Below are 54,571 nucleotides of genomic sequence, written 5' to 3'. Positions count from 1 at the left end.
TATCGCTTTAAAATGCTGCGTACAAGGCTGCGAATGTGATACATCTATCTATCTATCTATCTATCTATCTATCTATCTATCTATACACAGTATATTTATATATAATAATAATATAAAAGGGAGTTAGGGCTCTGTCTGTTTGTTTGTCTGTCTGTCTGTCCCACTAATGTAATACATTCACTCACACACACACGAGGGCTAGGGCTCTGTCTGTCTGTCCCACTGATGACATCATCAGTGATGTCATAAATTCACACACACACACACACACACACACACACACACACACACACACACACACACACACACACACACACACACACACACACACACACACACACACACACCCCCACAAGGGTTAGGGCTCTGTCTGTCTGTTTGTCTGTCCCACTGATGACATCATCAGTGATGTCATAAATTCACTCTCTCTCTCTCTCTCTCTCTCTCTCTCACACACACACACACACACACACACACACACACACACACAAGGCTATAGTTTAAATGTAAAAGTAAAAGTTAATGGATTTTGATTTAAAAAAAAAAGAGCTTTACAACATATGTTTATAATCTACTGTCTCAAAGCAGTGGTTTGGTGAAAATGTCTCATCATCTTTGGAGGGTGTCCGGCTGGCTAAAAGGAATTGTAGACTGATTTCACCCCTCGTCCTAATTTAATCTCCCCATCATTTATTGTTCATGTTTTTGTTAGCCGGGATTATATTCAAAATGTCTGTTTCAGCAAAATACAGAAAAACACAATAAAGAAAGTATTACCACTGTCCTGAAACCTCATCTTCTCCTTTAACTAGAGGAAGACATCTACCAGTTGACTGGTGAATGTTGCACCATTGTTTCGCTGCAGCCTCACACATATATGTGTGCATAGGTAAACACACACACACACACACACACACACACACACACACACACACACACACACACACACACACACAGAGCTGCAGTGTCTCGTGCTGTGCAGGATATGGTGTGGCACGCTTGAGGTCATGTGACGGCTTCTGAATCATCGATTTGACAGAGACACAATTAGCACAACACACATGAGCCAGAGCTGTGTATATAGAAGAGTCGCGACATCTCCATTCACTCCAATGGACCAGTTTTTTACTCTCAAGAGTTCCAGGAAGTAAGGTCCTGGATTAAGCAGCACTGTCGAGTTGCAGCAAAATGGACAGTTTGGTTGTACTTTGATATATATATTTTTTATCAAATTGTACATTATCAGCTTTATTTTAGCATTCAAAAGTAGCACGAGACCCATTCCTGGCTATTCATTGGCTAATGAGTCTCACATTTTGGTCCTCCGCTGATGCCTCTCTCTCTAGAGGACACTAACATGAGCCTTTCCTCTTCGCCCACACTACTCACACACAACACAAGACCAGTGCATGACTGCTCTCATGCCTCGCTCGCACCAGAGCCAACTGTTCATGAATCATGACATTAGCAGTTAACATACCACGGCTTCAAATATCCAGCCCACTGCATGTACCACCTCACAACAGCAGTTAAGTGCTGATCTTATCCAGTGACTCACAGTGAGTTAGGAGGCGGGGGGGTCTGTGTGTTATAGGGCAGACTGACTCACAGTGAGTTAGGAGGCGGGGGGGTCTGTGTGTTATAGGGCAGACTGACTCACAGTGAGTTAGGAGGCGGGGGTGTCTGTGTGTTATAGGGCAGACTGACTCACAGTGAGTTAGGAGGCGGGGGTGTCTGTGTGTTATAGGGCAGACTGACTCACAGTGAGTTAGGAGGCGGGGGTGGGGGCCTGTGTGTTATAGGGCAGACTGACTCACAGTGAGTTAGGAGGTGGGGGGGGGTCTGTGTGTTATAGGGCAGAATAACTCAGGGCAGACTGACTCAGTGAGTTAGGAGGCGGGGGGGGGGGTCTGTGTGTTATAGGGCAGACTGACTCACAGTGAGTTAGGAGGCGGGGGTGTCTGTGTGTTATAGGGCAGACTGACTCACAGTGAGTTAGGAGGCGGGGGTGGGGGCCTGTGTGTTATAGGGCAGACTGACTCACAGTGAGTTAGGAGGTGGGGGGGGGGTCTGTGTGTTATAGGGCAGAATAACTCAGGGCAGACTGACTCAGTGAGTTAGGAGGCGGGGGGGGGTCTGTGTGTTATAGGGCAGACTGACTCACAGTGAGTTAGGAGGCGGGGGGGGGTCTGTGTGTTATGGGGCAGACTGACTCACAGTGAGTTAGGAGGCGGGGGGGGGGGGGAGTCTGTGTGTTATGGGGCAGACTGACTCACAGTGAGTTAGGAGGCGGGGGGGGGGGAGTCTGTGTGTTATGGGGCAGACTGACTCACAGTGAGTTAGGAGGCGGGGGGGGGTCTGTGTGTTATAGGGCAGACTGACTCACAGTGGGGGGGGGGGTCCGTGTGTTGGCCGATGGGGACTGAAGCGACAGTATGACCTTTTGGTTACAGGAGGACAGCCTCTCAGATCACAAGGTTGCCCTGGCTGCTGCTGCAATACATGGGTGCAAATTGCAGGTTTTCTGCATTAGAATACAGTCGCAGATGCCGAATGAGACTTCATACAGAAATCAAGGCAGGGGGTTATAAGTATAGCTTTTTAAATATAGTTTTTCTTTAGATGGACATGGAAAGCAAAGGTTGGATTTCCCAAAGCAACAAAGAGCTAAGATATAAAGTGCTCCTTCTACTGAAAGATATGAACCAAATCAGGCCTTATGCATTGAGAAAGCCCTGTCAGGTGATTCACGTTGCTGCACTATCTGTTGTGTCATATAGATATTAGCCTGGTAAGATCATGTGACCTCTCAGTCTGGCCTCCAGCAACAATTTCCAGAAATTACAATGTAACCAGCCAATCAGGGACACCATTGCCAAAACAGTATGGCGGCTCCCACAGCAATGAGCGCTAATGTTAACGTTAGAGTAACCACTTCTGTAAACAGTTATCGCAGAAACAGACTCAATAACAATTAAACAAGAACAAGCGTATGCACCAGTGGAGTTTATTAGCGGAAAATGTGTTTTCGCCGTTCTTCCGAGTGGATTGGGCGACACTGATTGGCTGAAGGAGTGGTCTGTCAAGGGAAGTACATTGGCCCACTGAAATGGCTGTGGGTGGGCTGGAGGTCAGACTGATACGCAGGACGAAAGAGAATGCGAGTTCACGTCATCAGTATGGTTTTAACAGCCTATATGAATATAACTTGACATCGACAATACCAGGGTTTGTTCCCACTGAGGCCATCTATCATAATACATGACATGAAGTCATGATACAGTAATGGAGCAGACCCTCTGTCAAAAGTTACATCTTCATCTTTTATTTCACACCAATTGTCAACAATAAGATCACAAATGATGTCCATTTCTCAACAGTACACCATGAATATTTAAGAGCGTCTTTGAGGTCTCTTCATAAAGGCAAACAGCACAGATTTCTCTCTGGGTCTCTGGTCACAAAATAAGAAACGATTGCAACTTCATTTCACATGTAAAAGTCTCACATTCCCAATCCTCGTTTTTGGTCAGAAATGAACACATAATGTACAATAGCTTCAAGTTAACGCAGGCGGCAAGCTTGGAGTTGGACAGATGAAGTCTATGCGGAAATGATAAAATCTGTAGTTCCTCGAACGGCCACTTAAGGCTGGCTCCAAAAGAGTCGTTGCCCGTTCACCCCCACGGTAAAATGCCCAACTTTTTATATAACTCACCTGTTTAGAGTAAAATAGATTATATTAAAGACTATGTTTTGAGTGTGATTGACAGGTCGCCTGTCCAGTGATCACGCAGCTTGCCTCGCACGAGCTGCGCAAGAACCCCAAGATGGCGACGGCAACACTCCCATACTCTAGGCTTCAAAATGGGCCAAAAAAAAACAATGGGTGACTCCGCCCATATTTTTTATGGGCGGACACACACACACACACACACACACACACACACACACACACACACACACAGCGCTAAAAAGTTACAGATTTCGATCAGAAAAGCCCGGGAGCTCCCTCTCTCTCAGCAGGTGCAGGCCCACAGATCTTTCTCTGGTATCTTTTTGGTGGGGACTTTAAAAGAGCTGTTGTACACATTGGTGTTCACCACTGAGGGTTTCTTCTGCCTCTGCAGCCTGGCAGCCACAGCCACTACTATGTCTTCCACCTGATCTCCTCCTCCCCCTCCTCCTCCTCCTCTTCCTCGTCTGTGGACTCCGCCGTGTGAGAGGCTCTTGGCCGAGGTCTCGAACAGCGTCATGCCGTGGGCCTCCGCCAACTTCATGGCCCGCTCCTGGCTCACCTGCTCATCGGCCCTGACGGGGCCACGGAGGTCGCTCTTATTACCGACCAGGAACCTGGGGAGGAGAACACAGCCTGAGAATGGTGGAGATCAAAAAGAGGTGTAACTAAAAATGACAGGTTGGTTCGAGGACGATATTAAACGGTTCCGTGCAAATCAAAAGGCTGGTATGCTGGTGGCAGTTTGAGCTGAAAAAAGATGATGAGATCCTAAGTATTGCAATCAAGCTTAAAACTTTATTGCATGTTTTAGAGACTGCAACATCTTGACTTCACCTTGGAAAACCCCATTCTTGGGTGGGTTTTACTCTTACGCTGTTAGATAGCATCAGTCTGTGATGTCCAATGCATTCCAGGAGTTATTTTGTGTAGAAATGTTGAGATTTACTTTCTTTGTTGTACCCACTCATCTACCTGCCTCATCTACTTCTAATTTTACTCCTTTTCCTACATTTCCCAGAATGCCTTTTGGCAACCCCAGCTAAGGGATGGGAACCTTTGCTTTGAATGAAAGTTGGGTGTATGGGCATGTAACATAGCTATACGAGCTAACTAGTTTGTCAACATTGTGGTGTGTCTATATTGCGGCCGTGCCCCTTACTAAAAATGCAAGCTGTGCCTGCTTTGCATTCTGGTGTATTGGGGCTGCTGTCAGTGGAGAAGTTGGTACCTCTGCCTCTTCTACAATGGATTTCTCCATTTATGATTGGCTGCTGAACATCAGTGCAAAAATAGAGAGTCTAGAAAGCAGCCCTTGTTCTTTGATTTTGAGGAACTGATACCAAAACCTGATATTTACCATTTACCTTTTAGATGGATGAAAGATTTTATGCTCTCAAACTTGTGGTCGCTGTGGTGGAAATATCCTGACATTAAGTCATCATGTTAGTAGCCACAACAGAAGGGCTGATATCGGACACCTATTGTAACGGGAAGAACTACCACAGAAGTAGCTTATGAGTAGTTTGCCAGGTGTTTGTCTGTCTATATGTCGACAGATTTTGCAAATGCGACAGCGTCAAAACCGTCATGAAACTTTACAGGTGTGTAGTTGACATCAAATTGAAGGTTGAAGATGCCCCCCCACACACACTTTTTTCCAACTTTTTATTTTATTTTATTGGCTAGTGTGATCCCATTGCACGATGGTCTCTAGATTTAATTTATCCACAGGGGGAAAAGAAAATTACAGCAAACAACAAAATGGGCACAGAAGCTGTTTTTAATAGCATTGAAGTGTTTTAGGGTGGATATTTCCTTTCAAATCTATCTTTCTAATCGATTACTATCATAATGATTGTGCTCAATGTGCTAGACCTTGTAGTGCGTGGCTGAGACACTTCTTTGTGTTGGCACGTTATGGGCTGATGCCTCACCTGGGGATTTCCTGGCCCAGTGAGTTCTGCCGGCACTCCTCCACCCAGGCAGACAGGCCCATGAAGCTGGCCGGACAGCTGACGTCGTAGACGAAGAGCACGGCGTGGACGTTGCGGTAGTAGTGCTGCACCATGGACTTACGGAAGCGCTCCTGTCCCGCAGTGTCCCAGAACTGGAGCTGAGAGAGGGAGGCATGGATACAGTGAGAGAGAGAGAGAGAAAGAGATGAATCATGGACCCATCGCAATTCGCAACTACTGCAACTCAGGAGGAGGAGCTTGTTGGTGGCATTGAGAAAGTGGGTTTGAGGGGCGGGGCAGAAAAAAAGAGGAAGCAAATGAGAGGAAGGCACAGAGAGGAAAAGAATGATTAAGTGTTGAAATACACTCCACTAGGCAGGCAGACACACACACACACACACGTATGTACACACACACGTACACACGTACACACGTACACACGTACACACGTACACACACACACACACACACACACACAGTGACTCATCACTGCGAGGAAACCAAAGAACAGATTTAAACACACTGACTGGTTGGTCTAATCTAATGTTTACATGTCAGAAATCTATAGCAGGTGCCTCCGGGTAGTGCAGGCAGCGGTAGATTCCCTGCCTACCAACATGAGGGTCGCAGGTTCAAGCACCTGTGTTGCCTCCGGCTTGGTCGGGCATCCATACAGGCATATAGTTAAACATGACTGTTTAACTATTGCAGGAGATTTTAATATTCATATTGACAACCCCAATGATAATAATGCCAAAGAATTGAATAACCTCCTTGACACTTTTGACCTGTTACAACATGTCTCTGGGCCCACTCACAATCGAGGCCATACCCTAGATTTATTTATCACCAAGGGCTTTGAGTCATCGTTTCTTTCAGCTAGTGATGTTGCTCTGTCCGACCATCTCTGTATTTTTCTTGAACTCAAGATCACCCCTATCGCTCTTACTCGGTCAAAAACCATCAAAAAGCGTTACATCAACGAGAGTACTAGCACACGGTTCATGGAGGCTTTCTCGCTGGCCCCTTCCCTCTCCTCAGCCTCTGTCAATGATCTCCTAGATAACTTCAATTCTAAAACCCTAAAGGCTATTGATGCTGTAGCTCCCATTAGATCTAAACTAATCTCCGGTAAGAAAAAAGCACCATGGAGAAACGCTCCCTCTGTAAATAACAAAAAAAGAGATTGTAGGAAAGCCGAGCGCAAATGGCGGAAAACTAAACTTCACATCGATTATGACATCTATAAAAATAGTCTTCACTCCTACAACCAGGAACTAAAAAATTCCAGAAAATTCTTCTTCTCCGACATTATCAGCAAAAACACCAATGACGCTCGCACTCTTTTTGCCACTGTTGACAGGCTGACAAACCCCCCCCCACAAATTGCCCCTGATCTTCTATCCAATGTCAAATGCAATGAATTTGCGACCTTCTTTAGGGATAAAATTATAAATATCAGACTAACTATTTCCACATCAAGAACAAATGTGGCTCCGCCGCACCCACAGAATAGGTGCTTAATTAACATGACTCAGTTCAATGTCATTGACCACAAGAAACTAGAAGAAACGATACGAGGCCTTAAATCCTCATCGTGTTGCCTAGACACCCTGCCAACAAGCTTTCTAAAAAATGTCTACAGTTGCCTGGCGACCGACATACTGAAGATAATTAATACCTCTCTTCTTACAGGCATTTTCCCAAAATCTCTAAAAACTGCAGTTGTTAAGCCCTTGCTAAAGAAGCGTAGCCTCGACCCCTCTATAATCAGCAATTACAGACCAATATCAAATCTTCCCTTTATTAGCAAAATACTCGAAAAAACTGTCTACCAACAACTCAATACCTTTCTATCCTCCAATGACCTCCTAGATCCTTTCCAATCAGGCTTCCGACCCCATCATAGCACCGAAACTGCGCTTATCAGAGTTATAAATGACATCCGAATGAACACTGATTCAGGTAAAATCTCAATCTTAGTGTTACTAGACCTCAGCGCTGCCTTTGATACGGTTGACCACGAAATTCTATTGGACAGACTGGAAAACTGGGTCGGGCTTTCCGGCACGGTCCTAGAGTGGTTCAGATCTTATCTGCAAGACAGGAACTACTTTGTCTCCATTGGCAACTACACATCTGACCAAACCAAAATGACATGTGGGGTACCCCAAGGATCAATTTTAGGTCCTGTCCTGTTTAACCTTTATATGCTCTCTCTGGGCCTAATTATGCAAAAAAACAAAATAGCTTATCATAGCTATGCAGATGACACCCAACTCTACATAGCCCTCTCATCGGATGACTATGCCCCCATAGAGTCACTGTGTCAGTGCCTTGCGCAAATTAATGATTGGATGTGCCAGAATTTTCTCCAACTTAATAAAGACAAAACAGAGATAATTGTCTTCGGCAAAAAAGAAGATAGGCTCAAAGTTACTGCTCACCTCGAATCCCTATCTCTGAAGCCAAAGGACCAGGTAAAAAATCTTGGCATTATTATTGACTCTGATCTAAATTTCAACTCCCACATCAAGCTTATAAGAAAATCTGCCTTCTATCATCTAAAAAATATAGCAAGGATTAGAGGCTATATGTCCAAACAAGATCTTGAAAAACTAATTCATGCTTTCATTTCTAGCAGGCTAGACTACTGCAACAGTCTTTTCAATGGTCTTCCCAAAAAAGCTGTTAAACAACTTCAGCTCATTCAGAATGCGGCTGCTAGAGTTCTAACAAGAACCAAGAAAGCTGAACACATTACACCAGTTCTCAAATCCCTGCATTGGCTGCCAGTAAATCTTAGAATAGACTTTAAAATTCTGCTAATAGTTTACAAATCTCTCAACGGGTCAGGCCCACACTACATCTCTGAAATGCTTCTACACTATGAACCATCCAGATCCCTGAGATCTTCAGGCACTGGTCTACTAATTGTCCCAAGGACCAAATCTAAACATGGTGAAGCCGCGTTCTCCCACTATGCCTCTCATAACTGGAACAAACTCCCTGAACACATTAGATCTGCCCCTACTCTGCCTATTTTTAAATCCAAGCTAAAGACCTTTATGTTTACTCTTGCTTTTAACTGCTACTAAACTACTGCCTCTCTCGGCCTGTAATTTTAAAAAGATTTTTCCTGTACATTTCCAACAAATGGACTGTACATGTAATAATAATACTGAAGAGTGCCTTGTAACTTATTTAAAACAGAAATAATGTTTCATGTTTGTTAATTTGAGTATATATTTTAACTAAAACTGTCGGCTGTGTTTTTTATGTGTTTTTTATATGTGCATTGCTTTGCTGCTTGTTTTTTCGATTATTTTTTTGTAAAGCACCTTGAATTGCCTTTGTGTATGAAAGGTGCTATATAAATAAAATTTGACTTGACTTGACAATCGGCCGTGTCTGTGGGTGGGAAGTCAGATTAACGGTATGTGTCCTGGTCGCTGTACTAGTGCCTCATCTGGTCGGTCGGGGTGCCTGTTCGGGGGGAGGGGAACTGGGGGGATTAGCGTGATCCTCCCACACGCTACGTCCTGCCAGTGAAACTCCTCGCCATCAGGTGAAAAGAAGCGGCTGACCACTGCACATGTATTGGAGGAAGCATGTGCTAGTTTACGGCTCTCCCCAGATCGGCAGAGGGGGTGGAGCGACGACCGGGACAGCAGGGAGAATTGGCCAAGTACAATTGGGGAGAAAATGGGAGAAAATCAGAAAATAAAGAAAGAAATAGATAGCAGGCCTCCACATGGAGTTTCCTTGAATTAAAAAAATCAATACTAGATCTTATCACAAGTTGGGCCTCCAACGCTACATGTCAACAGCGGCTCAAAAAACAAAACACAAACCATATCACTTTCTTTCTCTGAAAACAAATGTTTTGTTAACAGAAATCTGCAAATAAAGGCACTGCGGTGGGAAATGATGGTGAGTCATGTATGGAAAAAACGGTCATGGGTCCTGTAGCATGCACCATCTAAGATTTAAAGCCATAGGCAACACATAAACACACAAATAGTATGTCAACAAATCCATGTTAAGTCCACTCTCACTAAGTGATGAGTTACCACATAAAAAAAACTATTAGATTAATATTAATATTTTTATGACAAACTTGATCTTGTTTTCACAGCACTGTCCTTTCACACTAAACAAAAGAAAATACATGGAATATTTCTTATTCCCTTACTAATAAAATATAACGAAGCAATTCTGAAAACTCTTCTGCCCTCAATATGTAAACAAAGCCTCATTATTCATCAGTTCCTCTGCCACCATGAGGCTGTTGCCACACACCATGGAAAGAAGAACACCAACTGACACCAACCCACATATTTATTTATAACATTGACAACAATGAATAATCACTTTATTAAACCCTATTGCATTTATAAGATGTGTGAAATTGAAAATATTCAGTTCAAATTATAGCAACAATAAACAAACTGAGATGAATTAGGTTAAGCACATTGTAGCCTAGTTCAAAAGTCAAAGTGTTTGATACAAAGTTGCTTGATGTTGTATAATCTAACAGTTAACATGCAAATCAAATAAAGCATAAGCATGCAATCTTCACAGCGGTTTCAGCCATCAACACAAGTAACAAGCTGCTAATTGTCTACTATTAGTAACACACACTGCTCTATCTGCAGTTTCTCTGTCCCTATAGGAATGTTACAGTGATATTAAAAAATAAAGATAAAGTCACTAAACTCACTGTGTGTGAATGCCACAGACATGAGGACAGGAAAGGTTTATTTATTTGGGTTGTGAATTCTTCACCTATGCATATTATTCTATAATTCATTGTGAAAACTTGATGATCGTGAAAACATAAACAGACCAGTCTTATTTTATTGGCAGGATACGTCGACCTTTGATATTCAGGCTTCATTTTAAAGCAGAAGAACAGGCGTAGGCGTGCGTAAAAACAGTGGCCTGTTTTGCGCAGTCCTGTGCGCAAAGCATATTATTTATTTACTAATAATTCTATCAACGTTTTTTTTTTTACCTTAATTTTGTCTCCCTCGATATCCAATAGTCTCTCACGGAAATCCACTCCGATGGTGGCTTCGACTCTATCGGGGAACTCTTCGGCGCAGAGCCGGTGGGTGAGACAGGTCTTCCCGACGCCGGAGTCTCCGATCACAATCACTTTGAAGGTCCGACCCCGCGTTGGCAGTGAGGATACACTGCTCAGCGAGGTGGAGAACTCCAGAGACGACTCCATGTTTGCCTGTCACTCACTCACGAGAAATTTAGTAAAAAAACGAAGCGTTAAAAAGCGTTTCGACCACCAACCTCCAAAAAGTCCCCAAAAGTGAAGCTTGAGTGGTACAAGGCAAGCTATTTGTCCATATGTCGGCTGATTTGTGCGCGCAGGGGACTGAAGGGAAGAGTTTGGCGTTTGTTCCGGTGCGTTTCATTTCACAGCATGGTGATGATTACCCGGGGAAAGACGGGGGTGGAGTGAAGGATCAATGGGGCACCATACCCAGGGGCGGATACATCCAATGTCCACAAACAATGCAAATAGTCTATTAAATGTCAAATAGATCATAGATGTACATTATCAATATACAAAAACATTATGAACATATTAGGGTCGTTTCAAGAAGTTGTTTCCCCCTGATAAATAGTATAATTAATGTTTGAATTTGAATGCATGAACTGGGCCTACACAGTAGTTTGGTAATAGCCTACCTAGTAGGCCTAATAAGTGACATTTGAAATAGATTGTCACTCAAATGTCAACAGCTATCGCTGAACATCGAATGGGTATAGGTGATGTTTCTTCTAATATCTGTGTGAGGTTGGCTTCAAAAATACAGTTCTACTTATGATTCTAAACTTCCAAACAAAGAACTGCTTGAATGTAAAATGTATGTAACCAATATTCCAAAGATTAATTGCACAGAACCGTTGCAAAACAGGAGGATGCATGCAGAAAACACTCATCTTTTTATACGTGTGATTGTGATTTGTAGCCTACATTATTTACTGTACAGCCTTATCATATAAATCAGCCCATTGGTTTTTATGAAAAGTTACCATGCATTGTGAAACCAAAACGTTTTAGACAAGGAAAAACACAAATATTGTGTATTTTATCTCAATACTTTCAAAAACATTGAATGTAGGCTATAGGCCTTATTTGAACCATTGGGCACCAATTCTTTTGGATCAAAGCTGAATCTGAAGACGTGCCACATGGAAAAAGTGACACATCTGAATAAATAAATGCACTCCTGCCCTTCAAGATGGCATTGCTAACAATCCTCAGCAAGCTGTCCACAATGTGAACAGTCACAATACCCGACAGATGGAGTGTCCATATATTGCACATTTCACTTTGATCACCACAGCACTGCCATTTATACTCAAAACAAGCTGATAAATTTTATTTAATAAGAAAGCCATTATGTCTGCCCCATCATATGCATTTGGTTGTAAATTATGCATGTTGATTCTTGTCTTGGTTTGTATATTGAGCTTTAGTGAAGGCTGTTCTTTGCCACTTTACAAGGTCCCATGTTGGAATAATTATATAGCCTAGGGTTATGTTCTGTGACTGTCAGACTAAAAGGTTGGGGGGAGGGGGCTCTGTAGTGTCATTTTTATTTGTTATGAACAGCTTGCATGAGGTCCACCATCCAACAAAACACTACAGAAACGTGTTCTTGAGTTGTAAATAGAAACTAGTCCTGTCAGAGTCAGCTACACATACCAGTACTTTGCCTCGATTCATGTAGGCTACTGGCAGTCAAAGTTCTAGTAGCCATTAAAGTGGGTGGACAAGTATGAATAAAGACTGGGCAACAAGCCGACACCATTATTCATTTGCCAATTGCTGAGGTCCAGGTGCCATGGTCTTGTTTGGAATAAAAGTTGTAGCTCATATGTTCTCAGTTGTTGAGAACTATAGGTTCTTGATCACTTTAGTCAATATTTAGTCCATCGGATAAACTCATACACACAACATCCCATATTGCATTTGTTTTATTCAGTCATAATTTCTCAGGTGGGCCAGTAAACAAGTGGATCAATCATCTTCAGGTGCAGAGTACAGCGGCTCAGATGCCCAGGACTACGCTTCCAGTTCCTTCTCCTGTTCAATAGCTGTGGAGAAAGATTGTCAAATTCAGGAAGCAAACATAACATTAAATCTTAACGCTCTGAATTTAAGCACAGAAATACCAAAGACATCAGTGCAGCTTCCTGCAGCACAAGGGAGATAAAGGTGCGGCACTAATTTTACAGTTCATGTTATGCAAGAGCGGCTTGCTTCAGTCAAAACAAAAACCAGAATGCAAGTTATCTCTTGTGACCCATTTCCTTTTTGTCTTCTAATCCTGGAGTTAAAGGTCTCCTATAGGGGTCCAGGATGCTAAGGATGCTGGGTGAGTCTAAATGTGCAAAGCAGCTGCAGAAAAGACACCAGACAGGCCTGGCCTAGTTTGATACTCACTCTCCTTGGTGGGCAGAGGGTTCTTCTCCTGCGTTTCAATCTTCTTCAGCTTGGCCTTGTCAAACCGAGAGACCTCACTGACATCTGGCTTGTCGCCCATTGTTCACTGCACAATTCTGAAAGAGAGGACATACCGCTACAAACAAGACAACTTATTTCCTTCATACTTCAAGACAAGACAGAGGACGGCACACTGCCAAAAACCACCTCAGCAGATACCAACAATCCTTTCTCTGGCATTGTACAGTTCACTTCTCTGGTATTCAAGGCAACGTTACATTGAAGTTATGCCGTGAGCTTAGGGCCTCATTTCTAAGCTAGGCTCGGCATACCGTAGGCCACTGGGCCTTCTTATTTTAAAAGGCAGGTCTGACTTTGTGAAAGAAATGGCTCATACAGACATTTGATACCAAGTCGCTGGTCATTACAAAATCACACCTTTTCAATAAAAAATACTTTTTACCTTTTACTGTAGCAGACAACACGTCAAACAGCCAGTCATCCAGGCAAGGAATGGACCATCCTCTTCATTCCTCTTTCACTCTATTTATAACAGGTGGATGCAATCAACACCTAATTATCAGAGAGGAGCTCACTTTTCAAAGGGTTTAATTGTATTCACCTAATTGGTAGCAGTGAGAAAACGGAAAGCATTGTACAACATTCAAATTCCATCTGGGCACAGTCAAGATGATGAAGAACTTAAGGTGTTGAAAAGAACAAAAAATAAAGAAAACAAAGGGAAACCATATTAAATATAACATTTTGTCAAGCCTTTTTCTTCCTTTTGTTAGGCTACTCCAAAACGGTGAATAAAAAAGTATCCAAAATACTGACCGGAAGTGTTTATTATTATTATTGTTTTTATTATTATAGCTCAGAGAGTGTGTGAGAGCGTCTATGTGATTGGCCACCGCAGCATATCGGGTTGCATTTCTCCAAGTTGAGTCAGCTAGAATCTGAGAAGAAATTCAGAAATTTGATGCAGCACATGAAACATGTACAGACCTCTACCCATTAATAATAATTACATGAAGACCTCTCCATTTGTTGTTTTAAGAAGTGACATATACACAAAATCCACATTATATATATATATGTGTATATATATATATATATATATATATATATATATATATATATATATATATATATATATATATAAAGTCCAGGAATGAGACCACTGAGAGTACCACAGCATGCAGCTACTTTTTAAAAACTTTATTGCATTGTATATTGTATATTTGGTACCTCTTGTCTTAACAATAAGTATTAAATTTTTTGACAAAAAAAAGGGGGAAAAGAAAAAAGAATGGAAGACAGATTGCTTGAAGGAAGAGAGGAAGAACAGGAACCGGCTATTTCGTCTCACAAAATGTATGAAGTTCTGGGACTAGACACTGAAGATTCCCTTTGACAAAATAGTACCCAAATTTGCAAAGAATCTCAAGTTTCTTCAGTGATTCTCAACCTTTTCCATATCAAGGACCCCTAATTTAGTCCAGGTTAGGACTACAGACCCCCATTTGATGAGATTTGGTCGGTCCAAACCAAATCTGATCCAATGATAGTGATTATTAGTGATGAAACCATGCTAGTTTTTCCTGTCAGACCCTCAAAAGTTAAGGGATAGTTCAATTTTTACAGTCTAGCCCTATTTGCTACTTACCAATGATTATGTTGAGTTCTTTCTCAGCACAACAATAGTAGCTCTGGAAAGTTGGTCAAAAACGAATGCAAGGTCAATGCTCCTGTATGTACAAGCTAACTGAAGCTCACTGAAATGTGCTTTATGTGCACCGTGGATGACATTTTAGTGAGCCTCAGTCAGCTTGTACATACAGGAGCATTTAGCTTGTACATACAGGAGCATTTAGCTTGTACATACAGGAGCATTTTTGCCCAACTTTCCAGAGCTAATATGAGGAACAGGATGGATTGTGCTGAGAAAGAACTCTACCAGTCAAAATCAGCATTGGTAAGTAAGTAGCAAATAGGACTAGACTTTAAAAAATGTGAATTATCCATTTAAAGAGCATATGAGCAGCTACAGCTGGGCTACTGCGAGCCAATATGGACAGCCAATAAGTCCACATCTTTGTCAAGTCAGAGCAACAGAACAGAAGAGATGCATAAATATACAGATGCCAGAAAGTCAACCGTTTTCTTTTGTTTGGTTTTAATACAAAAATCCAGAGATATCATACATCACCATCTCAGATTTCATCTTTCACATTAACCCAAATTAGAGAGGAAAAAAGAGGGAGAAAGAAAAAACAAACAAAAAAGGTGGTATAAAGAAAAAGCAAAAAAAAAAAAGAGCAAAAAAAAGAGCAAAAAAAAAGACTGGTGTTCATACTGCTACTCGCCTTGTAGCATTTTCACATCCGTCACCTTGGGCAACACCTTGGACTCTGACTGACTGTTTGGAGGAGACATTTTCGTTGGCAGAGGAGAGCCCTCTTGAGACAAAAGTAGGATGTAGTGGAGGCTCATTTCCACATGGACTGCTAGGGGCCCCGGGTACTTCATGCAGCCAAGTCCACTTGTTAGCTGACATTTTACACAACAGGCTTATTGAACAATACAAGTCACTCTGCTGCGTTTCAGTCCGACCCCTTTTCAACTGCATCTAGAAATGATTTGCATCGGTAATGAGATAAGTTTCATACAGTGTCTACAGTATTGCTTAGATCTATCCAACCCTTTCAGAACTACGTCAAACAAAAGTTAAGAGTAGCAGTTTATTTGGAATTGAGCACAACACACAACCTTTACAGTTTTTAAATCTGTGCTATGCTGCGTTTAAAACACACAAGCTGAAGCTCCAAGGTGCTCCATAGTAACACAGATGTAGGATTACATATTCCCAAGTTGGACCTGGAACCATGAGGGAAGCACAGTCGACATCTGACACCAAAATCTGGAATTAATGAGGCAACCATTCCCAGTACTGTGCCACTGCATGGATGAACAACCGGTAGGCCTTCTTACCATGCTCCACTGCAATGCCACATGTAGATCAATTTTTATTTAGGAGCGCCGATCACCTTTACGGCAAAATAAGGAACCTGTGTTCACTGGATAATACATCTCTTCAGTGTCTAATCTGGGTCTTCAGTAACTTTCTATTCAGCTTCCTACAGATCTGTCAGAGATCCAGTCAGCCAGCTTCTCGTGTCCCAGCGACAGTTTTGTGTCCTCTTTTCATATAAATTAGCTTTTTAAAACGAGGGGACCACTGACCACAGTGCGGTGTGTGATAGTGCATGTATGTCAGAGCAGCACTGAGTCAAACCCGAGTGGTTGCTGTCACCGGTGTTCGTCATGTCCAAGGAAACTGACGGTCTGTGACCGTCTGTCACAGTTTCTCAACAGTTTGCCAATAACAATTGTTTATTTTCATGTTCAACGCAGTTGTTGTGACATAATTAAAAAAGTAAAATGGCCGTTTTGTTATCTTCCTCTTTTCCCCCCTCTTCCCCACGAATACACACACACTCACTCGCACGCAAACACACACGCACACACACAGAGTCCTGATTTTCACCTTGTGGGAGAGAGCCAAGCCATGCCAGGTCAGACCATAATGAGCTGAGCCAAAGAACGAACACCTCTTTCGCTTCTTGTGTCTGGTTCTGCAAAAATGGCTGCCAGGCGTACCACAAAGCTCCGTGCTAGGCCCGATTCCATTTCTCATCCGCTATTGCTCCGCCTGTGCTCACATCTCATTGGCCAGCTCCTCCGTCTCTGTGGAAACGTCTCCGTTGGCGATCTTGGTGTTTTCCTCGTATCCAGGGGGCATGAAAGCTAATGTGTAGGGGTAAAGCTTGTGACACTCTGCACGGTACAACTCCGCCCGCTCCTTGCAGTCGCCCAGCACGCCGCTCCGAAGACACTCCAGGACATCTGTGCAGATCTGACCGTGGGAAGTGAAAAATGGATAAAGAAATAGGAAGTGGCAGAAGAAAAGGGGAAGTACCCAATAAATGCAAACAAATTAAGTGATGTCTTATTTGTGGGCTATTTTCTGTGTTCCTAATGCAATTTACAGCAATCAGCAGAGTAATTCAATGATGAAGTGTTTCCTACTGTGGGCTCAATATACTGTTACTACCACAACAAACCTATCGAATCGCTTTTACTGATAGTTGTAAGCATACCTGTATGGTTCTATTGTTGAGTGGCTCCTCTAGTGCAGTGGCCAGCTCCACTGCTTTTGTTTCTGTCGATGAGTCCAGGTACGACATCATCTTAGCAGCTGCAGGAGGGGGAGGAGAGTGACTGAGTTTGAGTGTGCACAGATGCATGTCTGCAGGTGTGCACGTGTATTTATGTGAGTGAGTGTGAGAGAGAGAAAGAAAGAAAGAAAGAGAGAGAGGCCTACCAGCCAGCCGGTGTGGTATGGAGTTGGAGTGCTTGGTGAGGTAGGCCTGATTGAAGCTCTTAGCATTGCTGTCTCCAAATAGCCGGGTGATCTCCTGCTTCAGCACCGTCCGGACCGCCTCGGGCAGCTCTTTGCTCTCCGAAACTGGATGGAGGGAAGGAAGGGCAAAGGAGAGATGGAGACAGAGGAAAGGAGAGATGGAGATGGACAGAGGAAAGGAGAGATGGAGACAGAGGAAAAGCGGGAACCGATAGGGGTGAGAGCAGAGGAGGAGCAACGAGAGAGAGGGGAGAAGTGATCAAAGGAAATGTAAGACGGAGACAAAATGGATGAAAAGAGTTAAGTTGATGTCCAGCAAAAGACGCATGCAAAAGCTTTAAGATGAACAACAACAAGATGTTGTTTTTTTCTTGCGTTAAATGGTTATTGTTGGCATAAGGTGTGCTGCTGCACTGTCTTTGTCTTTTTGTCTGAGAGTGAACCAAGACAAATTCCTATCAACTATGTTGACATGGCAATAAATTGATTGAATCTTGAATCTGAAACAGTTTTCCATGTAAACAAGGCAGATTTGTTGACATTCAGTCAAGAGTATCTTGTTAGACCCCAATGACTATGTAGAATAAATGTGTTACCTTCGGCAAGCTAAATTCTTTATGTTTACAAGATATGTTTCTATTTCTCAGATGGAGCACCTTGGAAAGGAAGCTCCAGTGGGCCTTTATTTGATTGACAGCCTTGGGGATGCAAAGTCATGGAGAGCGAAAAAGGTGAGATACCAGCGCAGACATAAAACCACTCAGAAATCCTCCTATTTTGGGATCTAAAGGTGACTAGTTTGCATCTCTGCAGCCTATGTTGCAGGAATTTCAGGTAGCTTCCTTAACCCAACGGCACATCATTTACTAGAATTTCCAGCTCAGTACAGCACTGTAAAAAGAAGTCACTCTCTCTCCTCTTTGCTAATTAGCACTACTAGCGGCCAAAACTCAGTTGGACATCTTTAACCCATTGATACCTGATGCAGCATTTGTGTGTGTATCCCTTTAAGAGCGCGAACCACGTGGCGCGGTTCGGGGTCTTAAAGGGATACACACACAAATGAGGGATATACACGCAAATGCTGCATCAGGTATCAATGGGTTAATAGACACATTCCACATTCGAGTCCACCCACTGCTTACCTCCTTTAAAGAAGCGCACTAGACACTGGTGTAGCCATGGGTCGTCTGGGTCTATGGCCACTGCTCTCTTCACTGACTGGAGCATCAACAGGTATTTCTCTGAAGAAAGGCCGACACAAACAGGGGAGAGGTATGGGTGACAAAGACCAAACACTGTGCTCTTACATTATGAGGTCAACCAAATGTCTGTTTAGCTTCCTCGGGAAGAAGCAGGGGTCAAGCACCACCTGGCTGTTTGCTTGGCCCACCTTTCCTGAAGTAGATCTCAAAAGCCAGCAGGTGTGTGTCTATGTTGTCTTTGATCAGGTGTTTGAGAGGCATCAGGAACTTGACAGCTTCTTCCAGTGGGTTTTCTACCTGTAAACAGGGAGAGAGACAAACACAAAGAATAAAAATGGTGGATATCACTTAAGCCCATTCAACTCACTGTATCACTCACTTCACTCTCACACTGACCTTGGCCAGTTTGTCCGGAATGAGCTCCTCCTTGGGGCCCCCGATCTCCTCGTCGTCGTCCTCCTTCTTCTTCTTCTGGTTCTTAAGTTGCTTCTCTTTCTCTGCGTTCTTCTTCTCCTCCTCTAGCTGGGCTTTCTTCTGCGCTCTCCGCTGCTTGTTCCTCAGCTTCTTCAGCTCCTTGTCCGAGAGGTTAGCTGAGGGAGAGAGAAAGAGTTTTTCCTTTGTCAGTGGAGAGCGGTTATAATGCTCTGAAATTACATGAAAAAGGAAGAAGAATTGGGGATAGACTAATTAAGCAGTTGCCTGGGACCAGACCTTGGAATACATTGTGACATGCAACAGTGATTTCTTCAGCTGAAAAAAACGACTCGTCCAATGAGCGCCGAGAGGGACTGACGACTAGCCAATCAGCGCCAATAAACAGTGCAATAGGTGTGACTATTGCTGTAGACAATTGCGCCGGACCTAACAACAATGGCGCCGCAATATAGACGAGATAGACGCTGCTATCAAGGCTGTTTTAAATCGATCCAAAGTACCACTTTGAAATCCAAACAAAAGCACTCTGCTTTGAAGACATTTATTCAAAGGGGAAATGTTTATTTTCTTCATTCTCCCTACTGGATTAGATTCAGGCGATACGTTGTTGGTCACTAGTGATTGATTTAAGAAAATGGAATTCCCCTTGGGGATTTATCTCAAAATCAGTTAAGAGTGGAGGCGATGTCAGACTGAAGAAGGAAATTAATTGTAACAAATTGACAATTCAGTTGGATATCAGGCTAATTAAGCAGTGTAAATGGGAGCACAATGAGTCTCCTGCAGGTGAAATGTTGCATATTCAGACTGCACATAAGGTGTGATGATCTCATCTTCCCCTTTCTTTTTCCTTTCTCCTACTCCCATATCCCGGACATCAAAGTCCCTGAAACACACATGCTCCCTGCCCGCCCCTCACCGGTGTCGGCCTGCAGCTCCTTGCTGTCGTCCGTCAGCGGGTTATCATGGAGGCTCAGGTAGATCTGGATGGCGGAGCGGGCGGCCTTGTAGTAGAAGGGATGCATCCGGAGCACATCCTCCAGCTTCAGTAGGTCCACGTAGGAGCGGAGCGTCATCTTTCGCATGCAGTAGGTGTGGAAATCAAACTGGTCGTCTGTGATCTCCACAAAATGCTGACGGGAGCAAGGTGGGGAAGGAATTCAGTGTGAGAAACAGAATTTGTGCTATCTCTAGACACAACATATCAACAGGCGTAAAGTGGAGAGTAAAGAAATCCAATTTCATATCTGCTAGACCACAGTTACAGAAAATTCTCAAAGAGCTGCAAAATGTATAACGAAAATTATTATGTTCAGCATCTCTCTCTCTTTTACTTTTATTTCTTTATTTGCATTGATTTCTTAGTTAAAGTTAAAAAATGCAGTGGTGTTTTTTTTTGTTTAATAAATGCATGATGTTCCCAAAGTCAATGAGTAATCCTGTTAAATAATCGTGATCCCAATATCAATCAAAAATAATTGTGATTATAATTTTTGCCATAATCGAGCAGCCCTAACTCCAACCACAGAAACATGGACTGCACTGTGGCAGAACTGCAACCATCGCAACATAAAACAGATCCGCTAAGAATGACACTCAGCCGCTAAGCAGTAGTCAAAAGTTTCAAGCTGTCTGAATAAATTATTAGAAAAACCTCCCATGTCTCTAACCAACATTAGCTGAGTGTTTGTCTGCAGTAAACAAGAAGTAATGTCATTATGCCACAAAGTGTTGAAAGTCAATATGATTAGAAACCAACAAAATGACGGCTTGTTGCAGAGTAATATGACAAAATGTGAAAGTATGTGTTCGCTAGTCAATCAGAGCCAAGTAATAATAAATAAAAGAAGTGGTCCTGCTCAGGTGGGCCCGGCTCACCCTTTCGATCTCATGACACTTCTTGAGCGCGTCCCCAAACTTGTTCATGCCCTTGTAGGCGAGGGCGCACTCCGTCTGGAACCACATGCATTGCATCTCATTCAGGTTTTCCACTGCAGACGCCCCCTCCTGGGGGAAGACAAAACAGACACACATGCATCAGTAAAGCAAAACACACTGACATGCTCAGTTGTCCAGTTATGTCCGCTACTGCAAATGTACACTAGGGGGAGATATGCACATTTTAAAGAAGAATATTGGTGGCATTTAGTGTTACAGGCCATATTGTCTGTACCAAGTTAATATTTTCTCCAGGGCTGTTTATACATCATTTTTAAAATACAGTACAAACCTTACGGTGTCACGTCTAGGTTGAAATTAACTGCTGTCCTGACTAAGATGCCTCAATACAAAGACATGCATGTCACAATAGTTAGTTAAGGCAACATGTTGAGGGATTTTCTGGAGGAGACAGACTTCCATTACTTCCTGTGTGTGACAGGTGATTGAGAGTAAGCAGAGTGTAATATTATGTGCACACACGCTGATATGAAAACACTCAACTTGGGCACAATGAAATAATGATTAAAAACACAAAATCACTTAAGATCGGTCAATTGTGCCTGTATGGTGGCCCAACAAAGCCAGAAGCAATACGGGGGCTCGAAACTGCGACCCTCGTGTTGCTAGGCAGGAAATCTACCGCTCCACTCCCCAGACACCCTGCATCCGCACACCATGAAGCCCCTGTTTAAAGAGTTTTCCTTCCTCAGACACTTGCCTGCCCCAACAGTCAGAGTGACCGACATCGCTCTTGACTTGTCCGAGTGTGGCGCGGATTGAAAGCCAACCAGACAGATATTCAGAATGCAATAACGTAGTTGGCGTATTTATCTTGCGTAGTTCTCTGGCTGTGAGCTTTTGCAAGACAGCTTTTGTTTCAATGAAGACAGAAACAGGAGAGCTTTAGCGTGTGTGACATGACGTCACTGTAGAGGTGCAGAGCCTTGTTTTATGCATCTTGATAGTTGTAACAAAGGGATGCTACCATGTTCTACCCGGCCAGATTGATTTTTATTATTTTTAATTCACAATGTGCCACTTAAAAACCCCTGCACTAGATGGACATAAACGGGGAGCTCTTTTGGCAGCTTATTTCGGGATTGGGAGTTTACTGATGCAAACAAAATCTTCTCACCCGTGTGAACTTGGAGCACATCTCCTCAGCCTCTTTGATCATGCCAGCCTTCAGCATGTACTTGGCACACTTGGAGTTGATGAATCTGTCAGCAGTGTCCAAAGCCTGGGCCTCGTCCATCCACTGAGCTGCTTCTTTGATGTTCCCAGCATGCTGCGGGGTGGGGGTCAATACCACACAGTCACTACACAACACAACACAGCCAGCAAGAACACCACCAAGTTCTCCTACATCAGTGGGTCTCAAAAACTTTTTTTTGGCTTCAGTACCACCTTTGCCCGATATCGGAGTTCAAGTATCCCCTTTAACAGACTACAGCATTTTGCATAGAAAACAATAACATAATATGGTGCAAGGAATGAATGATAACCCACGCTTTGAAGAATAGAATATATTACAAAATAAGGAAAGGAGATAAGAGTTGCAATTAGTGCCTCCTGAGCGGATTTATTTTAATGTTTAATTTACTTTCATGATTTATTCTTAAATTTTCCCATTTCCCCTCTCTCTCAAGCACCCCCTGTAGTACCTCCACATACCCCTAGAGGTATGCGTACCCCAGTTTGGGAGCCACTGTGACAGTAAATGCTGGTACAGATGGATGTGTGTATTACCTTGTAAATCTTGGCCTTGATAAGGAAGAGTTCAATGAGTGTGGGCGTACTCTCAATGGCTGTGTTGATGTATTCCAGGGCCAGCGTCTGTTGGCCAATCATGTCGTAGTGCTGCGCCAGGAAGTACTGCACCCACAGCAACGTGGTCGGCGGCTCCTCCTTTCCGTCATCTGCAACAGCCAATCAAATTATAAATCAAAGTTGCATAGGAGTTTAAAAAAAGAAGAAGGTTGCAACAGCTAATCCACGTTCTGGTTAAATATGAGATACTTTGGCTGATGAAATTAAAAGGTATGTATTATGCTGCATGTCAAAATTCACAGTTCAAAGTGCATTGTTGGTCTTTTTGTTTGGGAAAATACATCAAACTCATAAATAAATATCATCTGCATACAATGATTCAAAACTTGACTCTTATTTACTCCCCTGATCTTGAAACCTGGATCTTCTACTCACCGTTCTGGTTGAACATTCTGCAGCTGTTTAATGAGGTTTCAAAGCCAACCACTAGCTCTTCTATTATTGCCACCTGCAGAGAGAAAGGGGAGAAAACAGGTTATCTCCGCTGCTGCATGAAGGACAAACATGTGAATTAAGACCCCAGAATGTTTCAGAACAATCCTAATCCAATTCTTGGCTTTGTTAAGATTGAAGTGTGTTCAGTGTGGCTGAATCCTGCACTTTGATATCTACGCTGTGTTGCAGTGTGAAGCAGTGTTGTCACCTTTTCCTTGTCATGGTACAGTGATTTGAGAGTGGTGAAGACGGGCGGACAGCCTTTGCTGAAGTTCATCCTCAGATATCGGTCCAGACACTCCCGGAACTTCTCACCTGGAGAGAAAGAGAACGGAGTTCAAAAACAGCAACCTGCAGCAATACTCCTTCAGCACGGTTATCTGCCAAGTCAGCAACCTATACAGATGCTGCACTTTCAAATGTCTGGAAAACATGAAAACTGGCACCCCGACAGCTTTCAGATGGATAAACTCCACTAGCCTTTTTTGTGTGTGTCTGGTGTCATTGCAAAAATATAGCATTTGGTAATAGATCCCCATCACCACAAAACTCTTGCAATTACTTTGTTTTTTGATCTGCATTATAAAATAAAATACATGCATTGTTTTTCCTATAGGTCAAAATGTTGTCCGTTGGATAGGTCACACAATAGCTCTGCACAGGAATGATTCACTTCCCTTCTATGTTCACACAAGTATGCAAGTAAGATCTGTGTGGCTGTGATTGGTTGTAAGATATGCATGGCTGTGATTGGTTGTAAGATCTGTGTGGCTGTGATTGGTTGTAAGATGTGTGTGGCTGTGATTGGTTATTTATCATCGCTTGACAAGTGCAGCGTTCCATTGATACAGTCGGTCTGTGTGGGAATGCCCACAAATCATTACTTCCGGTATCGTTCCGTCAGTAGGACGAATGGTAGGACGGTGGGGGGAAACCCCCCCCCCCCCCATATAACTAAATGGGCTGACTCACCAGCAGAAGGTGCTGCGGCTCTACACTACAGGATTGGGAATTCAAGAGCAGGTACATAGACGTCTGTTCAGAGGTGCGTTTACTGTGGCGGTTGAATCCCCAATCCTGTCTGCCTGGGCTGGCAGCTAAATGCTAATTATGCTGAATGGGGAGAACGGGAGGATTTCCCCCATGCTGACCCATTGACCACGCGTCTATGACGAGACACCGCCTGAATGTATACGTTTAAAATATGTTTTGATTTCAGTGTGATAATGGACCACATGCGCCCTGCAATTGCATTGCCCGTGTTTTGCACCCTCTCAATCCCATTTTGCGCTGATAAAAAGCGTGTCAGTCACATGTTAAATAAATCAAAATAAATCAATCAAATCAAATAAATCAAATGTTGCACACTTTGTTTCAATTTGTTTCAATATGTTGCTGCAGTAGCTGCCACTATTAACCAGCAGAAAAAAAGGCTATTCATGCTGTGTGCACTCCTCTCAACTGATGACATGGATTGAAAGGTTAACTGCAGTTCCCATTTCAGGGGAAAGCCGATGAATTATTGGCCGCACCAGCGAGGAAGTTGAGTGGTAGCCGGCGAGGAACCAGTCCTTTGGGATACTTCTCCCAGGCTTCCTCATAGATCTTCTGTCTCTCCTCTGTGCTGCCTGAAAAAAAGGACATGAATAATAATCAGTGGGCTGTGGACGGCTGTGGAATGTATAATTTTGGCGGACAAAGATGACAGACGCTGCTATTTCCAATAAAAATACACCAAGGATGAATCCGTGGTGACTGGAGATATAGTGCTGTACCAGGTTTTAAGGCGTTCTCCAGGCCACGGTAATAAGACCAGTTCTCTGGGTTCCTCTCCTGCAGACGATGGTAGACCTCGTTGGCCTCCTCCAGGCGCTCGAGCTTCAACAGCAACTCTCCTACAAAGACATGACATTTATTTTAAGACAAAATACAACAAAATACGTTTATTTTAAGAGAAAATACAACAAAATGCTGCTATTTCAATGGGTTAAAACTAAAAGCCTGTGTTGTGGGATTTTAAATGGTGTGTTTGCATGTCGGTAGAAACAAAATAAGACTTGAATCTGAAAAATGTGGCACAGATCCGAGCACGTGCCGGCAGTATTAATTAAGAGTACGACGACAACTACAAACATGGCTTTCTTCTGGTGCATCCTGTCTGTGATACTCGGCCTGGGAGAGGGATTTCTCATGGCAGTGACCCACCTCGCGTCTCCTCCACAGCCAGCTTGTCACAGATCTGCTTCTCATAGTTGGAGAGATGCTCCAGGGCTTCCTTGTACAGGCCCGCTTCCCTCAGCACCTGGTTCTGATAGAGCAGCAGCTCGCTGTACTCGTAGTCCACTTTGTCTGGAGACGTCTAGACACAGGCACACCCCAGGGAAAACACAGGTACGCCGGCACAAAGGAAGGACAAGCGTTAGTGTCATTATTAACATTTTGTACAAGCGACGGTGAGAAAGGAACCAAGCCATTAGGCGGACGCCGACTTCTATCTACTACGCTGTACAGAAAAAGCTGCACCGCATTCTTTGTGTGCGTTTGCCTGATCGCAGGTTGTATTGCATGGATGGCACAAAGACAGGAAGCAGGCTGGTCTTATCAGAAGCGAGCCAGAGAGAGGGGGAGAGAGACGGGGAGACAGAGAGAGAGAGAGACAGAAACGGAGAGAGAGAGAGCGCCATTGTAGTTGTGACCAACACACAGAGCCCGTGTTTATGAGCCTGCAGAGGGCTAAACGGCTACACACCCACACCGTGACAGAAAGCTCAGTAGGAAATTGTGAGTAATGCCATCCAACAGTGCATTGTACTGAACGGCATCTGCCATGCACAAAACACTTTATATTTCACAATGCTAAGCTGTTGTCAAGTGTCACGTCCAAACCTGTTGTGTTTTCCTGAACTCCTCGATTATCTTGGCGGCCATTTCGTAGTCCTCCAGGAGGTGGTAGGCGATGGCGTAGCCGATCCAGGAGGCTCGCTGGGCCGGGCGCAGCTGCAGCAGCTGGTACCGCGTCTCCTTTAGGGGGGGGAAAAAGAGTCACGGCAGGTCAGTTCAGCCACAAGCTCAGCATCAGAATGTATAGGGTGAAGAAGCTTAGCATCAGAATGTATAGGGTGAAGTGCGATTAATCTTAAGCATAATGTCCCTTTATTCATTCTGCCATATGAGGCCCAGGAGGTGAAACTGTCACGTACGCCTGATGGGGAGTGAAAAAGATCAAGTGGGCAGATTGAAGGCGTGGATTTGCTGACTCATGGTATGGATGCTAAGCTGTTCCTACTGTCTGGTACAGAGTTAGAAATAAGAGAGAGAGAGAGAGAGAAAAGTCCACACATCTCATACTCTCTCGCCATTTCCTCTCCCTCGTCCACCCTTCTAATCCTCCCAGCCAGACTTCCATCATGCCATCTCGTACTTCTCACTAAATCAGCATCTAAATTCCAGGCTGTGTCCCATGGGAGATGTTCTACATTGTGGAGGCTGTAACTGGAACCTGAGATCTGCTTGCCAATACGCTGCGTTCTCTCCAAATCTGTGCCACATACCGCACCTTGGACTAGGGAGGGTCCTTCCTTTCTGGATTGTTCTTTGCCCTGCAAGTAGTTCAGCTTTGTTTGGTTCTTGCTCGTTAAAAAACTAAAGTTCTGAAGCATCCACAGCGCCCCACCCCCCACCCCAACACCAGGGTGCTGGGCTGCACCTCCACATCTTCAATGTTTTGTGGTGTGGACGGGACTCCGAGGACCCAGGCGAGACCCGGAGGATCTGCACTCACCCTGTAGCCCTCCAGGTCTCTCATCTGGATCTGCAACAGGGAAAGGTCCCGGAGGATCTGCAGGTTGTCCTTGTCCCACTTCAGCGCGTTGCGGTAACACTTGATGGCCTCGTCGTACTTCTTATCCGAGCGCTGCAGCAGGCCGTATACGTGCCAGCCTGGGATGGCCGGGGAGTTAAGGAACACACACACACCATAGAATCTGATGTTCTCAAACTCAAATTAAACGCTGTACAGAAGTGCACAGAGACAGTGTTGTGACTGGGACACCTGCCTGCAAAGAATTGATAAGTTGATTCCTTAAGAAAAAAATCTCTTATAACTTGATCACCTGATTTACTAGTGATTCTGCTGCCAATCCCAAATTACGTTGAATTAAAAAAAATACTTTTCACACCATGTTGTTTTATTGTGGTATTCATAACCACTCCAAAACAGACAACTGTACACCATTACATTACCTCATTTGGCAGACATTTTTGTCAGCAATAGAGCAATCAACTATGCAACACAGTCTATGACAACTACAACATCTGAAGGAATAGTGGTAAAGTGTAGTGTAGTTTAGTTTTTTTTTAGAGAGCGAGAGAAAGAAGTTAGTTTCAAGAAGGGCCCAGATGGAGCCTGAAAAGGTGTGTCTTTAGTCTTTTCCGAAAGAATGCTCGTTCCACCATTGAGGTGCCAGGGATGAGAAGAATCGCGAACGGGATGAGCGACTCTTGAGCCCCCGTAGCGGAGGAGGGGCGAGGCGTCCTGCACTGGTGGAGGAGCGGAGGGAACGGTGAGAGATTTGGAGCCTGACGATAGATTGTAAGTACGAGCGAGAGAGAGAGAGAGAGAGAGAGGAGAGAGAGATAGAGACACAGAGAGAGAGAGAGAGAGAGGAGAGAGAGAGAGAGAGAGAGTGAGATAGAGACACAGAGAGAGAGAGAGAGAGAGAGTTGTGGGAGGAGTGTGTGCATTCAGTCCAGTTCTCACGGTACAGGAATAGTTGCCCTGTACCTGAAGCTTAGAGCACCAGCCTAGTTTGTAGTTTGTCCTCCTTACTTACACACACATCCCCGGAGCTCACCAGGTACTAACTTACAATCCTCCATACAACATCGGTATGGACCCCCACTAAACACATGCAAGAAGATCATCACCTGACCAGCGACGACTACGACTGAAGATGGTTTGAAGATGTTCACTGAAAGCTGCCCACTGCCCCCCGGAGGAAGGACATGCCTGGATGGGATAAATGCAGAGACTAAATTTCACGGGAACCACTCAGCATGCATGTGTGTGCCACTGCAGACACGCGTGTTCATGCTGTGTGGTGATTTGTGACAATAAAGACGGGCTTGTTCGTCCCCGTTGTAAAAAAATAAATAAGAAATAAGTACTTGCGCACATACGGCATTTAACTATAAATTTGAAATTGAGCATTTTGTTCAATTTTAAAATGAACTAGGTATCGATATGGCCAATGCGCTTCGATCCGATCAGTAATGACCTGGGATCGTATTCCACCAGAATGGTGTCCTCACATATCAGCAGATATGACATGCTACATAAGACACAAAGGCTTTCAAAACACACTCAAGATACAGGAATGGCTAGTAGTGAAGCTAAAAACAAAAGCTAGCCATGTGGTGTCTGCACAGAGATGTGTTGACTTTAGGTAGGGCCTGAGCTGAGATAACACTTATCGGCAGGAAAACGTCTGCTCGGATCTCACTGTTGCCTGTGTATTTGTGAGAAAGCAGGGGGGGGGGGGGGGGGGGGGGCAGCAGAGAGAGAGCATGCTGGCTGTATTCCACAGAGGCAATCCTCTTCTACACAGTGTCAAAGTGCTAAGAGTGCGTGTTTGTTTGGGTGTGTGTTGATGCCACAGGGCCTCTGGATCCCATACAAACACACAGGCTGAAAGTGAGTAGCTAACATTGTGCTAATGTTTGTAGCTAATGTTGTGCTAACATTCTGTTAACATTCTGTTAATTGTGATTCAACTAGAGCTACAAATGATCACGCAACGTTTCCAACGAGTTTAATGGCGTAAATGTCAAGTGTAACTTCTTATCTTTCTAGCGACATATATAATCATTCATTGTTAGATTTGTCGTTACCAGGGTTGAGAGAAGCACAATATCTATTTATTTAGCATTGCCCGAGTATAACCCTGAATCGGTCACCAGGAGTCATGCTAATGTCAACAATGCAGTTAAGGCATTAGCAATCGATTCTCGAACGTCGACCCAAGCTCACCCCCACTGGCTTTCTCTCATAAGATCACTTCCCTAGAGAATTTGGACATTTAAATAGCCCTGTATTCTTATGAACTTTGACATGTAGACTCTTAGACGTGTCTAAAGTAATTCCACAACACTAGCTGGCGTTGGCTGAAATGAAAAGCCCCACAAAAGTCCGGAAAGTGCGTCCTACAGGATATACCCGACTCAGGAAACACTGACATGAAGTGAGCTTAACCCAATGCATGTCTCCTACACACACACACACACACACACACACACACACACACACAAACAGAGTTTCTCTGCGTCGGACGATGCGTGTGTAAGGATACAGACGTGGCTCTTGAGGTCGTTGCGCAGGCCCCTCCTCACCAGGTCGTAGGCCTCCTCCTTCTTCCCCAGACAGTTCAGGGTTAACCCCTTCATCGCCAGGGTCTCTGAGGGAGGAAGGGACAGAGGAAGAAGAGGGTACAGCACAGAAGCAGCGATACAGACACCTTTTCCTCCAATTCATCCATATTGCAAGCATCCTCGCCTCTGCTCCTTACCTCCATGCTCCGCGAACTTGGGGTTGTTCAGGATCTGTTTGCAGAACTTGAGTCCGTTTCTGTACTGTTTGTGCTCGTAACATCGCTGTGGAGAGGAGGAAGGGATAAGAAGAACCATGTTAGGCCGAGACAGCAAGCGCGATATTTCAGAAAGAGAGAGCGGGCGAGACAGACAACACTTTGCTGGCAGCCATAACAGCCGGGCAGAAGGATAAGGAAGACAGTTGTGATGGACAGACCAGGGTCAAACTGTAGTGTTTGAGGACTAGATGGGTGGAGGTGGTTACAGAACACTTCAGCCTCAGGAAGTCATCAATCACGTAAGAGAGCTGACTAAAGGCCGTTTCTCACTGGTGCGGTGCGGAATGCGTTGCGATATTTCGTGCGGATTTTCCGCATTGCAAACTATACACACAGGTGCGGGTGCGAATTATTCGCATTCCCACGTTCATTTTCCGTCTGCGGAAAAACAGTGAGCAGAGACCACAATGGAGTCAAGCAGTAGTAGTAGCAGTGATGATGACCTGCTCCTCATATTGCTGAGAAAACAAACGAGAAAGAGGAAAAGAAGGTTCTGGGTTCACCCAATTTGAGAGAGGCGCACAGAACATGGCGAGTTTCATCAGCTGGTCCAGGAGCTGCGCCTGTATCACGGTCGCTTCAGGCAGTATTTCAGAATGGGAGTTGAGCAATTTGAGGCTCTGTTGGGGATGATAGCCCCTCACATAATGAGGAAACACACAAACTACCGCAAACCTATCGACCCTGAACAACGACTGGCAGTGTGTTTGAGGTGAGCATTTTCATGTAATTTATTTGTTTACCGTCTTTTGCTTTTAAAAAAATCACGATATACGAGGGATCAGTGTTTGTAAACAAACGAGGAAACTGGGGGGGACGTTCACGCTAGGAAGGCTATAGATAGCCTGTAACGTTACAGTAGGCTATGAACACAAATTTAATCATCACCATGCCAAACAGCAGCGCAGCTCCATACTACAATGTGACGTCAGTTGTAAATAAAGGATTTCATTGGTCAAACGTATCTTGCCGCATCCGAAAATCCGCGGAAGTCAAAGTCCGTGCGGAAAAATAAACCCCCGCACGAATGTTCCGCCTCGGTGTGCAAGGTTCAATTGCAACTCATTAAAGCATTTTGTTGCAAATCTCCGTGCCGAATATTCGCGCGAAAATCCGCACCGGTGTGAAACGGCCTTAAGGATGACTTCTTTTTTCCACTATTATTTTGGGGGCATTTTGGGACAGGAAGGTATGGGAGAGGGAGAGGGGGGGACATGCAGTGAGGGGCCACAGGCCGGATTCGAACCCGGGCCCGCTGCGGGAAGGAAGGATTAGCCTTAGCCCTTAGTACTCGCTCAGCAGGTGAGCCACTGGGATGCCCACTAACATGACTTCTAAAAGAATGTTCTTGTTTTTGTCGGCCCTTTCTTGCAGTCACTGTATTGTCCAAAGTCCTAGTCTTAAAATGTAGGATATGACAATAGGATATAATATTTGATCTCATGGTTTGTTTGTGTGTCCTCCTACTCCAAGTGCTGACTAGCTGTGATGAAATTGATGTGCTGCTGTATCCCGACTGTCCTCCACATTCTCTCTCCTATGAGGAGGTCAAACTGTGCACATCTCCACTTAGCAGTGTCAAATTGACGTCCGACAACTGGGTTCAAATCCGGCCCGGGACCTTTGCTGCATGTCACCCCCCCCCCCCCCCCCCTTTTCTTTCCAGTCTAAATCTACTTTCACCTGTCAAATAAAAAAGGCAAAAATGCTGATTTCAAGCGCAAGAGACGTGCCTGGTCTTTTCTAAATCAATGTTCTTGGCCAGCTGCCTGATCGATAAAACAAAATGCCACGAGGACGACTACGACAACTATGAGGAAATGCAAGCGACAGCAGCTGGAAGCAGAATTCCAGCCATAATAGATGTGCTCGTTATGTATTGTACATACATTATGTATTGTACATGCATTATGGACTGTACACATGCATCGCTCTAGGCTGCATTTTGACCTTTCAGAAGATCACGAAAATCCCAGTATATAGGCGTTTCACAATTGTGCTACTGCTAACACACTCAAGTCTATGTAATGCAGAGCTATCTTAAACAAACAACAGTAGACAATTGTCGTCCGATTGCCAGTCAGCATTATAGATACTTTTCTTCCACTATACATTAAATCAACCATACACCCAAACCTGAGCTCAGGGCTATTTTATGCAGACTTCACTATGACACCCAGAGTAATCCCTTCCCCGCTAAAAAATTACCAGCTCTGTGCCCCAAAGTTAGAGCTGATCACTGACTGTCAGGCGAGATTGTGTGTGTGTGTGTGTGTGTGTGTGTGTCAGACAGACAGGGGAAAGGTTAGCTTGGCAGATGGCATTTGGTCGGCCTGCTGAGGACGTCTCTAGTGGCAATCAACAGATTGCGTCTACTTAGCATACGGATGCCCAGGCTGGTTATGAAATGACAAGTAAAACACTGTCCCAGCTAAGTGGGTGGGATTAAGCCATTAGCCCACTGGGGACTAGAGGTCATGAAGAAGAAACGGGCCTATCTCCTTTCAGTGGGTGTCAGCTGGACCGTGCTGGCTTCATCTCTCATCCATTAGCCTTATGTAGCTGAGCCTACTGTATATCATAAAGCACAGTGTGAGGGAGCCAAAAGTGTGTGTGTGTGTGTGTGTGTGTGTGTGTGTGTGTGTGTGCACCGGACCAAACAAGTCAGCTGCAGAAGTGTGTAAAGACCATCTGGCCATGGGTGCAGGAGGCTAATCGGGTGCAAGTTGGACACGCATATCACACACATCTACACACACACAGACACACAGAGTACTCGCATCAATGCCACAACCTTGTCACCATGCAGCCAAAAAAACACATCTGAAATTGACACTAAGTTCCCTCCACGTGCAGAGACGAGACGAAACTGTACTTCCAGAACCCATGAGGAGCTGCAGAACAGCACATTGACTTAGCGAAGTGCATCTTTGAACAGAGCTCTCTGTCAAACAGTTAAGAGAAAACCCTGTTATTCACTTAGGCTTTGAAAGTGTTCAGCACAGCTCGGTGCTCTGTGTTCTCTCTTTGGTTCCAGATGCTACATGAAGACTGCCAAGAGGCCGCTCGCTCGCACACTTGGCGTTGCCGAGGCCTCAATAATACCTCTGTCCCTTTTTACCAGAAAGAAAAACTGGGCTCCTGCCTTGTGCTCAAACATGCAGATCCTTCCAAATGAAAAAACTCAGAACGTGCACAGCAGTTCAACTAGATTTGAAGGTATGCTTTGGATTGCCAAAGGTTTTGTGGGGACTTTTTGCATTGTTAGGTTAGGCTGGCTTAACACCATGAAACTGATTGCATACATAAACATAATTGTCATCCAACTTGACATTTACGCAAAGCAATTCAAAAACAATCAAGTACGTCTCATGCAACACGGTAGTTTGTTTCACTAAAACAAGCTAGCTAGATTGGTAATGTTTCATCGTTTTCTAACTGGATAATAACTGGCTACTTTTGTTCATTAAGGCTGATAGACTACTCATCAGCGTTTTGATTGGCTGTTGCATTAAACTAGTAGTAGTTTCACAAAGTTGAGTTTTGCAAAAGGTAGGAGTGAAAAGACGGGAAGCGCGCTTTTCCTCCAAATGTTCAACTTTTTCAGCTTTAAAACGGCCAGAGCGCTCCGCCAAAAAGACGAGACGCCACCAGCGTTTAAACGGCAGGTGCGTTCCTTGAAAGAGGAGCACGTTTAGCACGTCCTTACATAGAGAATTAATTGCAGAAAGGTGCTGGCAGCTCCAAAAACGCTTTTGGTGTGAATGTCCTCTAATATGTATTTATGACTGTCTTTCATTTGTACAGCAGCAACAGCAGCCCTTGGCCTTGCTCAGTGTTTAACTGCTGGGCAAATCAAACACTTTCATAAATACAGTAGGCTACTACCTACTACATGAATGCAGGCATTTTTCTATTGTTTGTTTTTGAGTGGGAGCGTGATGATGAAGTTTAATATTTGAGTTGAGCATCAGAGCGTGCCTATTCTCTCTATTAATTATTATTAAGATAAATGATTCTGAGAATGCATAAGGCCTCCACTAATGCTAGACTGAAGAGGTAATCAGGGTCTGAAATGAACACGCGCCAACCACCAAATGCTCGTAAAATGAATATTTTTGAAGCAATAACATGTGAATGGCTGTTATGGCAGTGGTGGCCTAGAGCTAAGAGAAGCGAGCATATAACCGGAAGGTCGTCCGTTCAATCCCCGGGACCGGGAGGATAAATCTGGGTGGGGAAAGTGAACAAGCAGCGCTTGCCCCTCCCTCATTACCACCACTGAGGTGCCCATGCTCCAGTGGAACTGATCAGTCAGTAGCCTAGCCAGCAGATCAGACTGTGGTTGTACTGGTCAGCTTCCAGGTATGAATGTGTGCGTGTCAATGTGAACAGGGCACTCCTGAAAAAGAGAGCATTGCTCTCAGCGAGACTTCCCCTGCATAAATAAAAGTAAAATATATATATATATAATATAAAGTTATATACAGCCTTTGGTCTTTGTCTGCTCTCATACTTGGAAAGCAACGCTTCAAAATACTTTCTGATCATTTAAACTCTGATGCACTTCATCACAATTTACAAAATTGATCCACTATTAAATAGAGCGAGCAATTTTATATTAACACAAAGCCTGATCCAAATAAACGGCACTGAAAATAGTAAGGGTCGAGTTTAGTCTTGTTGATCTATATAGCCCTTATCATAAACATGGAGTACAAGCATTATTACAATAGGGTAACAACATATTTCTATTCAAAATGTCTATATTTTGTAGATGAGATGAGTCAAAAAGCTGATTCCAGTCCCCGGTGGTAACAGACGGTAGCTCCCTCATGTGGCCACACAGTCCGAGTCGCTTCAATCAGTGCTGCCCTCTTTACATTCAACACAGAATGCCCTGTCAGCAACGTCCACCCCAAGTGTCAATTCAAAGAGCCAAACATGCATGATGTGAGTGTACACACACTCACAGGAACATGAATGTAAACTTAGTAACCTCATCACCACTAGCTGTGCTTATCCAGCATGTTTTACACCTCACCCAAAATAACTTGGCTTAGAGTGTTGCACGAATCCGCCTGTCAAGAGTTGCAGCTTTCAGCTACAGGGCTCGCTGGGGGAAACGGCACGAGCAATCCACGTTTGCTCAGAAGCAGAAGCACTGAATGTCCTGAATGTCAACAAAATCTGATGCATTTTCGTTCTTAGGAGCATTACGGTTGGAAATGTCAGGCGCTGGTGGTGACCGAGCAGAATGAGCAGGCAGACCTAGGCCAAACAGTGTTTGCAAACAACTCCTTTTTGTCTTATCCTGCATGGAGCACCGGGTCAGTTTGCTTGAATGCATCAGGGAAAGTCAGACTGCATCGTGTCACTGGAGTATTGTAAATTATCCGGAATGTTCTTGTGATGGTCTAAATGTTCTGGCACTCGTGGTTGTCCTATGCAGAAAAAGCCACCCATAGAAACAGTTCTAAACAAAGCATTATGTTTTCAAATACTTAAGACTGAGGTCTGTTTATCGCCACTGACCTTCTCCCCCAGCATGCTGAGTTGATGCGTTAAATTAAGGAGAAGGTGGTGTTTGGAGGAGAGATCAAATGTTTGAAATGCAACTGGGGCTCTCTGCACAATGCTAGTAAGGCTGTGTGTGTTTCAAACGGATTTACCATGAAGTCTTAACTCTTAAGCCAGGTCAGACTACAAGACTGTTCAAATCTTGCACGACACATTTATTTGTCATTGCATAGTGTGCACAGGCACGTTGCCATTTAACACGATTTCATGGGATTTATTCATCTTGGAAAGCTGTATAGCAGCCAGAGTCTCCAGACTCCAGGTTTAAGCCCATCCACACTACAGGATAATCTGCACTGACTGTTGAGCCCAAGGCAGCACCCCTCCTCTGCAACGGACTAGCCCAGGTTCAAATCAGACTTAGGTTTAAATCGCCTAGTGTGGCTGTGGCTCAAGGTCACCACTGCTTTGAATAATACAAGGCTGGACAAGTTACAACAAAAAGCATGCTGCTTTGCCAACTTCCTACTGTAAAGGTTAGACCAGCAGTAAGGAAATAGGCTTCAGGGGAAAGGAGGAAAGTAAAATGAACCTCATCCAACTCCACTGCCAATCGGAAGCTGGAGACCTGCCAACTAATAAGAATGCACTTAAGCACCCATTTTGGGAAAGCAAAAATAAAGAGGGGTGTGGTCCACTCCTGACTACAGCCAGAAAGAAAGCTTTTTCAAATTTCATAATATCATGTCACTATTGCAGGGGGAAGGGGGGTATAATGGTTCCTATTTATGCTGCATCAATTTACAACAAACTCAAAAGATTTCAGACTTCTTCAACTTGACTGGAACCAAGACCTGAAGGTCAATTCACCCTCCCTTTAGCTCTGCACACTTATGGCTGTAATCCTGATGTGTGTGCTACATAGATACCCTGATCAAAATTATTGGTCACCAAATAATTCTATTGTACTTTTTGTATCCATCTTGCAGTAGGTGTTGTCAAGGAAGTAACACGTGTTCTAAGAGAACAGTTACTCCTCTGAGATAGACTGTGAAAAAAAGGGACTGGATTTGTCCAAGATCAGGTGCAGGGCACATATATGCTTTTTCCTACCAGACGTTGGGAATGTCAGCTCTCACAGCCAACATGCTGATAAACATCAACTAATACCCTCCAAAGCCCTGGTCTTTCAAAACAATGTTGTTTATCTAAAACAGTGTGTGAGTACAATCCTGATGAATGCCTAGAGAGTATACAGTTCCTGGAAGGCATTGAGATGCTCATGCAGACGTTCAGCAACACAGCCAACAACACACACAGTTCGTAATCTCACAGCATGCCAGAAGAGGAGCATTGTTAAACCTGTGACAGTTTTGCAAGCAAAATAACCCCAGTGCTGAACATATCCAGTGAAATGACAGTCTTGACCTAGGCTTGTCAAACCATTTGACTGGCCCACATACAATTGTGTGTCAGATAGATAGCAAATAACTAGCGTGTCTGCACAAAGTTTAAAACATGGAAGTGAAGGGTGGGTGGGTAGCTAGCTTCTACAGCACAGCAGGCCTGGAGTAGCTGATATAGCTAACAGTAGCAGCCACAGATTTGCTGACAGTGTCACACCGGTCTTTCCATACTTTCTTCTCGTTTCCACGCACGCCCAAACTATTTGACTAACTATAGACTCGGTCAGTGGATGCGATGCAAGCAGGTGCAGTTAATACACTGACAGACTGTTTGTTAGCTAACGTTTGTCAACCGATATAGCGTTATCTAACGTAGACTGGTTAGCTCGTGTTAACGAACTAGCCAGTTGGCTAGGTAGCTCTTCACTTAGCCAGGTTAGCAGGCTAGGATGGGCCACATCTGACACAAACAAAGCAAACTCGCAGTTACACTCCATCATATTGGTTTTGCATGAAGCAAACACCATAACAGATGGGAGCCATTGAACGCCAGCCTAGCTAGAGGCAAACGTTAGCTGGCTAGCTAGCCATCGTGCAACCTAGCCAGTTATTGGTTGTTGTGATTGACAAGAGAAGAGGTGAGGCCTAGCGTAACTAGCTAGCTAACGTAACTCTGGCTAGCCATAACCTAGCTACAACAGCGAGTGTGGTGGGTATCTAACGTTAATGTTATCTTAAAATAATCGTCACGAAAACAAATAGTAACGTTATTGTTGACAGAAACCTGGGATAGACCTAACAAATACGTGATCAACCCTCTGGCTCTACGTTACAGTGACAGCGCATATCAGGTCTAGGCTAGCTAACCCATTCAATTAACCTATGCCATTTTGCTAACTGTTTAGCTACGGCTAATAGCTGGAGAGCTAAAGTGACAGGGTGCCGCCGATGGATCTTTAAAATCGACAGTTGTCTGTGTGTTAGCGAAACACATGTAACGTTAGCATCATCTCACCAAAATCCTCTTGAAGAGAGCGTTCTCTTTCGGCGGTAAAGTAATTGTCGGCATTGTCGCGGTTGAGATCTGTTTCCCCCCTCGACCTCAGCACATGTAGCTAAAGTTAGCCGGATAGTCAAAGCGAGTCGAATACTGTGGACAGCTCGGCCCTGCTTCTCCTCCTCAGCCACTCCGCTCGATTGCTCCGAGTCCGTTCTCTCCTCACTTCCTCCTCACGTGGTAATGGAAGCCCTCCACAGTTCAAAATGGCCGCGACTGACTTTTTAATCCATAGATCCCTTCTTTTTCATTACAGCAACGTCCTTTCAAAACATTTGCTTTGTAAATTGTGAATTATCCCAGTAAAATAATTAGTGTATTAATAGGGCATTCTGAGTCATTATTATTATTAATAATAATATTATTAATAATACTATTAATATTAATATTAATAATAACAATAATATTAATATTAATAATAATACTAATAATAATATTAATATTAAATAATAATAAACAGGCCTTATTATTATTACTGTTGTTGAGATATATATATATAGAGAGAGAGAGAGAGAGAGAGAGAGAGAGAGAGAGAGAGTTGCAAAACTCAACTTTGTGGAACTAGTTGCATCCAGCCAAGTTACATGAATGAATGACACTCCCCACTTGATACAGTAATGTTTTAGTGAAACAAGTCTTGCATGAGACTTGATTCTTTTTTAATTGCTTTGTGTCAATGTCAAGTTGCATGAAAATTATGTTTCATGCGATTTGCAACCTGCAACTTGAACTTCTTGAACTAACTTCTTTCTCTCTCTCTCAAAAAAACCCCCCTAACCCTACCCTAACTAACCTAAAATCTAAACTAACCTAAACTAAACTTGTACCACTATTCCTTACAGAGGTTGTAGTTGTCATAGACTGTGTTGCATAGTTGATTGCTCTATTGCTGACAAAAATGTGTTATGTAAGTCGCTTTGGATAAAAGCGTCTGCCAAATGACGTAATGTAACTAATTTAGTTGCCTGAATGTTTGACCGTGTAGAGCCAGCCTAACACATCTTGACACTAGATATAATTCTTATTAGCTACATGAACATGACTCACACCTGATCTTTCCATTTCTCTGTATTATTTTGTATTCTATTAGCCTGGGTCAAGACCTTTGAATCCGCTGACTCCATGGAGTTGAGTTTGGCTGCTGGAAATGACTGTACAAGTTGACAATTACAGTCTGAATATCAGGCTAGTATTCTGTATGTTTGGTACTTAATTTCTATAAAAACAATTCCTTGTTTGTGGAGCTCAACAAACATTATTGATGTTTAACTGTTCATATTGTACCCATTTGCCTTTTTATTGTACATTTAACCCTTGTGTGGTGTTCGGGTCTGTGGGACCCGTTTTAATTTTTTATTAAAAGAAAAATGATACAATTAATTAATTTTTCAAACTGAGACTCACTGACTTTGGCTCATTTTCTGTGAAGAACATATATCAGAATACATATTTAATGACCACACACCATACACCCCCCCTACACATTTCTATTACATATAAGATGTCCGGGTCCACTGGACCCGGACATCTTATATGTATGAATGAACCATTCTGTATTTTCTTGCGCTGCCTTCATTGCTTTGTGTGGCTCTGCATCTCAAGATGGCGGAAAGATTATCTGCTCAGAGGGCCTTAGAGATCATTTTTGAAGAGAGAGAAGCTTTTTTCCTTTTTTCCCATTTTATCATAAAAAACGGATAGCACTTTGATAAATGTGATCTAACAGAGGTAAATGATCAATATTAACCATATGCTCTCTTCATTGCTAGTAATTGGGATAAATTAAACATCTGGTAAGTATCTTTACATAAATTGTTATGGCTGTATTGATTTAAAAACCCAATAATGCGCCGGGTCCACCAGACCCGCAAACATTGGCTGAGTAACAAAAACATGAACACCACACAAGGGTTAAAACTGGAGGGCACTGCCCTCTGCCACGGTGTGGTGTTATGTGAATCAGTTTGGAACTAGGCACCTTTTTGTGATTGGCTTTTTATGATTGACTTTTGTCCAGTGGGCGTGCTGTGGAAAGTGAATCAGTTTGTCCCAGTTCATCCAATCAGGTGCAGCAAGGAGGAACAAACATTGAAGCATGCCTACAAGCATGCAATTCTGGGGAGCGGGGCAGGCCCTGGTGTGGAAACCCACAAAAATGGACATGTATCTACAAAGTTTTGTGGTGTTATGTGAATTCCGTGTGGAAGTTAAGCGCCTCTTTGTGATTGGCCATGGCCATTGTCACGCCCCCTTTTGGCTAGTGGGCGTGGACAGCTAATCAGTTCATCCTTGGCCCAATGGCCAACCTTTCAACAAAGTTTTGTGGTGTTTCGTGAATCCGTTTGGAAGTTAGGTGCCTTTTTGTGATTGAGCACATCCATTGCCATTAGTATTTGGGCCGGTGAGGCTCCCCCGAGATCCGCGTAGGAAATCCAAGATCAGGTGACGTCACAGGGGGCGTTCCTGACCTTTGAACTGTGATATTCCTAGTTCCCAGTACAAATGGAACAGGGCAATAACCTCCCGCCAACTCCGTTCCTTGGCGGACGTGAAAATGGATAGGCCTTGCTGCCATGTGTAGAAATGCCACTGGCTGTAATATCGTTTCACTTTTTAAATACATTGTGTGTGCTGTAGGGTAAAAAGGAGATGTGTTGAATTGTGTATGGATATTTATTATCATCTTGATATTAATTAGTTTTACATTGAATACTGTTACTGTGTGTGGGGTAATCAGTCAGCAAAGTGTTAAAAGGGGAAGCAAGGGCCCTTCTGTGTTTCAGCAAACGGCCATTAGAGTGCGCCATACGAACAGGAAAGGTGAAACCACAGCATTGCACACCACATGACAATTTGTTGCCTATGATTTTTAGGCACGCAACATATTTGTGTTTGTTTTTGTAGGCCCCTCCACGCCCTAAGTGTGTGTGTGTGTATCTGTGTGTGTGTGTGTGTATGTGTGTTTGTGTGTACAGTATGTAGCCCATACATGTCCCCCGCACTGGTTATCTATTCTAGGCGACCAGGGGCAGAATGCAGAAGTCTTATCCGCTACATTGTCACAGATCCTTTCCATTTAAATAACTCAATGTAACAGAAAGATAAAGTCATTCTAAGGTAATTAGAAAACTGTATGTATGTATGTGTGTATGTGTGTGTGTGTGTGTGTGTGTGTGTGAGAGAGAGAGAGAGAGAGAGAGAAGATAGTTTTATTCATGGTGTTAGACAGCTTAGGCCTTGCTCTGCCGTTATCTGGTGGCCTCCTACTCCTCCACCACCACAATGGCTGCTGCTACCACATTCATCAACTTGACACCACACGCACGCACGCACGCACGCTCGCACGCACAGTCTCCCCCCTCTCTCTGCTCTTAGCCTCTTAACCATCTCCTTCTCCCCCAGTGCGTCTTTCCACTCTAAATTTCCCCAGCTATATTTCTTCACCTTATTACTTCCTGAGAGAGAGAGAGAGAGAGAGAGAGAGAGACTGAATGATGCTTCCAACTCATCTCCCACTCTCTCTGACACATCATTTGTCGTTCTGATTAGAGCCCATAACGGCGCCTCAAGTGTGTGTGCAAGGCTGATGGTGTGTGTCTGTAAGCTTTTGGGACTGGCTGTCATTAACATGGACTTCTGGCTGGCTGCTGACTAACTGCTGGGTGCCAAGGAGGAGTGAGCGAGCGAGAGAGAGAGAGACAGAGAATGAGAGAGGGAGAGAGAGAGAATATTTTGTGTGTGTTTCTATGTGTTTATGTCCTTTCTCACCTCCCTTAAATTATTCAGGTCTGGGCAATACGGTTGAAATCAATATCACGGTAATCATAAGGATGTTTTTTTTATATTGATATACGATATAGCTCACGTATGCAAAGTCACGTTAAATACTCAAATTAACATCCATCCCCATTGAACATTGCTAATACTATAGGTGTAATGTCAAAAACGGACATTTTCAAAGAATATTCCCTTAAATGTTTTATACCTTTAAATCAAATTTGCTTAACATCAATTCAGACAGTACAATCATACATCACGATATGTCCAAATCACCATATCATCATGATATGATTCCACGGAAAGACGATAAATTATAATATTGAATTATCCTCCCACTGAAGAACCTCTCTATCTCACTCTGTGACCACCAACCATCCACAGGAAAGGTATAGATAGGACGGATAGATATAGACAGAGATAGACACACAGACAGACAGACGTATGATGTAGAAAAACAATGTATATGAAGTATGTATAGGTAGTCTAGGATGGTATGATCTTTATATGTATGTAATATGATGCATATGATGCATGTATATGATGTAGTATTGTATATGATAGTACCCAAAGCCCGTGGAGTCTCGAAAGAGCTCAGACCAGGGCAAAGAGTCCAAAATGACAGACTTCCAGTACTATCAACAGTTGTTCTACATTTCCACACCGGTAATGAACACCTCAACAACTAGCTCTCCTGAGATGTTTCTGCTGTGTGTCTGGGGGTGGATAGCCGCAGTCAACAATACGCCACAACACCATCCTCTTGCTACCTCCTACTGCAACACCCCCCCCCCCCCCCCGCCTCCACCTCTCCCCCCCGTCCTTCATTCTCTCTCTCCCCCCCCCCTCTCGTCCTCGGTGGTGTCGCTACTGAACATGAGTAATGATGTTGTCATCTCTGTAAGTCTCCATTTATCAATGTCAGAAGGGAGAGCAAGAGTGTGTATATGTGTGTGTGAGTGTATACGTGTGTGTGTGTGTGTGTGTGTGTGTGTGTGTGTGTGTGTGTGTGTGTGTGTGTGTGTGTGTGTGTGTGTGTGGTGATGGTGGTGGTGGGAGAGTGGAGGAGAAATAAGGCAGCCAGGGGAGAGGAGGGTTAGGAGGGAGAGAGAGGGGGGGAGAGGAGGGTTAGGAGGGAGACAGAGGGGGGGGGAGAAGAGGGAGAGAGAGGGAGAGAGAGGAGGGTTAGGAGGGAGAGAGAGGGGGGGTGTAGCACAGGGACGGAGGGGGGGAGTGATGAGAGGAGAAAGCTATAGAGAGCAAAAGAGAGGCAGAGGAAGGTGAGATGATCCAGACGAATAAAAAAGGGGCGGGGCTAACAGAGGGTGAGGAAGAGTGAGTTTGAAAGGGGTGGGCAGTGGAAAGATGAAAAAAGAAAGAAAAAAAACACCCTGGCTCTGTGTGTGTGTGTGTGTGTGGCCTGTCTGTCTGTCTGTCTGTCTCCTGACACCAACGGGGAGCCCATGATTCATAGTTGCCATTACTGCCAGACAGAATTAAGGCTCTGCTCTTTAGCATATGCAAGTTTAATTATGCAAATCAGTTCTGAGAGACAAAACATGAGTGCAGTAGTTAGTCCGTCTGGTTGGAGGCGCTATGTGAACGTGTCTGCATTCATCCCTGTCAGTAATGCAGCACTCAAATGAAGTGAAATTACAGTGTGTCACTTCATGTTGTCATATGCGCGCACGCAACGCTGCCGTCTATATTGTCATCGACTGTCTGAAACAATATAGAACCAAGGAACAATCGAAACGTTCATTTAATATGATCAGCGAGAACATTCTCTCTTTATTGTATCTTTTTGAAAAACAAAAAAAGTTTTTTTTTTGTAATTCTCTTTTGTTAACATTTCAGAATTCTGTACAGGATAAAAAGAAATAAGCACTGCTTAAGAACAGTCAAATCTCAAACTAGAAAAACAAATGAAAAAAATTTCAAAAAGAGGAGGTTTACAATACAAATTAGTAGTAAGACATTGTCTGAAGTGCAATGGCATAGCTCAGATGGGTTAAAAGTGAAACCAAAAAACCTTGAAATAAAAATACTTCTCTATTTTCCAACAAACAGTAAATTCTTTACAGAGTAGAGACTGTATTATCTGATGTATTTAAACCTGTAGAAACATATTTACAAATAGCCATTATCTTTTATATACTTTTTCTCATAATCACATATATGTCAGCACCAGTAAAAAAAATAAAATAAAACGAGAACATCAACAACAACGATTTCGTTAAAATGTCGTCTACATTTGACTTGGTCCCGGTACATAATGATATTTGGAGGAAGCTTCGTTTTGAAGGGATATCATACCATATCACAAACTCTCACTTTGAAGAAGACAAAAAAAAAAAAAGAGTCACAAAGATTGTGACCTTCTGTGACCCTAACACTGACCCGGAAGTGTTTCAACCTTCTCCCCACGCTCCTAGTTAGAGCAGCCAACCTCAGATCATTCCTACACACCTTGATTTAAAGGATACATTCAGTGCGTTTGGACCTTCTATATGTGTCATCTGTCTCCTACATAACATGCAAGTACTTGGGCCCACAGGGAATATACAGGTACTACAGGCACGTAAGAGACAAAATATATAGGCCCAAAATCACCAAACCTATCCTTGGACTGGTCCAGTGTTCACTCTGGACATTTGGAGTCTGCCTGGAGCACTGGATTGAGTTTGCGAGTGTTGGACCACTGAAACAGTCACTGCTCCACTGCTTTCCCTGTGCCAGACAGGCTCAATCAATACTAGAGCCCCTGTTTACCCAGCTTAGCCTCAGGCGCCCCCATGCAGGGTTTTGTTTGACCAACCTTCCTCCGACAGAACTGGGGAACACTAGAACCCTAGACCAGCGTCTACTGATAAACAGAACTTTACCCTTTACCTTCAAACACAGGGCGTGCACACCCCAAAACAGGACGAAAAAACAAAAGTAAAGGATCTCCTCCGTGGGTGCTACCAAATGCAGCTATGCTTACAGGACAATGGGCGTGATTAAAGTTTGTATTTAAAGGGTTGGATTATACAACACCAACAACAACCATGGGAACAAATGTTTGATGACAAGGAATTAGTTTACAGAGAAGAAGGCTTTTTGGTTTGTTGATTACAGCGTCATTCTCAAACGTTCATTCTGATGAGCTAAATAGAGCTACAAAGTAAAGCACGTACACACACATTCCTTCTGAATCCCACCTCCATTCATCTTTTAACCAAGATGACAGAACAGTCAAGAGGAGCAGGGCGTTATTCTTACCAACAAACCTATTTGACACATGTATTACTCAAGCATAAATAAGGGCAAGAGAGAGAGAGCGACGGAGCCTACTTCAAACAGACACTGTCAACAGTGGTAATAGGTTGAACTCGGTGATGGGGAAAGGCCCGGAGGAAAAGCCTGGGGCGGTATTTTCCTTTATACCCAAAGTAAGCTCGGAGAACGTGGAGACGCCGACTTCAGTGGAAGCACTGATTGTTGTGAAGCTAACTGACGCTTACCACCTTCACCCTTTTAGCCCCCAGCCGTTGTCTTGGTTGCCCTCCTGTTATAAATCAGAAATCACAGAGTCTCTAAAACAAACGCGAGGCTTAGCAGTGGTTCATTTGGACTGGTCAAAGCGCCGGGTGGTGGACGTGTGTTTGTCTTCACAGTAGTGTCACAGTTCTGTTCTCGTCGGAGCGTAGCCACAATGGAAGGAGAGGGCTCAGGTGATCGACAACCAGCTGTATCACAACGGAAAGGGGGAAGACCGAGTTGCAACGGGGAGGACAAGCATATTTATTAAACAACAAAAAGTGAAAAAGAAGGATCATTTAAACTTTCCTCCCCCCCCATTTGAACTGACAGAGACATTGACAGCATTGTTTCTTTGTTAAAAGATAAAAATAAAACACAACAACAGACAATAACGCGGGTGGGCTTTCTAAGAGGGTTGCTAATTAGTTTGTTTTTCTTGAAAAAGAAGTCACTTGTGGTGCTTGGATACATTCAATGCCCAGCTATCCTTCTGCTTGGTATTATCGAGTCTAAACGCGTGTGATATGGTTTGCGTAACACAGGCAGATAACCAGTTAGGTTTAACATCATATCAGCTCTGTTAGCTGCCTTTCCGACAAGTAGATTATGCTCGTCCTCCCTGGCTGATGCTTTGTGTCTGTTAAAGCCCATGGTACACCAATCAAACGTCCTACAACAAACAACGTGTTTGTTTGGTGTCCCATGGCTGTAACAACGTGTTTGTTTGGTGTGCCATGGCTGTACCAACGTGTTTGTTTGGTGTGCCATGGCCGTCTGTCCTTTTTTGGAGATGTTTGGTCAGATTCAACGTGTTCAATCCTTTAGCCCATGGCAATGTTTGATTGGTGTGCCATGGGCTTTAGTTAGTTTGAATGTATACGCTTGTTGAGTCCAAGTGCTTGCTTTAGCTGCCTGTTCTCTCTCTCTCTCTCTCTCGACATGCACACGCAGCATCCACAGCCACGCACAGGGAACCAAACGCCGGCGATCGGCACGCCCCCGGGTTGGTGGCGTAGCGGAAGCACTAGAGGGCAGCGTGTGCACGCGTGGCACGATGGAGGAACACTAGAGGGCAGCGTGTGCACGCGTGGCACGATGGACGAACACCAGTCGTTTTGTTGTGATGTTCGCAGTCTAAACAGAGACGGGAGCGCAGGCGGCAAGCAACGAGTCTCTGGAGAGAGGCTGGGAAAGACGGGAGAAGAGAGGGAGAGAGAGAGAGAAAGTGAACAGAGAAGGAGAGAGAGAGGGAGGGAGGGAGGGAGGGAGGGAGGGAGGGAGACAGATTTGTGTGGTGTGTGTTTGCGGGGCATAAATCTAAGGGAGGAAATGGGAACATTGAGAGTGCTTTCTACTCCCTTCAGCTCCTCACATAGTGTCAAGATCTGAAGCAGTGAGCGGGGCGGCGCAGCAGAAACAGAAACAAACACACAGAGAGAAATGAGTGTCTGGAGAACAATTCTTCCTTCCTTCCTTCATCAGGCCCATGCTGTGTTGAAGCGCTGACTCAAAGCAGTGTGTAGAGAAGCAGGCTGCTTTCAAACATCGGAAAACACAAGAAATGTGATCAGTTCATTTCTTTTCATGGGAGAAAATGGGAAACTAATGGAGACGAACCTCTTAATCTCTATAAGGGATTTTCATTAATATGCACTAGATATAATGAGCTCTCTCTCCATCACACGGACACACACACACACACACACACACAGACAGACACGCACGCGCACGCGCACGCACACGCACACGCACACGCACAAATAATAAGACAATAACTCATTTATAACCTTGCTCATGTTTTACAAATCAAAAACATGCCGGTCGCCAGTCCATGTCATGTCTTCCTTTTTGTTTTGATTTTCTCAGGTTTAAGCATTTCTCCCGCTTATGTTTAGTCTATCCAGTAAAAACTATGATCCCCAGTTTCCCCGTTGGCTATTGGCTGGGGAAAAACTCTTCCATCCAACCATCGCTCGAGTCCAGCTCCGCCCCCGAGCCATCGCCCAGTCCGAAGGCTCCTCCACCTGAGGGCCCGCCCCCATATCCATAGGATGACATGTCCTGATTGGCTGTCCTCTGATAGCCCTGTGGCTGACCCCCAACCCCAACTCCCCCTGGTCCGTAGGGCCCTCCTCCTCCTCCCCCAGCCCCGATTCCTGGCCCACCGGGGCCTGGCCCGAAGCCCCCCATTCCGGGCATGCCCTGCCCCATCACCCCCTGGTTCATCCCCTGGTTCATGACCATGGGCCGGGGTTGGTTGGTCCTGGGCTGACCGCCCATGTGAGGGCCCATTATTGGGCCGCCCATACCCGCTGCCGGGTTGCCCACTCTGGGGTCCATTCCCTGGCTCATCGCCTGTCCCGGGCCCTGAAAGTGTTGCTTGGCCATGCGTGGGGGTTGACCCGGCTGCATCCCATAGCCCTGGGCGGAGCTAAAACCCACCATGTCCCCTCCCCCTGTAGTCCTTCCGACTCCTCCCCCCATGGCCTGGAGGCTCTGTCCTTGCTGCTGCGGCCAGCCACCCCCTCCCATTCCACCGCCTCCTCCTCCTGCCCCCAGCATGCTTTGCAGTCTCTGCGCCTGGGCTTTGGTGTTGGGCGGGCCTTTGAGGGCTTGCTGGGACATCGAGTTCATTAACATCCCCTGTCCTCCGTACCCTCCTGCTCCACCACCTCCGGTTCCTCCGGGCATACCCCCAACGCCGGGGCCTGCGCCTGCCTGCCTGGGGGGCCCGGCGGCCGGGTTGTGCTGGGGTGGAAGACCCATGGGTGACTGGACGCTTTGGCTCTGGTGCTGTTGCTGCTGGTGGATCATTTGGCTCATGGAGGGGTTGAGGCCGTACAGGGAGCCCTGGTTGGACCCCTGGCTGCCGTAGGGGAGGCCCATGTCGGGTTGGGGTCCCACTGAGCCCCCCTGCGCCTGGACAGAACCCATCTGCACCATCTGCTGCTGCTGGCTCTGTTGTTGCTGCTGCTGCTGCAGGAGGCGGGCAGCGCGAATGTTCTGGAGAGCCTGGCTCCTGGACGCCAGCTCCTGGGGAGTACCTACAGGAGAGGAACAAGAGGTCAGGAGTTAGAGTCAGAGAAAACAAGGGAAAGGAGAAAGCCAGTAAGGGGACAGACATCAGAGGAGCAGCGACGGAAAGAGAAGACTGTATGTAATGGTTTTGGAGTTTATACATCCACTTAGATTCGATCAGCACATTGACACAAAAAGACTCATCTAATTAGTCAGTGCTGCTGAGGGAAAGATTTATATTCAGTGACAACATGTTTACTTTGGAAAAGCCTCCACCCCTCCCAATCTGTTGAAATCCTACTGCGCCAAAATAAAACTCAAGTCTAAGCGCCCACACCTTTACGCACCTTTTTCTATTAGGAGCTTGGTGGCAGGAAATGCTTCTAAATCCCCGAATAAAAGCACTTCTGACACCATTCCACTAATCCTTCACCTCACAGCCAGCACGTGACGGAGAGGATCACACCCTCCACACTCACTCCACAGTCGCAGGTAATGCAACACTACATATTAGTGTTGAATTAAGCGATATTACACCAGAGAGTGTGCTTTACCCCCATTATTGAAGTGTAAGGATCTCGGGGCAAGCGCAACCAAGCGTTACCAACAAAATGAAATATATAAACAAAATGTATTCATTTTGTGGGGCAATTTGCTGTCAAAATAACAAAAAAAAACTTTTGTTAGTGTTATGTCCGTTTCCCTGGAAATACAGTACATGGGGTCCAACTAATAGCTGGAAAACTATTAGTCATGTCCAGTAGTGTAATGAAACCTAGTTTACTACTCCAGCAAGTAGCCTGACCCTTAGTAAACGACCTAGCAACAGAGATGAGATCTAGTTCCTGTTGAGTCAGAGCCAGCCAATTTCAGGTCATGCTTTCTAAAGATGGTGATTTCCCAAAACAGAATAAAGAAAGTTCAGACATATAGCTATGGAGCGCCGACCCAACTCTGACTTGCCTCTGATCTGGGGGTTTTGTTCGCGAGCTCCAGAAACTGTCGCCGAGGGCTTTGCCGAGGAGTATCGCCGTGTAATCTGAACTTGGCTTAAGGTTGCTTGCGATTAAATGTACAAATAAATGGCAGAGTAAAGCTGACGTAGGATAACAAACACGTCTTCTACAGACAGCTGAACTAACAGGTATTTCTAAGCCAGAGTTTCATGCCGATGCTCCACAGCATCTCTCAGACTCGCAGACAGACTCTTTGATGGCTATATAAATGGTTTTGAGACTTGACTCTCCTCCTGCCTCTCTGCGTTCTCTTCATCTCTCCTCTCTGCGCTTATCTCCATCGTCCTCTCACCCACTCGTCTCTTTCTTTCCCAACCTCTCCATCTACCTACCAGACCATCTACCTATTGCTCTTGTCCCCTCCCCACCACCTCTCCCTCTCCTCTCCTCTCCTCTCCTCTCCTCTCCTCTCCTCTCCTCTCCTCTCCTCTCCTCTCCCTCTCCTCTCCCTCTCCTCTCCCTCTCCCTCTCCCTCTCCTCTCCCTCACTCTCTCCTCTCATCCATCTCTCTGACTTCACCGGAACTCTGGGGGATCCAGGACAGACAGGTTGCCGTGGTAACAGGCAGAGCAGGAATATTCTATATTTTTTTCCGGAGGGAGCGAGGGAGAACGAGAGAGAGAGAGAGAGGAAGAGTGAGAGAGGAGAGAGAGAGAAAAGGCTGAAGAGAGTATCTGAGTGCTAGCTAATATTTCTGATAGAGGACACGGATTGGTTTGAGGATGATGTTCAGTCAGCTGTGCTGTTTGCATACATGTTTATACCTGTTTAAGTGTGTGTGTGTATGTGTGTGATTCTATATCTCTGTGAATATGGCAGAGCACACGCTGTAATCTGTCGTTAAACGTCTGGCCGGACCATGAGGTTCGAATCTGTGTCTGAGAGAGCGACGACTGGGTGTTTTTACTGCATGTGTGTGTGTGTGTGTGTGTGTGTGTGTGTGTGTGTGTGTTAGGGCATTCACGAGTAGTGAATTTTACTAGTCGACTAGTCATCCCTAAAGGTAGTCGACTAGTCATTTTTTTTTTTTTTTAATCTAAGAACATGAGGTATTTACACGACATACATGGACTATCATATCCCATATCCCCCACAAAGAACATCAAAACACAACAAAACAAAACAAGAAAACTGCATAAGATACACAATAATCCAAGAACAAACAAGACTATTGGACAAACAACCAAACAAAAACAATGCATTCAGCTCCTATCCTGATAAGCCTAATGACACTGGGGTAAAAAGTTCTTAAAGTCAAACTCTGTATGTGGTTGCCATATTTTTGGGATGTCTAAGAATCTGCCTTTGCTCTTGTAGTAAATGTTATCCAACGTATGGTAGCTTGAGAGTTCATTCCACCAGTGAACTACAGCTATGTATTTACTTTGAATGCATTGTTTTTGTTTGGTTGTTTGTCCAATAGTCTTGTTTGTTCTTGGATTATTGTGTATCTTATGCAGTTTTCTTGTTTTGTTTTGTTGTGTTTTGATGTTCTTTGTGGGGGATATGGGATATGATACGTATGTCGTGTAAATACCTCATGTTCTTTCTTAAAGATAAAAACAAAACAAAAAACGACTAGTCGACTACTAAGCACAGTGTGGACTAGTGGTTTTACTAGTCGACTAGTCAACTAGTCGACTAGTCTGTGAATGCCCTAGTGTGTGTGTGTGTGTGTATATATGTCATTGTATACGTGCTAGTGACTACCCACGAGTGCGCGCCGGAATGCATGGATTACCTTCTGGCAATACTGTAACTATAAAAACGGATGAAAAAACCCCATACATAAATGCGGCCATCGATAAAATCACAGCATAATTTTTAGGTCAGGTCTGGACTTGTTTTTATCAGTCTGTTAGAGTATCCGGATTTGTGTCTTCATGGATTGTGTCCATACCTACATATACGTATGCGTGTGTGTGGACATACAGTATGTACCAGTGTGTGTGTGTGTGTGTGTGTGTTCACATCTTACCTTGGTACTGATTGACTTGGGGGTATGGATTCCTCTGGCCTTGAGCCATCTGTCTGGGGAGATGCTGCTGCTGTTGGAGCTACACGCACACGCACACACACACACACACACAAATACAATGTTAAGAATGTGCGTAAGGTAAGGTCGATAAGATATAATTCTCCACTGTGTTACATCCCTTCACATTCTGGAGTTGGTGTAATTATGGGAGGATATCTCCCATATGAAGAATGGCAAGGACATATATACTGTAAATACGTACGTATACACACACACACACACACACACACACACACACACACACACACATACACGTACACGTACACGTACACGTGTACACACACACACACACACACACACACACACACAATTATTTCTTAAGATAGTTTTTGGGCATTTATGCTTTATTGGACAGACAGTGCAGAGAGAGACAGGAAGAGATAGAGAGAGAGAGAGAGGGGGGGGGAGAGAGAGAGAGAGAGAGGGGGGGGGGGGGGAGAGGGGAGAGAGAGAGGGAGGGAGGGGGGAGAGAGAGAGAGAGAGAGAGGGGGAGAGAGAGAGAGAGAGAGGGGAGGACATGCAGGAAGGACTGAGCCTTACAGGGTACGTGCCTAACACGGTGAGCCACCGGACAAGCAAGGATATTTTACCTCGTCAATTTGATGAAATGTAGTTAAATCTCCTTGCTGTGGCGTGTGAGCCCATTCATAGAAAATCCTTATGAGGATCACGCGCTGACTGGTCTGAAACCAGTGGCCCACCTACAAACTAGATGCCAAATGTAGTACCAGTATGGGGGTGCGTCCGGGTGACCACAAAGGCTTAGTCCTTCGCGCGGCCGACCACGGGTTGGAATCTGACCCGTGGTCCTTTGCCGCATGTTATCCTCTCTCTCTCCACACCTTTCCTGTCTGCCTACTGTCCTATCTAATAAGGGCAAAATGGCCGCCCCCACACTATGCTATGGAACAGCATGGCATGCTGTTACATCATATGTTTTGTTGGCAGTTTGGCTGCTGTCAGAATGAGATGCTTGTTTCTGCATGCTGCTCTCCCACACCAACAGCACCACCGCACCTGCTTTCTGCATGCTGCTCTCCCACACCAACAGCACCGCACCTGCTTTCTGCATGCTGCTCTCCCACACCTGCTTTCTGCATGCTGCTCTCCCACACCAACAGCACCGCACCTGCTTTCTGCATGCTGCTCTCCCACACCTGCTTTCTGCATGCTGCTCTCCCACACCTGCTTTCTGCATGCTGCTCTCCCACACCAACAGCACCTGCTTTCTGCATGCTGCTCTCCCACACCAACAGCACCTGCTTTCTGCATGCTGCTCTCCCACACCAACAGCACCGCCCCTGCTTTCTGCATGCTGCTCTCCCACACCTGCTTTCTGCATGCTGCTCTCCCACACCTGCTTTCTGCATGCTGCTCTCCCACACCTGCTTTCTGCATGCTGCTCTCCCACACCAACAGCACCACCGCACCTGCTTTCTGCATGCTGCTCTCCCACACCAACAGCACCACACCTGCTTTCTGCATGCTGCTCTCCCACACCAACAGCACCACACCTGCTTTCTGCATGCTGCTCTCCCACACCAACAGCACCTGCTTTCTGCATGCTGCTCTCCCACACCAACAGCACCGCACCTGCTTTCTGCATGCTGCTCTCCCACACCAACAGCACCTGCTTTCTGCATGCTGCTCTCCCACACCAACAGCACCGCCCCTGCTTTCTGCATGCTGCTCTCCCACACCTGCTTTCTGCATGCTGCTCTCCCACACCTGCTTTCTGCATGCTGCTCTCCCACACCTGCTTTCTGCATGCTGCTCTCCCACACCTGCTTTCTGCATGCTGCTCTCCCACCCCTGCTTTCTGCATGCTGCTCTCCCACACCAACAGCACCACCGCACCTGCTTTCTGCATGCTGCTCTCCCACACCAACAGCACCACACCTGCTTTCTGCATGCTGCTCTCCCACACCAACAGCACCACCGCACCTGCTTTCTGCATGCTGCTCTCCCACACCAACAGCACCACACCTGCTTTCTGCATGCTGCTCTCCCACACCAACAGCACCGCACCTGCTTTTTGCCTTTGATTTCCCCCCGTTTTCTCCCCAACTGTAGCCTACTACTTCACCAATTCCCCCTGCCAAGCCATTGCTCGGCAATGCCATTGCACGGCATACAGGGTCCCAAGAGCACGCACAAATCGCTTGAGGGACAGTTTCTTCTCGCAGGCCACGAGACTCCTTAACATATACAAATAGTGTAGTAGCCGTACTGTACCGCACTGCAGCTGCTACCATCACGTATGACTAATGTTCAATAGTATGTTAATTAGGCATATGTTATTTGCACCTAACAGAATGTTATTATGTTTAATTATGTTTAAAGTATGTTCATGCCATTTGCACATATGTGCCACTGTCTGTGGCGTGTCTTACTGCTTTATTGCTTGTTGCCTCTTGTTTTTAATTATTTTTTATTTTATTTGTGCACATGTTGTAACGGAGTCTACAGCACAAGAATTTCACACGTGATACTTGTACTACGGAGTGACAATAAAAATCTTGAATCTTGAATCTTGCTCCACCCCCTTTGCCGATTTGGGGTTGAGTTGTAGACTAGCACATGCATCCTCCGATACATGTGCAGTTGCCAGCTGCTTCTTTTCACCTGGCAGTGAGGAGTTTCACCATAGCGCGCGGGAGGATCACGTTATTGCGCCCAGTTCCCCTCCCCCCGAACACACCGACCAGAGGAGACACTACCAGGACACCCTTATTCCGGCTTCCCACACGCAGACACAGCCAGTTGTTCCTGTATGGACGCCTGACCAAGCCAGGGGTAACATGGGGGCTCGAACCTGCGACCCTCGTGTTGGTAGGCAGGGGATCTACACCCGCCCCCCCCTCCCCCCCCCCTCCTCAGTATTCCAAGAGGAACCAAAGGGTGTAGCTGAGACACTACTGTAACCACAGTCATGCCAGTACAGGTACAGAATGGTACTGGAAAAAGGTTCTCACACATTTAGACTAGCAAACACAGGAAGTGAGCTGGGGGCAATTTAGAATGTTGATGTTGTCACGTTGAAACCTAAGTCTATAGTCAAGTCAGGCTGCACTTGTTAAAGTACGTTTTCGAGCTTCGACTACCAAATGCTGTAAAGCTGGAGAGCACA

At 44.7% G+C, this 54,571-nt stretch overlaps 3 protein-coding genes across 3 annotated transcripts in view; all 3 read right to left on the bottom strand.

Moving 5' to 3' along the window:
- Window positions 1-3,370: 3,370 nt before the first annotated feature.
- On the bottom strand, window positions 3,371-11,100 carry LOC310793660 (ras-related protein Rab-33B-like). Its single transcript, XM_083655507.1, has 3 exons — window positions 10,712-11,100; window positions 5,674-5,852; window positions 3,371-4,353 (listed from the first exon to the last, which is right to left on the bottom strand). The coding sequence occupies exons 1-3, from the start codon at window positions 10,928-10,930 to the stop codon at window positions 4,020-4,022; spliced, it is 732 nt and encodes a 243-aa protein (XP_083511633.1). The 5' UTR covers window positions 10,931-11,100; the 3' UTR covers window positions 3,371-4,019.
- A 4,336-nt stretch (window positions 11,101-15,436) lies between these two features.
- On the bottom strand, window positions 15,437-38,190 carry naa15b (N-alpha-acetyltransferase 15, NatA auxiliary subunit b). Its single transcript, XM_083655485.1, has 20 exons — window positions 38,026-38,190; window positions 30,004-30,088; window positions 29,788-29,892; window positions 27,222-27,379; window positions 26,327-26,461; window positions 25,646-25,799; window positions 25,216-25,335; window positions 24,973-25,068; window positions 23,649-23,755; window positions 23,381-23,453; window positions 22,925-23,094; window positions 22,311-22,463; window positions 21,113-21,241; window positions 20,154-20,367; window positions 19,196-19,389; window positions 18,988-19,096; window positions 18,740-18,838; window positions 17,556-17,699; window positions 17,332-17,429; window positions 15,437-17,087 (listed from the first exon to the last, which is right to left on the bottom strand). The coding sequence occupies exons 1-20, from the start codon at window positions 38,077-38,079 to the stop codon at window positions 16,890-16,892; spliced, it is 2,595 nt and encodes an 864-aa protein (XP_083511611.1). The 5' UTR covers window positions 38,080-38,190; the 3' UTR covers window positions 15,437-16,889.
- An 8,245-nt stretch (window positions 38,191-46,435) lies between these two features.
- Window positions 46,436-54,571, bottom strand: part of LOC310793923 (uncharacterized protein) — a gene marked incomplete at its 5' end in the record, with an annotated part of 92,311 nt that continues 84,175 nt past the window's right edge. Inside the window, 2 exons of the mRNA XM_083655811.1 lie at window positions 46,436-48,413; window positions 51,382-51,460. Of these exons, the coding sequence (XP_083511937.1) occupies window positions 47,305-48,413; window positions 51,382-51,460 (1,188 nt within the window). The 3' untranslated portion in view covers window positions 46,436-47,304. The remainder of the gene's footprint in view (window positions 48,414-51,381; window positions 51,461-54,571) is intronic.

The sequence above is a fragment of the Poromitra crassiceps genome (assembly GCF_964638095.1).
Source record: "Poromitra crassiceps genome assembly, chromosome: 19".
In the NCBI taxonomy this organism is placed as follows: Eukaryota; Metazoa; Chordata; class Actinopteri; order Beryciformes; family Melamphaidae; genus Poromitra; species Poromitra crassiceps.
This window is presented reverse-complemented; position numbering and strand designations above follow the sequence as displayed.

What these genes read in the sequence shown, in the direction of transcription:
- LOC310793660 (XM_083655507.1), bottom strand. Translation starts at nt 10,930, where the DNA reads ATGGAGTCGTCTCTGGAGTTCTCCACCTCGCTGAGCAGTGTATCCTCA. An exon ending in TCGAGGGAGACAAAATTAAG is followed by an intron (nt 5,853 to 10,711) that starts GTAAAAAAAAAA and finishes TCCCTCTCTCAG; the next exon opens with CTCCAGTTCTGGGACACTGC. An exon ending in CTGGGCCAGGAAATCCCCAG is followed by an intron (nt 4,354 to 5,673) that starts GTGAGGCATCAG and finishes TCTCCTCCCCAG; the next exon opens with GTTCCTGGTCGGTAATAAGA.
- naa15b (XM_083655485.1), bottom strand. Translation starts at nt 38,079, where the DNA reads ATGCCGACAATTACTTTACCGCCGAAAGAGAACGCTCTCTTCAAGAGG. An exon ending in GGCTGTGGAGGAGACGCGAG is followed by an intron (nt 25,336 to 25,645) that starts GTGGGTCACTGC and finishes ATGTCTTTGTAG; the next exon opens with GAGAGTTGCTGTTGAAGCTC. An exon ending in TGTACCATGACAAGGAAAAG is followed by an intron (nt 23,454 to 23,648) that starts GTGACAACACTG and finishes TTCTCTCTGCAG; the next exon opens with GTGGCAATAATAGAAGAGCT.